This window comes from Phyllobates terribilis, unplaced genomic scaffold, assembly GCF_046119375.1.
Source record: "Phyllobates terribilis strain yellow unplaced genomic scaffold, ASM4611937v1 Scaffold_3__8_contigs__length_932513732, whole genome shotgun sequence".
Lineage (NCBI taxonomy): Eukaryota > Metazoa > Chordata > Amphibia > Anura > Dendrobatidae > Phyllobates > Phyllobates terribilis.
Genome location: NW_027362763.1, coordinates 223,540,315 through 223,612,403, shown reverse-complemented (window position 1 = coordinate 223,612,403; position 72,089 = coordinate 223,540,315). Strand labels below are relative to the sequence as shown.

The 72,089-nt window shown below is 45.4% G+C and overlaps 1 protein-coding gene across 1 annotated transcript; it reads left to right on the top strand.

Annotated features, from left to right (window-relative positions):
- Window positions 1-15,548: 15,548 nt before the first annotated feature.
- LOC141258046 (transmembrane 4 L6 family member 4-like) lies at window positions 15,549-58,819 on the top strand. The gene is made up of 5 exons (XM_073673046.1): window positions 15,549-16,022; window positions 38,304-38,393; window positions 44,733-44,869; window positions 56,858-57,047; window positions 58,542-58,819. Exons 1-5 carry the CDS (start codon window positions 15,849-15,851, stop codon window positions 58,557-58,559), a joined length of 609 nt encoding a protein of 202 aa, XP_073529147.1. The 5' UTR covers window positions 15,549-15,848; the 3' UTR covers window positions 58,560-58,819.
- The last annotated feature ends 13,270 nt before the right edge of the window (window positions 58,820-72,089 follow it).

The window sequence follows — 72,089 nt, the reverse complement described above, 5'->3', positions numbered from 1 at the left end:
ATGATCTTTTGGAGACCACTGGTGAGACAGAAACCTCTCGGTACAAGTGCCTCATAGATGTACCCGAGGATTTGAGAGAAGAATGCACCAGTGAGTCCGTGCATGAAGAGTTTAAGAAGGCCGTGGGAGCCTGTAAGGTGTACTCGACCTCAGAAGCTAAACAGCTGGTGGTCCTGTCCACGACCGAAGTCACAGTGAAGAGGGTGGCGATCCTAAGTGACATGCACTGGCGATGTATTCGCATGAAGCGGTTTCTCCGGTTGAAGACGGAACAAGCCGTTAGACAACTGGAGCTTATGAGAAAAGCTCACAGTCTGCGGGAAGAGATCATCCGGGTGCCTCAGGCTCTGGTAAGAAAGCTTATTGGGAGAAATGGCCGAGCCATGCAGATGATGGTAAAGAACTCTGGTGTGATGAAAGTAAGCAGTCCACGTGATCGTCAGGACTGGATACCAGATGAAGACGGCATGGTGTCATTCTCCGCTGTAGGAACGGAAGAAAGTCTTGCATATATACACATGCTGATGGAGTACCGAGTGACCTACCTGCGAGAGGTAGAACAGTTGAATCTCGCCAGACTGCAAATGGAAAGGCAGCATCGCCTGAGCAGCAGAAGGTGGCAGCTGTCTAGAAATTGTGAGACCAGACAGAGAAAGGGCCCCCTAAATAACAGAACAGCTACAGCTGAAGTTAGGGACCTTTCAAGATGTCCTGAGAGTAGTGGGTGTGGGTTTAGAGGTAGTGAGACCTCCGGTAACTCAGGTTTGAGAGACCCATACAAATGACCCAATAGAGTACGGGACAGTACAGAGTCTAACCGGACCTTAGATACCAGGGCGTGTGAGTCATCCTGTTGTTTTGACTGCTGGGAGTGGGGGAGGTCTGACAAGGTTACGACTGACCGCTGGGAGCGGGGGAGGTCTGACAAGGTTACGACCCGGAAAGGTGACTTGACGAAGTCAGTGACAATGACAGATGGTAGGTCCCTAAAGAATGGGTTAATGTCGGTGACTAATGTTCCAGGGGCTGAGCAGCGCAATTTTCAAGTACATGGCCTCTGTGTGAACTGTGGGTTATAAGGTGATTGTGTATATTATGTGTTCAACCCCACAAGTTTGAACAGAGGGGGGGATATGTAATGCAGCGGCTTGCGGCATTACGGTAATGGTCCAGTGTGTGTTTTAGCCGACCATGTACCTCCCCCAGGTGACTGGTCACATGACAGGCACATTGCACAGGTCCTGTGCACACAGTAGGTCTGATCACATGACTGTGACATCAGCACAGGTCCTGTGTGCATTGGAAGATATATAAACCCTGGTAGTCTTGAGACAGGGTGTGTAAGGCGTGAGGCCTGTTCCCGTGTGGGACACCATTAGCCTGGAGAGGCTTAGTGAGGCCTAGAGAGGCCTGGTGAAGCCTGAAAGGCAGAGGCTGGATGTTGGCTGTGTAAACATACCAGTAGCCTTGGATGGTATGAGGGCTGGAGACCCCTATCTGGGAAGCCGTAAAGCCACAGCGGTGGCCGAACATACCTGAAGCAGCTAAAACCCGGCGAAGGTAAAAACACTGATTGATGTGGACATTTATGTTGTTGCCTAGCTGAGGGCTGTATCTGGAGCCAAGTGGACGTATCTGTCGCTGGAGAGGCTCTTGGACATTATGTGTATGATATGTCGGCGAGCCACTGAGTTGGACTCGGTTATAGCAGTTATGATGTATAATAAACTGCTGGAGTGTGAAAACTGGAAAAACGTGGCTGGTGTGCTTTAATTGATCCGGTGCAGCGAGTATCCCCCAGTATGATGACTAGCGCTGCCTTACAACTCTGCACCCCATCTTGACTGAAAAAAACAGAAATGTAGAAATTTTTGCAAATTTATTAAAAAAGAAAAACTGAAATATCACATGGTCATAAGTATTCAGACCCTTTGCTCAGACACTCATATTTAAGTCACATGCTGTACATTTCCTTGTGATCCTCCTTGAGATGGTTCTACTCCTTCAGTGGAGTCCAGCTGTGTTTAATTAAACTGATAGGACTTGATTTGGAAAGGTAACAAAGAAAATGACGGCACTTCCACTACAAGAAATAGGTGTGAACAGGTGCTTACCAAGAGGAGCTACCTCCATATACAATAAACAAATAATGTAGCACACTGTAACATTGAGTATGTAAATATGAAATATGAATAGCACAACTGCTATAGAAAATAGAAATAAATGAGAAATGTTAGCGCATATAAATATGAAGTATGAAATATGAATAGCATTACTGCTGTAGAATATAGAAATAAATGAGAAATCTTAGTGCATAAATTGGCCAATTCATGTGTACCTGACAGCCGCGGTAAGGCGTTTCTCGATGTCAGGACCTAACAATGTGAATACCTCTCTAAGAGACGTCCGTCTGCTTGTGTGTGGGAAAGTCAGATCCTGATGCATTTGGAAAGGCACACACCTGTCTTTATAAGACCTCACAGCTCACAGTACATGTCAGACTAAATGAGAATCATGAGCTCAACGGAACTGCCCAATGAGCTCAGAGACATAATTGTGGCAAGGCACAGATCTGGCTAAGGTTACAATAGAATTTCTGCATTACTCAAGGCTCCTAAGAGCACAGTGGCCTCCATAATCTTTAAATAGAAGATGTTTGGGACCACCAGAAGTCTTCCTAGACCTGGCTGTCCAGCCAAACTGAGCAATTGTGGGAGAAGAGCCTTGGTGAGAGAGGTAAAGAAGAACCCCAAGATCACTGTTGCTGAGCTCCAGAGATGCAGTAGGGAGATGGGAGAAAGTTCCACAAAGTCAACTATCACTGCAGCCCTCCACCAGTCGGGCCTTTATGGCAGAGTGGTCCGACGGAAGCCTCTCCTCAGTACAAGACATATGAAAGCCTGCATAGAGTTTGCTCAAAAACACATGAAGGACTCTCAGACTATGAGAAATAAGATTTTCTGGTGTGATGAGACGAAGATGGAACTTTTTGGTGATAATTCTAAGCGGTATGTGTGGAGAAAACCAGGCGCTGCTCATCACCTGCCCAATACAATCCCAACAGTGAAACATGGTGGTGACAGCATTATGCTATGGGATGTTTTTCAGCTGCAGGGACAGGACGACTGGTTGCTATTGAAGGAAACATGAATGCGGCCAAGTACAGAGATATGCTGGATGAAAACCTATTCCAGAGTGCTCTGGACCTCAGACTTGACTGAAGGTTCACCTTCCAACAAGACAATAACCCTAAGCACACAGCTGAAATAACAAAGGAGTGGCTTCAGAACAATTCTGTGACCATTCTTGACTGGCTCAGCCAGAGTCCTGACCTAAACCCAATTAAGCATCTCAGGAGAGACCTGAAAATGGTTGTCCACCAAAGTTCACCATCCAACCTGACGGAACTGAAGAGGATCTGCAAGGAAGAATGGCAGAGGATCCCCAAATCCAGGTGTGAAAAACTTGTTGCATCATTACCAAGAAGACTCATGGCTGTACTAGCTCAAAAGGGTGCTTCCAATCAATACTGAGCAAAGGGTGTGAATACTTATGACCATGTGATATTTCAGTTTTTCTTTCTTAATAAATTTGCAAAAATTTCTACATTTCTTTTTTTTTCAGTCAAGATGGGGTGCAGAGTGTACGTTAATGAGAAAAAAATGAACTTTTTAGAAGTTACCAAATGGCTGCAATGAAACAAAGAGTGAAAAATTTAAAGGGGTCTGAATACTTTCCGTACCCACTATACTTGTCTATTGTATCTCCACCAGTCCATAGAGAATAAATGGAGCTTTGGTGCACATGATCGACCACCATTCCATTCAGACAGGGCTCTGCAGAGCATGTTAAGGATTCGTGGATGCCCCAGTGCTTAGACCTCCACTGATCAGCAAGCTTTCACCATTCCCAGGGACCTTTTAAAATGATCTTGACAGCAGATTCATGCTGATCGAACGACAAGCAACATGAATTAAACACTGGCTGCATTGTGTTTTACTATGAAATGCTGCAGCAGCCAGGGACCATGAATCTCGGGTGACTAGTCCAAGGGTCAGGTCTCCAGCTTCTCCATGCCCCACTCTCATAGATTGAAATGTCTCTCGCTATACACTAGGGGCGTTAAACCTTTTGTTGGTTTAAGGTCCACATTGTCATACTGAACCAATCCAGGGGCCGCACTAAAAATCAAAGGGAGTGTTACCTTGTGTGACATTTGGCATATCAATAGTACTTGTATATCCCATTAATTCTACTTACAGGACTTTTACCTCCACCAATCAGCACTCTATGGCTGTGTGCTTACGATGAGTTTTTGGTGAGCTTTTGATGCTACATATTTTCCCTGCATCAAAACAAGGCATCTTAGGGTATGTGCACACATTGAGTATTTGGATATGGAAATTTCGGCACTATTTCTGCATCTCTTGGAAGGGAAAATGCAATGGACAATGCATGTGTTTTGCATGCATTTTTCACTTACGTTTTTTACCTGCATTTTTGTTCAGCAATGCTGGCTATTTGTAGCTTATAAAGCTAGTTGAAAAAAAAGAAAGAAAGATTATATAAAAATATATATCTATAGATGATAGATATTCTGCAGATATATAATTTCACAACCCTATGACACATTAATGCCTTGTGTGAAGAGCTTATTGTACAGCTATTAATCTAATAAATAAATGAAAAAACCAACGTAGGCCCCCCATTTTTTTATAATTAGCAAAGGTAAAGCAGACAGCTCTCAGCCGCCCCAGAAGTGGAGCATCACATTAGATGCACCTATTCTGGCGCTTCACCTTCGCTCTTCCCGATTCTCTGGTGCGTTGGGGTAATGGGGTTTGGGGTTGAAGTCAGCTGCAAATTGTCCAAAAACACAGCAAAAGTAAAGGATCAAGCATGCTGCTCGGGAACCCATTAGTATCCACAACTTCTCCCTTTCCATAATGCAAAACATTTATTAGCTAAGTCTATGTAAAAGTGTAAGCAGGTTACTTGGATGCAACAGCACAGACAATGAGGAGAAAGTGGTACTTAACCAACACTATTTATTTGACTAGCACAAAAAGGAAAATCTATTTATAAGTATATACAGTACAGACCAAAAGTTTGGACACACCTTCTCATTTAAAGATTTTTCTGTATTTTCATGACTATGAAAATTGTATATTCACACTGAAGGCATCAAAGCTATGAATTAACACATGTGGAATTATATACTTAACAAAAAAGTGTGAAACAACTGAAAATATGTCTTATATTCTAGGTTCTTCAAAGTAGCCACCTTTTGCTTTGATGACTGTTTTGTACACTCTTGGCATTCTTTTGATGAGCTTCAAGAGGTAGTCACCGGAAATGGTCTTCCAACAATCTTGAAGGAGTTCCCAGAGATGCTTAGCACTTGTTGGCCCTTTTGCCTTCACTCTGCGGTCCAGCTCACCCCAAACCATCTCGATATGGTTCAGGTCTGGTGACTGTGGAGGCCAGCTCATCTGGCGTAGCACCCCATCACTCTCCTTCTTGGTCAAATAGCCCTTACACAGCCTGGAGGTGTGTTTGAGGTCATTGTCCTGTTGAAAAATAAATGATGGTTCAACTAAACGCAAACCGGATGGAATAGCATGCCGCTGCAAGATGCTGTGGTAGCCATGCTGGTTCAGTATGCCTTCAATTTTGAATAAATCCCCAGAGTCACCAGCAAAGCACCCCCACACCATCACACCTCCTCCTCCATGCTTCATGGTGGGAACCAGGCATGTAGAGTCCATCCATTCACCTTTTCTGCGTCTCACAAAGACACGGTGGTTGGAACCAAAGATCTCAAATTTGGACTCATCAGACCAAAGCACAGATTTCCACTGGTCTAATGTCCATTCCTTGTGTTCTTTAGCCCAAACAAGTCTCTTCTGCTTGTTGCCTGTCCTTAGCAGTGGTTTCCTAGCAGCTATTTTACCATGAAGACTCCTCTTAACAGTTGTTGTAGAGATGTGTCTGCTGCTAGAACTCTGTGTGGCATTGACCCGGTCTCAAATCTGAGCTGCAGTTAACCTGCGATTTCTGAGGCTGGTGACTCGGATAAACTTATCCTCAGAAGCAGAGGTGACTCTTGGTCTTCCTTTCCTGGGGCGGTCCTCATGTGAGCCAGTTTCTTTGTAGCGCTTGATGGTTTTTGCAACTGCACTTGGGGACACTTTCAAAGTTTCCCAATTTTTCTGACTGACTGACCTTCATTTCTTAAAGTAATGATGGCCACTCGTTTTTCTTTACTTAGCTGCTTTTTACTTGCCATAATACAAATTCTAACAGTCTATTCAGTAGGACTATTAGCTGTGTATCCACCAGACTTCTGCACAACACAACTGATGGTCCCAACCCCATTTATAAGGCAAGAAATCCCACTTATTAAACCTGACAGGGCACACCTGTGAAGTGAAAATCATTTCCGGTGACTACCTCTTGAAGCTCATCAAGAGAATGCCAAGAGTGTGCAAAGCAGTCATCAAAGCAAAAGGTGGCTACTTTGAAGAACCTAGAATATAAGACATATTTTCAGTTGTTTCACACTTTTTTGTTAAGTATATAATTCCACATGTGTTAATTCATAGTTTTGATGCCTTCAGTGTGAATGTACAATTTTCATAGTCATGAAAATACAGAAAAATCTTTAAATGAGAAGGTGTGTCCAAACTTTTGGTCTGTACTGTATATGAATACAAGTAATCACCATATTGCCGATAACAGTAACAGTATGTTATGACACAGCAAAACGACTGAATACAATATCTATCAACATAGTCAACATAGTTTTAAGGTTGAAGGAAGACTAAGTCCATCTAGTTCAATCCATAGCCTAACATGTTGATCCAGAGGAAGGCAAAAAAAAAACATGTGGCAAACACTAAGCTCCACATTGGGTAAAAAAATTCCGTCCCGACTCCATACAACAATCAGACTAGTTCCCTGGATCAACGCCCTATCAAGGAATCTAGTATATATAACCTGTAATATTCATGCCCTTCTTAAATTTTAATAGTGAATCACTCATTACAACATCATGAGGCAGAGAGTTCCATAGTCTCACTGCTCTTACAGTAAAGAATCCCCGTCTGTGATTATGATTAAACCTTCTTTCCTCCAGACATAGAAGATGCCACCTTGTCCCCGTCTCAGGCCTCAGAGTAAAAAGATCAGTAGAAAGGTCTTTGTACTGTCCCCTCATATACTTGTACATAGTAATAAGATCACCCCTAAGCCTTCGTTTTTCCACAGTAAATAACCCCAAGTGTAATAACCTACATACAATACAATATCTATGCAACGTTCTATTACATACACTGTTCTTAATACCTAGCAGTTAAACGACTGTTAATGCCTTTATGTCTCAACTTCACGGGCGTCACTCTCAGAACTAGGCCCGTCTCTGTCATAGTCTCTATAAACACCTCTGATCGTTACACTGGTATTTCCTGGTAGGCCGCAAGTCCTAGATATATGTGTATACAGGGTGTTTGTTGCTCTGGCCGTCTCCGTTCACTGAAGCACGGCCCCAGCCCATACCCTGTACCGTATGTCTATGCTGGAAGTAATCGTCAACAGGAATGGTCCTCTGCTACAGATGGATTATCTCCTGAACCTGGTTCAGATATGGTCACGGTCTTCTACTGGCGCTGCTTACAGATTTTCTACTGGCGTGGGGTATGAATCTTCTACTGGTACTGCTTATGCATGTTCTACAAGTGCTGCTTACGGATCTTCTACTGCTATGGGATACAAATCTTCCTCACAGTTCAGGCCTTCTCCAGCATCTGATCACTCTCGGACTAGAAGATCTGTAAGCAGTGCTGGTAGAAGATTCGTACCCTGCGCTTGTAGAAGATCCATAAGCAGCTCCAGTAGAAGAACGTGACCAGATCTGAACCAGGCTCAGTAGACGATCCAGCTGTAGCAGAGGACTATTCCTGTTGACCATTACTTCCAGCGCAGATGTACGGTACAGGGTATGGGCTGGGGCCGGTCTTCAGAGAATGGAAATGGCCATTGCGACGAACACGCTGTATACTCAGTGACTCTCATATCTAAGACTTGCAGCCTAGCAAAAAATACCGGTGACCCTCGCTAGGGCCAGTGTAACGATCAGAGGTGTTTATAGAGACCACGACGGGGACGGGTCTAATACTGAGAGTGACCCCGTGAAGTTGAGACATAAAAGCATTAACAGTCATTTAACTGCTAGATAACAAGAACTATGTATGTAATAGAACATTGCATAGATATTATATTTAGTTGTATAGCTGTGTCATAATATACTGTATTAACCCTGTTACTGTAACCGGCAATATAGTGCTTACTTGTGTATATATACAGTACAGACCAAAAATTTGGACACACTTTCTCATTTAAAGATTTTTCTGTATTTTCATGACTATGAAAATTGTACATTCACACTGAAAGCATCAAAACTATGAAAAAACACATGTGGAATTATATAGTTAACAAAAAAGTGTGAAACAACTGAAAATATGTCTTATATTCTAGGTTCTTCAAAGTAGCCACCTTTTGCTTTGATGACTGCTTTGCACACTCTTGGCATTCTCTTGATGAGTTTCAAGAGGTAGTCACTGGAAATGGTCTTCCAACAATCTTGAAGGAGTTCCCAGAGATGCTTAGCACTTGTTGGCCCTTTTGCCTTCACTCTGCGGTCCAGCTCACCCCAAACCATCTCGATTGGGTTCCGGTCTGGTGACTGTGGAGGCCAGGTCATCTGGCGTAGCACCCCATCACTCTCCTTCTTGGTCAAATAGCCCTTACACAGCCTGGAGGTGTCTTTGGGGTCATTGTCCTGTTGAAAAATAAATGATGGTCCAACTAAATGCAAACCGGATGGAATAGCATGCTGCTGCAAGATGCTGTGGTAGCCATGCTGGTTCAGTATGCCTTCAATTTTGAATAAATCCCCAACAGTGTCACCAGCAAAGCACCCCCACACCATCACACCTCCTCCTCCATGCTTCACGGTGGGAACCAGGCATGTAGAGTCCACCCGTTCACCTTTTCTGCGTCGCACAAAGACATGGTGGTTGGAACCAAAGATCTCAAATTTGGACTCATCAGACCAAAGCACAGATTTCCACTGGTCTAATGTCCATTCCTTGTGTTCTTTAGCCCAAACAAGTCTCTTCTGCTTGTTGCCTGTCCTTAACAGTGGTTTCCTAGCAGTTATTTTACCATGAAGGCCTGCTGCACAAAGTCTACTCTTAACAGTTGTTGAAGAGATGTGTCTGCTGTTAGAACTCTGTGTGGCATTGACCTGGTCTCTAATCTGAGCTGCTGTTAACCTGTGATTTCTGAGGCTGGTGACTCGGATAAACTTATCCTCAGAAGCAGAGGTGACTCTTGGTCTTCCTTTCCTGGGGCGGTCCTCATGTGAGCCAGTTTCTTTGTAGAGCTTGATGGTTTTTGCAACTGCACTTGGGGACACTTTCAAAGTTTGCCCAATTTTTCACACTGACTGACCTTCATTTCTTAAAGTAATGATGGCCACTCGTTTTTCTTTACTTAGCTGCTTTTTTCTTGCCATAATACAAATTCTAACAGTCTATTCAGTAGGACTATCAGCTGTGTATCCAACAGACTTCTGCACAGCACAACTGATGGTCCCAACCCCATTTATAAGGCAAGAAATCCCACTTATTAAACCTGACAGGGCACACCTGTGAAGTGAAAACCATTTCCGGTGACTATCTCTTGAAGCTCATCAAGAGAATGCCAAGAGTGTGCAAAACAGTCATCAAAGCAAAAGGTGGCTACTTTGAAGAACCTAGAATATAAGACATATTTTCAGTTGTTTCACACTTTTTTGTTAACTATATAACTCCACATGTGTTAATTCATAGCTCTGCTGACTTTGGACGGAGAGGCCCGACAGACGGTTATGCTCAGATCAAGATTTTAGAGGATATGTATGGCGATACGACTGATCTAGGTAATTTGCGTATTTGCCTCTTCTGTTGGGTTCAGAGAGAGTGAGAGACGGTTACCCAATAAGTGAATGCTCTGCAGGAAGTTATGGCTCACATTGCTAAGAAAATTGATGGTGGATTTAGCAGACTAGGCCACCTGGATGAAGTATTGAGAGATCAACCCATCGCTGGCCTGAGAGACACTTACGTAAGATAGGCTCTGATAGAATGCCTGGGCTATAACCACAATATGACCTTCCTGGAGGTTGGAGCAGAGTCCGAGAACAAGAGGCCTCGACTGTAGAGGGCAGGCTCCAAGTAGCCCACCGGGAAATCGGTGAATCCTCTAATGGGCCCTTCCCCCACCAGCTCAAGCATTGGGATGCACTGATCAGGGCACTGTCTCCTTCCCCTGTAGTGATAGCGCTAGTAAATGAAATCGGACTGACACCTCTGTTGGAGAGAAATACTGACACCTCCGCAGACATGGATAGGATCTGAATCCTCTGCAGATGGTTACTGACATGGAGTCTAAGACAGGGCTGATTCAGAGACTGTTAGGACAGTCTGGATACACGGAATACGCGGATAGGCACACGTTCAGACACATGGGTCTCGGATCTGATTCAGGGACTGGCTGCACACATACCGGGGGAAAAGGTTCAGGCACTGGCCACACTATAACCAGGGACTTCGCGTTCAGGACTGGCCGCACCAGGACCAGGGACTTCGGGTTCAGAACTGGCCGTACAAGGACCAGGGACTACAGCTTCAGAACTGACCGCACAAGGACCAGGGACTACGGGTTCAGGATTCTGGCCACATTAGGACCAGGGAACCTCACAACTCATTACTAGACTACCACACTACCTAATGATTCTTGGTTGCTTGGCACCTCCCTATTGGGGAGGATGCCTCTTAAACAAGATGCCTCCCAGCTATTGGCTGGAAGCCATCTTGCAGGTGTACTCTTATACTAAATGTCTCCCAAACATTAGCTGGGGGCATTTAACTATTTACGTGCTGCCCCTTTAAGAGCAGGGAAGCACGAGCGCACTAGGCGCACCGCAGGGAACTGCGGCGCACACAACACCAGGAGACACCGAGGACCATGCCGCACAGCTGGGGCAGTGAGTACGCCGGCGTCCCTGCATAGAGGGGGAAGCGGAACCATGTAGGGGCACCTGCAATAGCGTTACAGTACCCCCTCTTATGCCCCCTCTTCTTCAAGGCCACGAGGCCTCTCTGCAGAGAAGTTGGAGGCCAACACCCCTTCACGGACTCCCACGACTTCTTTTGTACACTAGAAAAAAAGTGACATCACAATCTTCCTGACTAGCATGCTTCTCTCCATTATGCTATCCTCAGCATAGGACGAAGCGGGTTTAGTACTAGGAACTTGGCATTGGTGAGGCTCTTTCCATTTGTTGAGATAAGCTGCCACCCTGGAGGATTCAAATACATAGTTACATAGTTACATAGTTAGTAAAGCCAAATAAAGACTTGCGTCCATCAAGTTCGACCTGTAAGTTCTGTAATTGCTAAAGTTGATCCAGAGGAGGGCAAAAACCCCAAATGATTTGGCCAATCTTCGCCTGAGGAAAAATTCCCTCCCGACTCTGAAACCAGCAGTCAGAATAAATCCCTGTATCAACTTACTATTTTATTCTATTTTTAAGTATATGCTGAAATCTGCCTAGTATCTAGAAAAGCATCCAGTCCCCGCTTGAACTGGTTTAGTGAATCCGACATTACCGTCTCCTCACTCAGTGAATTCCATATTCTCACTGCTCTTACCCTTCCTATGCTAGTGCTGGAACCTTTTCTCTTCCAGTCTTAGTGAATGCCCTCTTGTTACCGTAATATCCCTCCTTTTGAACAAATCCCGGGCAAGGTCTCTATACTGTCCCCTAACATATTTGTACACATTTATTATGTCCCCCATCAACCTTCTCTTTTCCAGGCTGAATAGTCCTAGTTTTGCCAACCTCTCTGGGTATTGCAGTCCCTCCATTCCCCTTATTAATTTTGTTGCCCTCCTTTGTACCTTTTCAAGCTCGTTTATATCCTTTCTATATATTGGGGCCCATAACTGAGCACAGTATTCCAAGTGTGGTCTGACCAGTGCTTTGTACAGTGGAAGAACAATGTTCTCATCCTTTGCAGCTATACCTCTTCTGATACATCCCATTACCCTGTTTGCCCTTACAGATGCGGCCTGACTTTGGGCACTCCAATTTAGTTTGCTATCAATCAAGATGCCCAAGTCCTTCTCCATCTCTGAATTCCCCAATGATTTCCCATTCAGTGAGTACTGGTGACTTCCATTTTTCCTTCCCATATGTATGACCTTACATTTCTCCTCATTAAACCTCATTTGCCATTTAATGCTCCACCTACCCAGTTTATCCAAATCCCTCTGTAGGTCTGCACTGTCCTCTTTTGTATTAATTGTTTTACATAACTTTGTGTCATCTGCAAATATTGATATTTTACTATTTAACCCGTTGACTATGTCATTAATAAAGATATTAAATAACATTGGGCCTAGTACAGACCCCTGTGGTACCCCACTAGTGACGCTTACCCAATCTGAGTATATTCCATTTATAACCACCCTCTGCCTTCTATCCTTTAGCCAGTTAGCTACCCACTTGCAGACATTTTCCCCCAGCCCCATCATTCTCATTTTGTATACCAACCTATTATGTGGCACGCTATCGAACGCTTTTGAGAAGTCGAGATACACGACATTCACTGGTTCCCCCTGATCTAATCAAGAGCTAACCTCCTCGTAGAAGTCAATCAGGTTAGTTTGGCAGGAGCGATTCCTCATGAATCCATGTTGGTTCGGGGTTAATAGATTATTAGCATCAAGATGCTCCATAATTGCCTCATTAATAAAGCCTTCAAAAATTTTGCCCACAACGGACGTCAGACTCACCGGCCGATAGTTTCCGGCGTCACTTTTCGCTCCCTTTTTGAATATTGGCACTACATTCGCCTGTCACCAATCAAGTGGTACAGACCCAGTCTCAACAGAGTCCTTAAATATAAGATATAACGGTCTGTCTATCACATTACTTAGTTCCCTTAGTACCCGTGGGTGTATGCCATCAGGTCCTGGTGATTTGTTTATTTTAATGTTACTGAGGCGTTTCTGTACCCCAGCTTGGGTTAGATTTGTCATACTTAGTGGAGGATTAATCTTGTCACTTCTCATTTCTCCTGTTAGTTCTTTTTCCTTTGTGAAAGTTGACGAAAAAAATGTATTTAATAGATTAGCTTTATCCTCATCTTTCTCTATGATTTTGCCTTCATCACTTTTTATCGGTCCAATATTATCCGATTTAATCCTTTTACTATTTATATACGTAAAGAACAGTTTGGGATTTGATCTACTTTCCCTAGCAATACGTCTCTCTGTTTCCTCCTTTGCTATTTTTATTTGTTTTTTGCAGGTTCTCGTTTTTTCCTTGTAACACATTAGTGCCTCCTTACTGTTTTCCTGTTTTAATCTCTTGAATGCCTCTTTTTTGCTATTTAACGCCCCTTTTACGTTCTTATTGAACCATATTGGTTTCCTCTTATTTCTGGCCCTTTTATTCCCATACGGTATATATCTCTCGCACTGAGTATTCAGAATTATTTTGAAGGTTTCCCATTTGCTATTCGTATTTCCTTGATTAAGAACTTTGTCCCAGTCTATAAGTTGAAGGCTTTCTTTCAGCTGATCAAACTTCGCCCTCCTAAAGTTTAATGTTTTAGTTGTTCCCTTATTGATAACCCTACTGAAGGGCATTTTGAAATTGATAATATTATGATCGCTATTACCTAGGTGCCCCCCTATCTGTACCTCAGTTATTCTATCAGGCCTATTAGTCAATATTAAGTCCAACACGGCCTTCCCTCTCGTTGGTTCCTGCACTAGTTGGGAGAGATAATTATCCTTGATATTTGTCAAGAACCTTTTTCCTTTCTGCGATCTACAGGTTTCTATTTCCCAGTCAATATCCGGGTAGTTGAAGTCCCCCATTACAATCACTTCATTATGTTTTGCTACTTTGTCTATTTGTCCTAATAGCAGTTTCTCATTCTCCTCTGTTATATTGGGTGGCTTATAGCAGACCCCCAGTAATATTTTATTATTATTTTTTGCCCCCTCTATCTCTACCCACATGGACTCGACCCCCTCTTCTCCCTCTCCTATATCTTCCCAACTACCAACTGGAGTTCCTCAGCCTGTTTGGTGGATTGCAGAGACTTGGAAGTTGCCACCCACCGCCTTGACATTCTCTTCACCAACCACCTAGAAACTGAAGATACCTTTCTGGGTCCATCATCAGCCTGGTCTCCAAGACAATATGTCCTCAAGGCGGGAAAGTTCCTGCGAGCAGATCATTGGAACAATCATCAGGACTGTGTGGGGACATCGCCTCCGCTTCACTTCCTTTGGAGACCCAAGCACACAGAGAGTTGGCGACCAGCAGACCTGGTGGAGAAGATGGCGACACTGATGACTGACCGGACGTATTGGGACCAGACACCTCTTTTGACTCAACTGTCCCCAACGAAGCACCACATGGGGTCTACAGATTAGAACGGACACTTGAGTTCTCAGCTCTGGACGACCTATGGGAAAATCAGACAGCACATGGAGGGCGATCTTCTCCATATACAATGCTCCTATCTGGAGCTCTAGTTGCTTGGAAATGACTTGACTGTCCTTTGGTAGGGCTTGTCCTTCACCTGACAACACCCTCACTGGATTCTGAAGTTGTTGGACGGGAATCTGACACCGACTCTTCACGACTTGCAGCACGAACTTTCCCACCGAACCAAAGTCTCCACTTGCCACGGATGCAGTCACAGTCATATGACATATGGATAGTCATATGATAGTCATATGCCACTGATACACACTTGATGCGCCGCCAGGAGCTGCGATGCGCACAACACCAAGACACAGGGAGCATGCTGGAGACCATGCTGCTCAGTCAGGGTGGTAAGTATGCTGGTGTCCCTGCATGGAGGGGTAGAGGAACCATGCAGGGGTGCCGACAATAACGTTACAGGAATCATACTGGTGAAAGGCTTGTTTCTTAAGCATTCCTCACATGTATTAAAGCTGTCAAACAGTCGCAAATCATGCAATCGGGAGTGATTCAAACATATCACAGAGTACACTGAAGATACTCGGTACTCACCCGAGCATACTCGCCGAAAGGGTTAACCGAACATACTCGCTCATCACTATTCATAACCCATTAGCACGTATCAAAGAATATAATATGAATGGCACATATTCTCAGGTATCGTTTATATCTGGACATAAAACCGTCACAAATCGAGATCAGTGTTTTACAAATGGAAACTCGTAAGTGAGACATGCTTGTCATGTCCATGTTGAATATTTTATTTCATTGATATTCAAGATAACAAAAACTATCAATATCCAACAATCCAAAAAACAGAATCAACACTACTGTTATTTGACTTTCATCAGAGAGTGAGAGGATAACCCCTTACAATGTCCAACCAATAGTTAATCATTAGAAGAGGTAAAAGTAAGAGAAGGTTATGTATGTTGAAATTTTGGGCTGAAACATGGGAGGTATTTTAATATCTGTATCAGTGCGAGAAAGACAGATCAATGAAAGTATCCTGTTCTTCCAAGTAGAATATTAACAGAGCATATAAGTCGTCAAGGCAAAATTTAAGGCTGTCACATGTGTAATGTATTTAACAGAATTCCGTTGACTGTGGTCATACAAATGACTAGGTCACTGTGAGATCTGTTCGAGGGGAGCATCAGACCAGCCAGGATTATTCTAATACTTCTATCACAAGACACTCCAGTAACGAACAGAACATTTCTACATTGCCAGCATGTGTTCTGGGGGCTGTGCAAAGTGCCTGGGCATTGCTCTGATTCCATTAGCTATCCTGTGTATTCTTGCAAACATCCTGCTTTTTTTTCCTGGAGGGAAGGTTGCAGAGAGCAATGGGCACATCTCAGATGAAGTCTGGTATTTTGGTGGAATATTGGGATCTGGGGTTCTGGTGAGTAATAACTCTTTTGATATTTAGAAATAACTCCCATATTCATTTGTCGATGCCACCTTAAAGGAATTGTCTATGATACCTTAAAGATATTATCATCACCTATTCACTGGTCGGCTGAATCGGTGGGGTCCGACTGCTGGGAACTCAACCGATCGGCTGAACAAGGCACTATTTTTCCCTTTCGAATGGAGCAGCAATGTGCATGCTCGACAGCTGCTCCAATCATTCTCTAGGAGACTACTAAGTGCTGCACTTTCCTTTTTCTAGCAATGCCATAGAAAATGGATAGAGTAACAGTTTAGCATGTGCACTAAGGCTCCATTCTAATGCGACATCCCAAATCTAGGAATTCTTTTAAATTGTTTTAAGTAAAGCAGTTTCACACTTAAATATGTAAATATATGCACTTTTATCTCTGATTAGAAGGTTGGTGATTGTTTTTTTATTATATATATATTATAATATCTGATCCTATGTTACTAGGGATCCTTTAGGAATAGAATGTGCAATATGAAGCTATTAGTTTTTACCTTCAATCTAGGTTCACACCGAGTTTTTGAGGAGTATTTTGAAGCAGATCCTTTCCAAAATCCACATTAAAAAGCTTAAAATGCTCTTTGAGTGCTCTCCCTTTTCATTTAATTGAAAAATTCACGTTCCTGCTCATATGAGTTTCTTAAAACCTTGCCATGGTAAAAAGCAGTGATACATCACTCCCTCGTGGAATCTGCTCCAGAGTTGACATGGTCAATTCAAAAGACATCAAAAAACTGTGTAGAATAAAAATGCTTCAAAACCTCCTAAAACTTCTCAAAAAAATTCTTCAGGAATAGAAAAATTCGTCCAAAAAAGCAGCATTCCCTGAATTGGATTACTCTTGAAAAATGTCACCTCCAAAAATAGATGACTATATCCTTATAGACTAGGCCAAGGCTTGTGTTTTATCTCTATTTAAAGAGATAAGTGAAAGTTCCCCATACACTTTTGTCCAAACTTGCCAATTCCTACCGGAGCTGCAAACGTGGCTGGGCCTACACCTAACATAAATACTGTCAGTTGGTATATCCGCTTACATAATATTGGGAATAGGGAGTTTTTATCCTGGATGTGGCCTTTTATCCCATTTACAAAATGGAGTGTAAGGTCAGATTCCTGACTGCTGCATCATTCGTTCTGTATGAGGCTGCTGAAAAAATGCGAGTGCAGCGCTCAGCAACCTGATTGGGAATGAATGGAGCAGCAGTTGCACATGTGCACCACCGTTACATTCTTACAGGGATAAAAGTTCCCCATTCTACTGATCAGTGCAGGTCCCTGCCGTCAGACCCCTTCCTATCAGCTTGGGGATAGGTGATAACTTGTTTTCACAGGACAACCTCAAAGAATTAACAAGACTACCTCCACCCAGGAACCTCTTTTTCTATGCCATGATAGGTCATCATAGAGGTGATCCCTACTTAGGAGGATTCACCTTTGATTGAGAAAAATGTAATTTATTTGCCATACCCTTCCAGATGCAGGGGAAATCAGAAGCGACATAGAGGTTCCTGATTGGTCATTATAGCCAGGGGTGGAGAAGTTGTGATTGGTTGATTACTTTTGGATTGGATGGGTTTCTACATAGCAATTACTTCATTCCAAATAGGAATATATTGTTGCAGTAACAGCCTCTTTAATGATCATATTAGTCTACTGGATCAGATCTTTGACCTACAGTAACATGATCACAGGGGAAACCTCTGCCGAGCTGCCCCATAGACATCAGCCACAGAGTCCAACCATCATATTGGCTAAGGACACCATTAGCTAAAATTAAATAAGCACGTTTTGTAAGCAAACCCATATTTCATCACAAAGGCCATCCAAGATAAGCATCCAAATTTCTGTACCGTCAGCGAAAATATTCAGGTCATTCCACTCAGTAGTAATGACCTCTTCTGTACATACCGGAGGTTATTGACCTTGCCTATATGTTGAGAAGACACAGGTAAAAAAACTGGAGTAGGGAAAAGTTATCAATGTTTTTAGGCAGGATCATGCATCATGATGCAGAATAGATTGTGTTAAGAAGTAGATATCTAGAAATACTGTATATAGTTATCAAATAGCAGAAGCAAAATGACACTATAGGAATACAATATCTCATGTGATAATTTGCCTCTTTTAGTCTTTTTTAATCCAATATTTTTATTAAGATAATTCAAGAGGAAATACTGTACATGAAATGGGTGAATACTGGGGGACATGAAAGAAAAATCTAAGAAAAACTCTCTGGTGTTCTTTGGTATTCAAAGCATAAAAAAGGCAACACATTTTATATAGGGCTCAAATTGCAGAGGAACAGTAAAATATGAAGTGAAGTAGTATAGTGATTATGTTTAACCCCTTCATGACTGGGCTACTTTTCGTTTTTTTCTTCTTTTTCCAAGAGCTTTATTTTTTTGTCGACATAGCCATATGTTTTTTTTGCACCCTGATCTAATGTTTTTATTGATACCATTTTGGGGTGGGTACGATGTTTTGATTGCCTCTTATTGCATTTTATCACAGTGTTGAGGCAGCTGAAAAACCCTAATTGTGGCGTCTCAATTCTTTGTCTCATTAATAGTTAAATCATTTTAAATTTTGTTGGATTGGACTTTTATAGACGAAACAATACCACAAATGTGTATTATTTTTTAATTTCTTTATTTTTAATGGGGAAGAAAGGGCTGATTTGAACTTTCATATTTTTTTATTAATTTATATTTTTAAAAACTTTTTTTACTTGTCATTTTATCTGTTAGTCCCCTAGAAGGACTTGAACCTACGATCATCTTATTGCTTGCACTATATACAGTAGTACCACAGTATTGCTGTTTATAGTAACAATCACTGTTTCCTATGAACACCAGCCAGAAGCTGGAATTCAAGGAGAGCTATTATGACAGGCACAGGGATCTTCAGCAGACCCCAACCATCATGGCAACTCCTCGGTGCCCCGTGGAACCGATCAGCGCGTGGAGTGATGCGTCACCCCGTGCCAGTGCGCAGTATTTAATAAGTTAAGAGCCGTGGGTGGAGCGGAGCTCCATGTGCGACTGTTAAAGGCAGATGATGGATGAATATCACAGCCATCATCTGCCAGGGAAGATGCGGGCTCAGGAACTCAGTGAGCCATCATATGACGTATATGTATGTCATATGTCGGTAAGGGGTTAATATTTAGACAAATAAGTGTGTAATAACCCTGCATAATTTGATAAACCTATAAGAAAAAAAATCCTTGTCTCTTAAATAGAGCATTGCTTTTTTTTTTACCTATTGAAAACACACCCTTTCGCCTTACCCTCATAGAAAATCTATTATTTAAAAAAAAAATAATCGTGGTAGATTTATGCAGCTAAATGTGCTAGAAGTCTGGCTCAATTTGCATCCAAACTTCTTGTACATGATTTATTCAAAGTTTTTGACACTTTTTCTGTATTCTTTGACAATGGGCGTGGATTGTAGGTACAAATAAACTAGGGATAGAGAATGTACAAAGGGTCGTGTATTTTGACCATATCATCATTTTTATGCAGATTTTCCAAGTCCAAGTTGAATAAATTTGAATGGTTATTGGATGAAGCCGATCAGGTGATGTGTGTTTGTGTAATGAGGGACGTTGTGGTCTAAGGATATCATCACCCTTTATAAAGGTGTGCAGAATTATTAGGCTTGTTTTCCTCAGTCGAAATGTGATGGACCTGTGTCTTTATCAACCTATGTAACTACAGTATGTAAAGTCAAATATAATGTTTGCTCACTACTAGGTGTTATTTATCAAACTGAATGGTTTTGAAAAATTGCAAAAAATGTAGTATTAAACAATCTAATAAATGTACTGAATTAATATTGCACATACCTACAGAATAAGTTTGTGAAACAGTTGTTGCCCCTAAGTCTGTGTGCCCAGGATGAGTTTTTGGTGAGTTTTTGACACTAATTTTGCTGCATCAAAATTGCAGTGTTTTAAAGTTTCAGCAAAGTGGATGGGATTAATAGATATATTATGTCCTCTGTGCTTCTTTTTAACTCGCCTGCGGTGCGTGTTTAAAATCCACAACATGACAATTTCTCTTGTGGGTACGCTGAGTTTTATGTGGAGATTTTCCCCATAGACTTGCATTAGATGCGGAAAATTTGCAAGTCAAAAACACACTTATGTTTTTAGTGCATTTGTGGCACCAGAGGGGGTCTGGTTGCCACAGTGGTAGAAATACCATGTCTAAGAGCGAGCATGAGTTTTCCTGGTCAGGAGCACTGTTGCATGCAACGCCTCCTGCCCCAGTCCAGGGAGGGGAGGAACTTGCCCTTTATAAACTGGATCTGGGGCGGGGTTAGAGCAGTCGGGTCGAGTCGAGTCGAGTCTAGTCAGAGCAAGGAGCTCTTGAGGCTACACAGGAGCAGAGAGCCAGGGATTGGAGCTGATAGAGCTCATCCTGGCAGAAGACGCAGAGAACCGGACACCGGAGTCTGAGGCTGTGAGGATATCCACATCCAGCAGCAGAAACCACCTGGCAGGGGATTTCAGGTCCTCTGGCCATAGAAAGCCCGGAGGCTCAGTCACACGCAAGGGACCGGCACCGCCATCGAGGAGCGGAAGGTACCAAAGGCCCCAAGTCACCAGCCATAAGGGTGAGCACCACACGGTACACTCAGGGACGTGGGCTACTACACGACTACAGCAAGGTAGCCAGGAAGAGTGCAGTCAGATGGGAAGGCTTACACCTCCACCTGGCCAGGGGGACTCTTGTTCGCTCACAGACTGACCAGGCCTCTAATGTTAGCCAGTACTCCCGGCAGGGCCTTCTTCATTACCAGCAGTAAAGACCCTGAACTGCACTGCACGGACTCTGAGTCATTTCTGCTGCGCCCATGCACCACAACCCTCACCATCTACACACGCTGCCCTGAGGCTATACTCCTCCCGTGGGGAGTTATACTACCCTCTGCTGCGCACCCAACATCAGCCTCAGCGGTCTGCCCCGCAGCGGCAGTTCTCAGTGACCGCAATCCATGGGTGGCGTAGTCGGACACTTAAACATTAAAAATGAAATAAACAGATCCGCCACTGGTTTGACCACCCTGAGCCACGGGGCCGGGTCTCCGCCACAGAGACTACAACCCCCAGCATTACACAGAGACCCGGCTCTGGGTATTCCCGCCACACACGGCCCAGGGGGCGCGTCAACTTTGGCGTAGTCTGAAGAAAGACTGTGATACTTACTGTGGTGAAGTTTCCTGCCATCCGCAGCCGTTTTCCTGCCATCCGCAGCCATTTTCTCGCCATTGGGTGCCATTTTTGGGACGCCGCGCGGGAAGAAGAGGGGCGTGGACGCCAAAAGCGCGCGAGAGCTGAAGCCCCGCCTTACGTACTGACGCTGCGCAAGGTCCTGGAAGGAGCCCAGTGGACGCCGACGTCACCAGCGCGCGACGCAAGGTCCTCGACCCCGACGAACGCCTGCGAAGCCGTGGCCTACGGAGAAGAAGCAACGGAAGGTAGGCCACGGTTAACTAGGGGGGAGGAAGACACCAGGAATGGAGGGAGCTCCCACCGCCAGCGCAGCTGCTGCCGCAGTGATGCCGTTCACGATGCCGTATATCCCCGGAGCGGCATGGTTACCCCAGTACTCAGGGGAGTCGCATACCCTGAGCGACTTTAAAGAAAGACTGAATAGCCTATTTAAAGTATACCCCCTGTCCGAGGAACAAAAAGTGAGCATCCTGATAGGCCAGTTAATCGGAGCAGCCCAAAGAGAAGTGAAGTCCTGGTCAGCCAGGGAAAAGGGGACTGTAAAGGAAGTACTGGCCCATCTAAAGGACACTTTTGATACCCGCACCTCAGCAGAGATCAAGCTAAAATTTTATGGGTGCAAACAGCGGGCACAAGACAGTATACGGGACTATGCTTTGAATTTGCAGGAGCCATTAAGCAGGCAGACCCTGACAGCGTGCGGAATGAGGATAAGCTGTTGACTGAACAGTTCATTGAGGGTCTACAGTCCAGCGCCCACCGAACCCAGTTGCGTGTAATGGCCTTGCAGAACCCTGATTTTGACTTTGCGCAGTTTAAAGACAGAGCCATCCGGGTGCTCCGAGAACCGGCACCAGGTGGGGCTGTAACCCACAGGCGCCCTGCTATCACCTATCACCAGGAGCTGATGCACAGGCTTTGGACAAAGCCCCGGCTGCAGACCTGCACCATCAGGTCCAAGAGCTGACCAAAAGCGTTGCCGCGCTAACCAGAGCTGTGCAGTTTTTACAGGTGTCCCCTCCAGGAAAGATCCAGCTGGCTTCCAGTCTGGAGGACGTCCCTTGGCGCCGACAGAGGAGGATCCCATCGTCCAGAGGAAGGCCCAGTGACCGCTACGACCAGGATGGACAACCCATCTGCCGCCGCTGCAACCAACCAGGACATATGGCAAGGTACTGTCATTTAAACGGGCCCAACCTGGGGCAGAGGGCCGATGCCCAGGCATAAGACCATCAGGCCCATCGAGCTGGCATGATAAGTACGTAGGGGGATGACTGGTCTTGCCTGTGGTGCTGGATGGCATTCCTATGAGTGCACTACTGGACACCGGGTCACAGGTAACCACCATCCCCTATGTGCTTTTTAAGCGGTACTGGAATGACTCAGATATTACCCGCTACCCAGATAACGATTTGAGCATCATTGCCAGCAATGGTCAGCCCATGCCGCAGGTGGGATTCAAGGAGGTGACCATAAAAATTGGTAAAGTTGAACTGCTAGCGCAAGGACTGATTATTGTGGACATTGACCGTCGTGAAAGCCACCCTAAGATAACCTTGGGTACTAATGTTATTGAAAATTGTCTTGCAGAGATAATTGTCATATTACAGCAGGTTGCGATGAACGCCAGCTCCAGCCAGCAGCGTGTCCTACAAAAAGAGATCAGACCCTGATGAAAAGGCAACAGGTAGAACTGTCTAGTGGTGAGATTGGTAGTGTTAGGATGAGTGACCCGTTCCCTATCGCCATGCCCCCAAAAAGTGAGATGATGATCTGGTGCCGGACTGCAATCGGGTTAAGAGGAAGGGACTACCAAGCCATGGTAGAACCCATCTACTCAGACAGTAGGCCCACCATTTTGACAGCGCGGGGGGTGGTCGATGTACGCCATGGGAGGGTACCTGTCCGCATCCTAAACATTGGGGAAAGAGAAGTATACTTGCCACGGTATGCCACTCTAGCCAAATTGTTCACTGTTAACCAAAACTCTGTAAAGGCCGTGGAACCCTTGCCTCCATCTCAACCAGAGGAGGGTAACGGCTCCAAGAAACAAATGGAGGACTGGTGTCAGAAGCTTCATGTGTGCACCGACTCCACTCCCTCACACCAAAAACAGGGAGTCTACCGGGTGGTTCAGGAGTACGAAAGAGTCTTTAGCAAACACCCGCTAGACTTTGGGCAAGTAAAGGGGGTAGAACACCACATCCACCCATAAAGGAAAGATACCGATCTGTACCCCCTGCACACTATCAGAATGCCAAGGGAATGTTGCGAGAAATGAAGGAGGCTGGGGTAATCAGGGACAGCTGTAGCCCCTGGGCAGCTCCTCTAGTTCTTGTGAAAAAGAAAGATGGCACCATGAGAATGTGTGTAGATTACAGAAAGGTCAACCGTATCACACACAAAGATGCGTACCCGTTACCTAGGATAGAGGAATCTTTAGCTGCATTAAAGTCTGCTAACTTCTTCTCCACTTTGGATCTTACTAGCGGGTACTGGCAGGTTCCTGTAGCAGAGGCAGACAAGGAAAAGACCACGTTCACCACCCTGATGGGTCTCAGCGAATTCAACTCTGCAACGCACCAGGAACCTTCCAGCGGTTGATGGAGTGCTGTCTGGGGCACAGGAATTTCGAGACGGTCCTGCTATACGTGGACGATGTCATCGTGTATTCCAAAACATATGAGGACCATCTGAAACACCTGGCAGAGGTGTTTGATGCCCTGGCAGGCTACGGCCTAAAGGTGAAACCCTCCAAGTGTCATCTACTGAAACCAAAGGTACAGTACCTGGGACACGTGGTGAGTGCTGACGGAGTAGCTCCAGACCCTGATAAGATAACAGTGTCACGGGTGTGTCGCCACGAAGATCGTCGCGATTACACAGCCTGACTTCTCGCAGCTGAGTTTTTGGTGCTTGGTGTTTTTCGGCAGGGAGGGAGTTAATTCTCTCTCTCTCTGTGCTAGACGAAGCCCAGCCTCGTCCAGCTGCAGTTAATTCTGCAGTATTAGGACTCCTTCAAATACCTGCCGTTCTGATAGGGTAGTTGTCGGTGAAAGCTTTTCATGCAGACTATCAGAGTGATACGTGGTATTGTGGAGTTAGGAGCGAAGTGTACTCGGTGTGGTTTTTTCCCTTCCTCGCTTTATTCTTTATCCCCTTACCCGTTGGTGTTCCCTCCGTTGTAGTGGTGTAAGTTTTTGTATGCAAGGTGGTTTTGGGTTTGCCCCTTGTACTGTCTCGTTCGTCTTGTACTGTGTTTGGCATATGCGGTCCTGTCCCCAATTGTTGTGATCGGGGTCCTTCTCAGGACTAGATTACTGAGGTTCAGGGATTCTCAGGAGGTAGGTTTACGCTGGCGGCCTGGACCTCTGTACCATCAACAGTACCTCCAGGTAGAGGGATTAGGCAGGGCCTCAGTGTAGGGTCAGCATAGGCCCCTGACCTCCTGAACGCCGAGACAGCGTGACATTTTCACCGACCCACTAAAAGATTCTCTCCAGCCACCATGGATCCAGTAGCCAATATAGCTCGGCAGTTGCAGAGTTTGTCCTTGGAGCTGGCGGACGTTAAGTCCAAGGTTTTGTATCCCCTGGAGCAAGCCGGATCAGAACCCAAAGTAGCTCTCCCTGACAGGTTCACGGGGGGGCGGGACAAGTTTTTTGTTTTCCGGGAGGCATGTAAGTTGTACTTTCGGCTGCGGCCTCGGTCATCGGGGAGTGAAGAACAAAGGGTGGGAATAGTCATCTCGCTCCTTCAAGGGGACCCCCAATCTTGGGCGTTCTCTCTTCCCCCGGGCTCTCCGGCTCTCCGGACAGTGGATGGGTTTTTCTCTGCTCTGGGTCTTGTATATGATGACCCGGATCGGATCTCCCTTGCTGAATCAAAGTTACGTAGGATCCAGCAGGGAGATCGTCCAGCGGAGGAATTCTGTTCAGAGTTCCGTAGGTGGGCCACGGACACCCAGTGAAATGACCCGGCTCTTCGGAGCCAGTTTTGTCAAGGTTTATCTGACAAATTAAAGGATATGTTGGCACAGTATGACTCTCCCGCGTCGCTGGAAGCCGCTATGGCCCTTGCTATTCGCATTGACAGACGGCTTTGGGAGAGGTGCGGGATAACTCCACCCCCTGTGATGACTCCACCTTCTACAAGGGTCCCTTATATGGAGGTTCCCCTGGTCAGTCCAGAGGAGCCTATGCAGTTAGGAGGGACATCCTTTCGGGGGAGGGGACCGGCGGTGCGCCACAAGACAGGAAGGTGTTTCTTCTGCGGGAGAAAGGGACATTTTATTGGGGGGTGTCCTTCCCGTCCTTCGCAGAGAAAAGAGTCGTCGGAAAACTATTGATCCCAGGTTGTGTGATGGACGGCAATCTGGGAGTAGGTATTTCGTCCCTAGGTTCGTCTCAGTTTCTTGTACCGGCGGAGGTGGTGGTGGGTACGAGAACTGAGAGGTTATCTGTTCTTCTGGATAGTGGGGCCGGGGCTAATCTGGTGGACGCTCGGTTTGCTCGGGTTCAAGGTATGCGATTGAGTGTGTTGGCTAAACCCATCCCCATATTCTCGATCGACGCCAGGCCTCTCGGTCAGGGAAGTTTTTCGCAAGCGGTGCATAACAAATCTTCAGGTGGGGGCGATACATAAAGAACTGTTGTCTTGTTACGTGTTGGTGGGTCTTCCCACTCCTATTGTGCTGGGCCTTCCTTGCTTAACTAAGCATAACCCGGTTATTAATTGGCAATCTAGAGAGATAAGCCAATGGAGTGAATTCTGTAAAAAAAACTGCATGAATACGGTCATCGGTACGGTCGCTCCTAGGGTCTTACCCCCATTTATGGCTGACTTTGAGGATGTGTTCTCGGAAAGAGGGTGTCAGGAACTACCTCCTCATCGCGTGTATGACTGTTCGGTAAAACTGCTTCCTGGGGTCAAGTTACCTAAATCTAGGTTGTATAATTTGTCTGGTCCGGAGAGGCAGGCCATGAAGGATTATATTTCAGAGAGTCTGGCTAAGGGGCATATTAGACCTTCATCTTCCCCGGTGGCCGCGGGGTTCTTCTTTGTGAAGAAGAAAGATGGTGGCCTACGCCCTTGCCTGGATTTCCGTGAACTTAATCGGATTACGGTCCGAGATCCGTATCCGCTCCCACTTATCCCCGATCTCTTCAATCAGATCGTGGGCGCCAAATGGTTCTCTAAGTTGGATCTCAGGGGGGCGTACAATCTGATTAGGATGAAGGAGGGGGATGAGTGGAAGACGGCTTTTAACACTCCGGAGGGACATTATGAGAACCTTGTCATGCCATTTGGTCTGACTAATGCCCCGGCGGTGTTCCAGCACTTTGTTAATGACATTTTTCGCTGCCTGATGGGTCAGTTTGTTGTTATTTATCTGGATGACATCTTAATTTACTCGCCTGATCTTGTGTCTCATCAGGAGCATGTTAGGCAGGTGTTACAGATCTTGCGGGATAATAAACTGTACGCCAAGTGGGAAAAGTGTGTGTTCGCCGTTCAGGAACTCCAGTTTCTAGGCTTCCTGGTGTCAGCGTCTGGTTTTCGTATGGACCCTGGGAAAGTGCGGGCAATTCTTGAGTGGGATCTGCCAGAGAATCTTAAGGCACTACAACGTTTTCTGGGGTTTGCTAATTATTACCGGAAATTAATTCGTAATTTCTCGTCCATGGTTAAACCTCTCACAGACATGACAAAAAAAGGGACGGATTTTTCTAGGTGGTCTGACAAGGCTTGTCAAGCTTTCTCCTCCTTGAAAAAATGTTTTGCCTCGGCACCCATACTCATTCAACCTGATGCGTCACAGCCATTCATTGTAGAGGTAGAGAGGTTCGTCTCCTGGTAAATGGCGTCCGTGAGCTTTTTTCTCTAAAAAATTGTCGTCCGCTGAGAGGAATTACGATGTCGGCAATAGGGAACTCTTGGCCATTAAGTTAGCTTTTGAGGAGTGGCGCCATTTTTTGGAGGGGGCTATCCATCCGGTCACCGTCATCACCGATCACAAGAACCTGCTATATCTGGAGTCCGCAAAACGTCTGAATCCCAGACAAGCTAGGTGGTCATTGTTTTTTACCAGGTTTAATTTTGTCGTCACATATCGTCCTGGATCAAAAAATGTAAAGGCGGATGCCTTATCTCGTAGCTTCCCTGGGGCCGGGAATACGGATGACCCAGTTCCTATCCTTCAGGAGGGGGTGGTGGTGTCGGCAGTATTCTCTGAGCTTGAGGAGGAAGTATTGGAGGCTCAGGGGGACGCCCCTGTTGGACCTCCTGGGAGACTGTTTGTTCCAGATCAGTTGCGACAAAAGGTGATCGAGGCACACCATAACTCAGCTTTGGCAGGACACCCAGGGAGTAAAGCAACTGTGGATCTCCTTTTGCGTCGGTTTTGGTGGCCTAATTTACATAGGGAGGTGGGAACTTTTGTTGCGTCCTGTGGGGTTTGTGCGCGCTCTAAGACCCCACGTACCTGTCCGTCTGGGGCTCTCTTACCTTTGAAGATCCCGGAGCGTCCTTGGACTCATCTGTCTATGGACTTTATTACGGATCTCCCGCCATCTTCGGGTAAAACGGTCATACTCGTTGTAGTGGACAGGTTCAGCAAGATGGCACATTTTATTGCTCTTCCTGCTCTTCCTAATGCTAAAACTCTTGCGCAGGTGTTCATTGGGGAGATTGTAAGGCTTCACGGTGTACCCTCTGATGTGGTGTCTGATCGGGAGTCTCAGTTTGTGTCCAAATTCTGGAGGGCATTTTGTACACGGCGGGGGATGCATTTATCGTTTTCTTCGGCTTTTCATCCTCAGACCAATGGTCAGACGGAACGTCTGAACCAGAGTTTGGAGACATATCTCCGGTGTTTTGTGTCAGAGCACCAGGAGGACTGGGCTTCTTTCTTACCTCTGGCGGAGTTTGCTCTTAATAATAGGCGGAGTGAGTCCACTGGTAAATCCCCGTTTTTTGGGGCATATGGTTTTCACCTCCAGTTTTGTACTTTCAGTAGGGGGGGCTCTTCGGGGGTTCCTGAGGAGGAACAATTTTCGTCATCACTCGCTTCGATATGGAAAGGGTTGCTGTATAATCTAAGTTCTATGGGGAACCGATACAAACGTATGGCTGATGGGAAGAGAGTGTCTGTTCCGGACCTAAGTGTGAACGATCGGGTATGGTTGTCTACCAAGAATATAAAACTTAAGGTTCCCTCCTGGAAACTGGGTCCCAGGTTCATCGGGCCGTATAGGATCTGCACTATAATTAATCCGGTGGCATTTCGTCTTGACCTCCCCTCTACTTTTAAAATTCACAACGTGTTCCACAGATCTTTGCTTAAAAGGTATGTGGCGCCGGTGATACCGTCACCTTTACCTCCTCCTCCTGTGGTGGTCAATGGTAACTTGGAGTTTCAGGTATCGAAGGTCATCTATTCACGTTTTAATCGCCGGTCCCTTCAGTACCTGGTTCATTGGAAGGGGTATGGTCCTGAGGAGAGGATGTGGGTTCCTGCATCGGATATTAACACAGACCGATTAATTGGGGCCTTCCACACGACTCACCCGGATAAACCTGGCCCTGAGGGTCCGCAGGCCCCTCGTAGGAGGGGGGGGGTACTGTCACGGGTGTGTCGCCACGAAGATCGTCGCGATTACACAGCCTGACTTCTCGCAGCTGAGTTTTTGGTGCTTGGTGTTTTTCGGCAGGGAGGGAGTTAATTCTCTCTCTCTGTGCTAGACGAGGCCCAGCCTCGCCCAGCTGCAGTTAATTCTGCAGTATTAGGACTCCTTCAAATACCTGCCGTTCTGATAGGGTAGTTGTCGGTGAAAGCTTTTCATGCAGACTATCAGAGTGATACGTGGTATTGTGGAGTTAGGAGCGAAGTGTACTCGGTGTGGTTTTTTCCCTTCCTCGCTTTATTCTTTATCCCCTTACCCGTTGGTGTTCCCTCCGTTGTAGTGGTGTAAGTTTTTGCATGCAAGGTGGTTTTGGGTTTGCCCCTTGTACTGTCTCGTTCGTCTTGTACTGTGTTTGGCATATACGGTCCTGTCCCCAATTGTTGTGATCGGGGTCCTTCTCAGGACTAGATTACTGAGGTTCAGGGATTCTCAGGAGGTAGGTTTACGCTGGCGGCCTGGACCTCTGTACCATCAACAGTACCTCCAGGTAGAGGGATTAGGCAGGGCCTCAGTGTAGGGTCAGCATAGGCCCTGACCTCCTGAACGCCGAGACAGCGTGACACACAGTGATTAAGGACTGGCCAAGACCCTCCAGCATAAAGGAAGTGCGGCAGTTCCTCGGATTGGTAGGCTACTACCGAAGATTCATCCCCGGGTTCACCAAAATGGCAGCCCCTATGCAAGACTTCCTGTTAGGTCAGTCAAAGACCAAGAATCAGAAGCCGCCCTTCAGGTGGGACAAGCTGGAAGAGGAGTCTTTCCACCAGCTGAAGATGGCCCTCACGGGGGATGAGATCCTGGCTTACCCTGATTACGGCCAGCCTTTGATCCTCCACACGGACGCCAGTAACGTGGGGCTGGGAGCCGTACTATCCCAGATCCAGCAGGGCAGAGAGCGGGTAATTGCTTACGCCAGCCGAAAACTACGGCCCACAGAGAGAAACCCTGAGAATTATAGCTCCTTCAAGCTAGAGTTCCTGGCAGTGGTGTGGGCAGTGACGGAACGTTTCAAACATTACCTTGCCTCTGCCAAATTCACTGTGTACACGGACAACAACCCGTTGACACACCTGGACACTGCAAGACTTGGTGCCCTGGAGCAAAGATGGATGGCCCAGCTGTCCAACTATGAGTTTACCATCAAATACCGGGCGGGACACACAAATGCCAACGCAGATGCCCTGTCCAGGATGCCAAACTTGCCGGACGGAGGGGAAGATCCAGAAGAACTGGAAGAGATTGAACTCCCTGCGTTCCACCGTCATGGGATTACCCAGTGTTCCCAGTGTTCCCACTGTGTAAGGGACAAGCACTCTGCCACGTTCAATCCCTTACCCCACTACAGCTGGGCGGAGACTCAAGACAGTGACCCAGCAGTCCGCCTGGTAAAAGAGATGCTGACACAGGCTGATGGCCGCCTTGACCCAGACGCTCCGGAAGAGACCAAACAGCTGTGGAAGGAGAAGAGTAAACTGTTTCTCTACAAGGGGAAGCTGTGCCGGAGAATTGTCAACTCCCTGACATATGAGCTGACCTGGCAGGTAGTGGTCCTGAGACGAGACGCGGCTATGGTCCTGGAGGCATACCATGACGGAGCAGGGCACTTTGGATGGAAGAAGTTGGAGTTCCTGTTGCGTGAACGGTTCTTCTGGGTAGGCATGAGAGGGGCCATTGAGAGATGGTGCGGAGACTGCGGCCCGTGCAACCTGAGAAGAAAGGACCGTGCCAGCCAGAAGACTCAACCTGCAGCCCATCATCACCAAGCAGCCACTAGAACTGGTAGCCCTGGACCATGTGAAGCTGTAGGTCCGGGTACGTCTATGCCCTCACCATCGTAGACCACTACTCCCGGTTCCTGGTGGTGGTCCCTGTCAAAGACTTAACGGCTCAGACGGCAGCTAGAGCCTTCCAGCAGCACTTCTGCCGTCCACACGGGTATCCGGAGCAAGTGTTGACTGACCAAGGTCCAGCCTTCGAAGCGGAGGTCTTCCAGGAGTTCTGCAACCTGTATGGCTGCAAGAAGATAAGGACAACGCCCTATCACCCTCAACCAATGGATTGTGCGAGAAGATGAACCAGGTGGTGATAGACTTGCTGAAAACATTGCCCCTGGAAGAAAGCAGTCTGTGGCCTGAAAAACTGCCTGATCTGATGGACTTGTATAACCACATCCCAGTAAATTCCACCAACTGCACCCCGGCTTACCTAATGAGAGCAAGACCTGGTAAGCTGCCTATTGACCTGGATATGGGAGTCCTGACACCCGAGGACACCTCGCCAGAGGCAGACTGGGATACAGAACGGCAGCAGCAGTACCGGAAAGTGCAGGAGAGTGTTGAGAGAAGTCTGTCTCAAGCAAGAGAAAGGCAAGAGAGGACTTACAACCAGCATGCTCCCGCTGTTCCCCTGGCTCCCGGAGAGCAGGTCTTGAAGAGGAAGAGGCGGCTCCATAAGTTGGATGACCAGTGGGAGAAAGACCCGTACACAGTACTGCCCTCAAGCCGTGAAAATCCGAAAGTATGCAATATCAGTAAAGATGGAGGAGAGACCACAGCCACTGTCTCCAGAGACCACCTGAAGAAGTGTCCCGAGCAGCTGTAAAGCACTGATGAAGACCAAGATAGCCCTCCACCCGCAGAGGAAAGGGAAGAAATGGTCAGTACAGGACTCTGAGAATTTCCCCAGTCCTGGACACAAATTAACAATGCTATTGTGGTACCCGTCCTTACCTTTCTCCAGCCAGCCCCTCAAGGGCCTACAGAAGAGCAAGTAGTGTTGGAAGAGCAACTGGCCCCGGAGGCAGAAGATTCCATACCAGCAGCCCAGGAGAATCAACCCTCTGCTAGTAGTGAGCCTGCCGTGCCCGTGGTAAGCCAAAGAGTACGCCAAAAGCAGCCCAACCTACCCGTAACATCTCCAAACACCTGTAGTGCAGACATTAGCGAGCCCACTACACAAGGGGGGGAAACAGGGGACCCAGAAAGAACACCACCAGATAGTGTGTTACGTAGGTCCACCAGGAGCACTAGAGGTCAGATGCCCGCTCGCTGGAGAATCTAAAAAAAAAAAAAAGATATATACCTGTATATTGCAAATGTTGAAATGTTTTATGTTTGTTGCATGAATAATAATTATGTTTCTCAAGTTACCCGACAGGGTTTATGGACTGACAGGTTATGGACAATGAATAACTGGAACTGTACCTTGTAAATAGTTGCACCTGTTAAGTGCCCCTTTTGTACGGACCACAGAATAAAAACCCGTTGAGGTGGCTGAAGACGTGGTCCAACGCCGCATCATCGATGCCCTGTAGCCACCCCAGGGCCTACGTGGAGGGACTGGGACGGGTCCCTCAAAATACATCTTGGGTGACATGGACACCTGGTTACGGAAGCGCCGTGACCTATAAAGACTGAACTCCTTGTACATATGTTGATGTGTTATTGCTTATACCCTGTTATGTATGTTTTCATAAAATGTGTTTAGTCCCGGAGTACTAAAATTTACCAGGGGGGAATGTGGCACCCCAGGGGGTCTGGTTGCCACAGTGGTAGAAATACCATGTCTGAGAGCGAGCATGGGTTTTCCTGGTCAGGAGCACTGTTGCATGCAACGCCTCCTGCCCCAGTCCAGGGAGGGGAGGAACCTGCCCTATATAAACTGGATCTGGGGCGGGGTTAGAGCAGTCGGGTCGAGTCGAGTCGAGTCTAGTCAGAGCAAGGAGCTCTGGAGGCAATACAGGAGCAGAGAGCCAGGGATTGGAGCTGATAGAGCTCATCCTGGCAGAAGACACAGAGAACCGGACACCGGAGTCCGAGGCTGTGAGGATATCCACATCCAGCAGCAGAAACCACCTGGCAGGGGATTTCAGGTCCTCTGGCCATAGAAAGCCTGGAGGCTCAGTCACACGCAAGGGACCGGCACCGCCATCGAGGAGCGGAAGGTACCGAAGGCCCCAAGTCACCAGCCATATGGGTGAGCACCACACGGTACACTCAGGGACGTGGGCTACTACACGACTACAGCAAGGTAGCCAGGAAGAGTACAGTCAGATGGGAAGGCCTACACCTCCACCTGGCCAGAGGGACTCTTGTTCGCTCACAGACTGACCAGGCCTCTAATGTTAGCCAGTACTCCCGGCAGGGCCTTCTTCATTACCAGCAGTAAAGACCCTGAACTGCACTGCACGGACTCTGAGTCATTTCTGCTGCGCCCATGCACCACAACCCTCACAATCTACACACTCTGCCCTGAGGCTATACTCCTCCCGTGGGGAGTTATACTACCCTCTGCTGCGCACCCAACATCAGCCTCAGCGGTCTGCCCCGCACCGGCGGTTCTCAGTGACCACAATCCACGGGTGGCATAGTCGGACATTTAAACATTAAAAACCAAATAAACAGATCCGCCACTGGTTTGACCACCCTGAGCCACGGGACCGGGTCGCCGCCACGGAGACTACAACCCCCAGCATTACACAGAGACCTGGCTCCAGGTATTCTCCCACACACGGCCCAGGGGGCGCATCACATTTCCAGGGTGAAATGCATCAAAAACGCATGTAATCTGCACATCACCGGATGGTTATGGCCCTGCTATCAGTATTTGGTCAGTATTTTTTCTCAGCAGTGGAAGCCAAAACCAGGTGAGGAACAATCAGAGAAAAGGTATAATAGAAACAAGTCACCAATTCTGTATTTATCACCCACTCCTGGTTTTGGCTCCCACTCCTGAGAAAAAATACTGACCAAATACTGATAGTGGGGCCGTGGCCTATCAATGAAGTTTTGTCAAAGACAAATAACAAGAAATTTCAAACACAAATCAGCTTTATTTAAAACATCACAAAAACAAGAGACAAAAAACCCAACATCAAAAACGTGATAAAAATTTGAAAAAGCTGACTGAAAAACGAAAAAAAACATATGTAACCCTATTTAAATTAATAGCATAGCCTCAAAGCCTAGTTTTAGGAACATAGCCTAAAACGACTTAATTTTGAGCAGTAGTTGCAGACAGTTGCTTTCTATATTTTGATATTGTTTTTCATGCCTGTTAACATGTCTTCACCACACTGTGTGCACAATTATTAAGCAATTTATATTTTTTATGATTCATTGTATTATTGAACAACTACCCTGTCATTGGTCAATCCAAAAGTTTAATAAACCTGAAACCTGGATATTAAGAAAAAAGTAAAAGTTACCGTGTTTTTCAGACTATAAGATGCACCGGACCATAAGACGCACCCCAAATTTTAGGGTGGAAAATAGGAAAAAAATTTTTTTTTTTTAGAAGATGGGGGTCTGTCTTATAGTCTGAATAGGTATCTTACCTGGGGGGGCGGTGGAGCTGGGGTCACAGGAGGCAGGGTCCTTCAGGAAGCCGGCAGAAGTGGAGGCATGCTGGTACCTGGTGGCTGGGGGCCTGGCGCTGGGGGCCTGGTGCCCTGATACCTGGGGTGCTGGGGGCCTGGGGTGCTGGGGGACTGGGGTGCTGGTGCGGGGGCCTGGGGTGCTGGTTCTGGGGGCCTGGGGTGCGGGTGCCTGGTCTGGGGTGCTGGTGCCTGGCCTGGGGTGCTGGTGTCGGAACAAGAGGTGAGGCGAGCTGGTATCTGGCTGGGGGCCGGGCATTGCCGGGTACCAGGCCCGGTGTATTGCTGTGAGCGGAGTTTGCAGAGCAGAGTGAGCGGCCATGTTCCCTAAGTTGTGCTCTACAGGAAAATGGCTGCCGACTCGGCAGAGCGCATGCTCCGGCTCTGGCAGCCATTTTCCTGTAGAGCACAGCTTCAGACCACCGGAAGCCGCTCACTCTGCTCTGCAAACTCCGCTCACAGCAATACACCAGCCTCGGTACCCGGCCAGGACCGGCCCCCAGCTAGATACCGGCCCTCCTCACCTCTTCTTCCGCCGCCGCCCTGCGATCCCGCTCCATCACCACCGGTAAGTTGCGTTCGGACCATAAGACGCACCCCTCATTTTCCTTCCAAATTTGGGGGAAAAAAGTGCGTCTTATGGTCCGAAAAATACAGTAGTTTTCATCTTTCTTAGGAGAATATCTATATATGCAGAATTATTGGGCAACACAATGAAAAACGTAAATTTTACAATCCCAGTTGTTTATTTTCATCCGTTAAAGTGAGAATAATAATCAGGCAACTCAAAATGTATAAAAATACATTTCTGATATTTAAAAAAACAAAAACAAATATGTGACCAATATAACCGTCCAACTTTTTGGGTAGCACCAGCCACAGCCTCCCAGACGCTGTTTAGAGATGTGACTGTTTTCTTTCACCGTAAATCTCCCATTTAAAATGGGTCCTCAAGTTCTCAATAGGGTTAAGGTCAGGTGAAGAGGCCAGGTCAGTATTCTTTCATCTTTATGGCCTTTTCTGGCAGCTGAGCAGTGGAGACTTTGATGCATGTGATGGAGCATTAATCTGCAGATACAGAGTTAATCTGCAGGTTAATAGCATTCTAAAGTTGCCTGGCTACCGCACTGAAAGCCTGGCTACTGGAAGGAAATGAATTGTATTACTCCCAGCAGCCTCCGGTTTTCGGCCAGTGCGGCTTCAGTCACAGCTCGATATACAGTGAGCAGTGGCTGTAACCACGACCCATCACTGACTGACAGTCGGCTCTGCAGTGATTAAGTGCTGAGCCGGCTGTCAGTCAGTGTCAGTGTGCACTTCCAGCCACCTCTCACTATGTATGGAGTGGTGACTAAAGCGGTGTCTGCAGGTTAATAGTGTTTTTTTAGACATGTCAGGTTCCTATTTAATCTGTGTCTCTTTTTCTCAACGTGTTTTTTGCGACCCTGCTGACTATTTGCAACAAAACCTTTGGTGGTTCTGTGATCATACCCCAATATCTGAGCAATTCTAAGAGTGTTGCTTCTCTCTGTAAGTCAGTTATATCTATTTTTTGGCCCATTTTGCCCGAGGAAAACAAGCTGCCCAATTCTGCACATCTTTATAAAAGGTGTCGTATCCTTAGGTCTCACCCTCCATCGTTACACAAACACACACCACCTGATTGGCTTCATCCAATAACCATTCAACTTTATACAGGTTAGAGTTGGAAAATCTGCATAAACATGATGATATGGTCAAAATACTCACTTACCTAATAATTGTGCAAATTATATATATATTTGTAGAACTTTATATAAAAAGTATTCTGGACATTTCTAAAATTTGTAGACTCCACTGAACCATTGTGAATTATCTAATTTCCCAAAATATTTCACAAGGCAGCAACAGTTTGTGCAGAGGTTGCAAAACATCCCAATGGAACATCAAAATAACTATGAGATTTTTCTAGCGTTACCTAAGTATTTTTTCTACATAGTATGAATGTGTACAAAAAATCTGAACGAGAGGAGTAATATAAGGCTTAGCTCAAAAGTGGGTAGCAGCACGGTGGCTCAGTAATTAACACTGTTGCTGTGCTTTTCTGGGTTCAACATTTGCAAGGAGTTTGTATGTTCTCCCCATTTCTGCAAGGGTTTTCTCCGCCACTCCAAAGTCATACTGATAGGGAATTTTGATTGTGAGCCCCAATGGGGACAGTGATGTCAATGTATGTAAAGTGCTGCAGAATATGATGGCACTACATAAGCAAAGCATAATAATAATAAAAAATACTTGCCAAAATATCACATCCGTCATTTTAGTTATAAGAGGCTAACTGAAAACAGTAGAATATTAATATTAGTAAATGATTTAAACTTTCAACATTTCTTTTTTGTTAGATGAGATCCCGCTAAGTTGATTAGAAGGTATCGCACTGCTGAGACACTAGCAGTAAAGTGTATTATGTAGGAGAGTTCCTCTGCAGCAGTACCACAAGGGAAATAAGACGTTATACTGTTGGTATTGGAATCAGTTGGCTGATTTTATGACAAATTCTTATGCAAAACCATCTAGAGTAAGAGATGCTCTAAAGAACTCCTCTTAATTTTCAAAATTCTCTAGCAGGGTATCAGACTTGGTTTTCTAATCCAGACCACCCATTTAGCAATAAAGAAGATGCTTCGAATATAATTTCGAGTAAAGTAAAGGCTGGAACGACAGTGAACACAATAGGGTCTTATCCGGTTTAAAAAGAATAAGTAATAACAGGATGTGCTCACCTCGTGGGGTTGTGACAGTCACAACTCCTGTGTTAGCTTGATGAAATAGGCGGCTGCAGATCCACCAGAAGTGGTAAAATGCAAACTTGGAGGGAAAGTGTATGTGTGAAAGTTTGGATGTAGTTTTTATTTGTCAACGTGTTTCCAAGTATTCATACTTCTTCATCAGTGGTTTGTCCGTATGAAGAAGTATGAATACTTTGAAAACGCGTTGACAAATAAAAACCACATCCAAACATTCTTGATCTCCTTTTGCATATTGGATTTGCCACCTCAAATTTACATACACTTTCCCTCCAAGTTTGCATCTTAGAATATAATTTAGCATGTCAGGCAAACTTTGAAATCATTAGTTGAAACGACTCTTCACCCCCTCATAGTAAATGTGACCATGCATTTCTAATGTATAGATCATTATACCTTTTGGCCTCTGCTCTGCTGCCTCCTCTTCCATCTGAGGTCAGTGCCACATTCTCTGTTAATTCTGGACCATTCCTCCCCTACCTTTCTCTGTTCCGGAATGGTTCACAGCAGTGTCATCAGAAAATGTCCATTCCACAAGAATGGAAAGATAGGTCATTTTGGACATGAAGAGAACAGGCCACCAATCTCAGAATTGGAGGGAGCAGTATCAGAGCAGAGATCATTAGGCATAATAACTACATTAGACATATATGTCAAAACGTAGGATAAAAAACAAAATAAGAAAATACGCTGCAATAAATAAATAGCAATAGTGTATGAAAAAAATCTAGGATTGATAGTTAACATAATTTTGATAAGAAAGCGTAAAAGCCATCCCACCACGTCAAGGTGACCCTACTCGTGAAAATATGTGGCCACATTTACTATGGGGGTGAAGGTCACTGTAAAAGCAATTACACTCTTAGATATTGAAATTTAAGAAAGTCTTGAAGGATTGTTGGTCTTGACCCTGAGGTGTTACCCCATGCATTCATATTACAATCTGCATCCTATCTTCATTCCTAGTTCTCCCCTGACAATACTTTCCATAATAAAATAAAAGGCCTCAATGTTTAATGTTGCTTCCATATAGCATATTCTGAAAATATTTCTTAAAGTGAATTTTTTTTGAACTTTTAGCAAAGTATTTGTTTTGTCACAATTTGCACATTAATTCAGTATTACTATACTAAATATCAAATTATTTATTTTTAGATGGTGTTCCCAGCTCTTGTATTTCTCGGATTAAAGAACAATGACTGTTGTGGATGTTGTGGAAATGAAAAATGTGGAAAGAGATTTGCTGTAAGAATAAATTTCTTCTTTAAATGTCATCTAGGAATTAATGGAAATCTTACAATCCAACTTGATGATTTTTATCAAAATGTGTTGTGTGTAAATATACACTTTCTTGCTCCATGACTTACCATTACATCATGCAGCAGGTGTGGGAGTATGGAGAAGGATCAGGAGTTGAGCCCACTCTCCCCAGGACAGGTGCTACTTGTATTATACAGCCGACACCAGCCTCCAAACGTAGTGATTGGCGCTAGCTCGGATTGCTGCTGTTAAACCACTTAAATGATGCTGTAAATCTCTGATCATGATCCTGGTGCGGTGTCCTGCTAGAGGTGGCTGCCACCATCTTGTTCCTCTGAAACACAACTACAGGCTCGGATTCATAATAAGAAACTGTAATTTTTACTATGTACCTGAATACTCAAGTGTTACAGTGTATAATTCAAGGGAGACATGAAATAAAACAAGTCTTTAAAGGGAATCTGTACCAGGTTTTTGTTACCCCATCTGAAAGCAGCATAATGTAGGGGCAGAAACCCTGATTCCAGTGATGTGTCACTTACTCGGCTGTATATATATTTTTTTTTTATAAAATCACTGTTTTATCTGAATGCTGAGCTCTGTATAACCTCGCCCACACCACTGATTGGCAGCTTTCTACCCAGTGTACACAAAAAGCTGCCAATCAGTGCTGGGGGCAGAATTATACAGAGCTCATGATTATGCCTGACTACTTGGCATTAGACCTCTAATGATGATCTCCTGGAGACAGATTCCCTTTAAGAATATTATAAAACAATCCAAAAAGTTGGAATTACCTTCTTTTTCTCTATCCAAATGTAAAGAAGCTACATCTGTAGAAGAGCAATCTCTCAATATATGAATTTATTTAACCAAAGAGGTAAACTCTGAAAAAAAAATTCAAAATGTCAAAATTGCCATTTTTTAGTCTCAGAAACCCCCAAAAATAAAAACAGGGGATACAAAAGTTCTATGCACCCCAAAACTGTTGCAATAGAATTACATTATATGTCAAATTAATGGGGGTAATTTAAAACTACAACTTGTCCCACAAGCCCTCATACAGCTATGTTAACGGAACAATAAAAGAGTTAAAGATCTTGGAACAATGGGGGGAAAAAAAGCCCTGAAATGAAAATTGGCTATGTTCTTCTGGACTTATCTTCCATTGAATGTTGGACTCTTTTCTAGTGTAGATCATTAGACTTAGCTTACTATTATGCATATGACGCGCCCCCTGGGCCATGTTGTTAGGGATACCCGGAGCCGGATCAGATGGGGGTTGTAGTCTTCGAGTGGCTGTGACCCGGTCCGTGCCCAGGGTGTCAAACTCAGTGTGTGGCAGTCCTACAGATGTTATTAGAGTTCTTTGTGTCGACTACGCCACCCGTTGATTCGCGGTCAAAAGGCCGCCGCTGCAGCAGGGTCCGCTGAGGCTGGTGGTGTGTGTGCAGCTGCGGTAGTATAACCCCCAACGGGAGGGGTATAGCCTCAGGGGGTCAGCCGTGGAGGATGGTGGTTGTGAAGGTGCAGCAAGGAGACTCCGAGGCATAAAATGCAGTTCCAGGGTTTTACTTACTGGTGTTGCTCGGGTCACTGTGTACAGCAGTGACCACCCAAGCCGTGCTGCGTCCACCAGGTCCTGGACTCGGTCAACTCCCAGGCAACTCCGGAGTGTGGTCCTGAGCTCCCTTTCTGACTTGTCCTCCTCTCCGGCCTTCCCCACCAGGGATCCACCTAAGTCTGGCTCCCTCGGGCCTCTTGTTGGTCAAGCCTCCTCTGGGCTCCCTGACCCTATTCTTGGTCTGCCTTCCGGGTGGATTTAGTGGGTGATCGTGGCAGATCCTGCCCACGACCTCCGGTTCCTGGCTAAGGTGTGCTGTAGCCTCTGCCAGCTTGGGATCCGGTACCCTGTTGCCGACCCTTCACCCTATTAGCTCTCTTATGGGCTCTTGGGGTCCCCTCTGCGCCTCTGGGTCTCTCTTCCTTCTCCTCTGCTCTGCTTCTCAGGCTCTCAGACAGACTGTCTGACTGACTGACTGTGGCTGACTGACTGACGTCTCACAGACTGACCCTGATCTAAGATGGTGCCCACCTTATATACTCCCTCTATGTGTGAGCTCAGGTGACCAGCACCCAATGAGCTCCTAGCTTTACCCAGGCTGCTCCCCCTATCTGCCCCTACACTACTGGGATGTTCCACCCCCCTCCCACTCCAGCCAGGAACAGACACTGTCGTACCTGCACATTTCTCTAGTGGGAGTACCATCGGTCTGTTCCCCGGAAATGGGATGTGTGTAGTGCATGCAGCTAACTGAGCTCAGTTCCACACTCCACCCTTACCCGGGAGTGGAATATCACACCTCTGGCTGAGGTGCAATACCCCTGTAGCAGCCGAATCCTCAGGGTGCTACATTCCCCCCTGGTAAATCACAGCACGTCCTCGGGCTGTAAGATATAAACATCCAAAACATACAAAATTTTTTTTTTTCATAAACATATAAAACATATAAAACATCATATACATCATCAGCAGCAATAAACTCTTCATATAAAAACTTTTCATAAATAACATTCTTGTTTCTGGTTCCTCCGGTCACGGTGCAACTTGTGACCGGGTAAAGTGCTACAGTCTCTTGAAGAAAACAGTTTCCTATAAAACCGGTAGGGGGCGCTTTAGGAAGCGCAACTATATACAAGGGGATATGGCCGCTCTCAGTCCTCGGCCAGGTATTAGGAACTAGGGACACACGGGCATCAGTTCAATTGGCTGGTCCCAACGGGGACTATATTTTAACTAGAACAGTTCTTATACCCTGACGGGTAACTATGTACAGTCTCTCTCTACCGTACTTCAACGACGGCGTCCTCCTGCTCCTTCTTTAGATTCTTCAGACCCGTCCGGGTCCTCTTGCTCCTCCTCACACCGCAGCTCCTCCTCCGTCAGGCGATGCACATGGAGGGCGTAGGGTCCTTTGGCACACTTGTGCCGGGTGAAGGTGACCTCGTCCCCTACATACAGGTCACGACCTCTGTGTCCCTCCGGCAGATGGCTTTCTACGTCTCTGCGGGTTACAAAGACGTCGCCGGGGGTATGATGGTCTCTTATGAAGCCCCACCCATGCTGCAGGTTGAATTTAATCACAGTCCCGGTGGAAGGGGGACCATGAGCTGCACGGGGATTCCTCCTGGTCCGGCTCTTCTGCTCCGCGCTCCTTATCTGCGCTTGCTGTTCCCGGACCCGCCTCTCTCTCCGCTCCCTCTCGAAGACCTCGAGCTGCTGCCGGCAGCACTCTGCACGCTCCGCTGCGGCCGCCCGAGTCTCCTGAGTGAACCCCATGAGGTCTTCTCCGGTGGGGTCCCACTCAAACTGTGCCTCCTCCAGCGGGGGCGAGGTCCTGCTTGCGGGCTTCGGAACCGGAATCAGGGGTTCGTCTAGGGGTCTCTCTTTCCGGAGTCGGGGATGGTGAAACTCCGGTGGCCATATAAAGGGCTGCCCATCCGGGCACGTATGCTGGGCAAATAGATTTTCACCCAGGTGCGGCACTCTAGATGTTGAGGGCGCGTTGATGGTAGCGGCGCCCGGGTCGACCAGGCCTTGCGACCAGGCTTGGGGCACCCTAAAGGCAAAGGGCACCGTAAGAACGGCGGCGCCCTGGGTTACTTGGCCCTGCGACCAGGCCGGTGGCTCCGCGGAGGTAGGGGGCGCTGTTGGTATTGCGGCGCCCGGGTGTACTAGGCCTTGCGACCAGGCCGGTGGTATTTCCTGCTTGGCCACGCTCGAGGTCGAGGCGTGTGACGTCACAGGGGTCGCGGCCGCGGCTTCTGCTTGAGGCCTAGTCTGGCACGGTGACGATGCAGCGACGGGCACGGCAGGGGGAATTTCGGGCTCTGCGACGGGGAGCTGGGGCAGGCACACGGTTTCCCGGCTCGGGGTAGAGACGTCCCCTTTACCTGCCTCCGTCCATTCAGCTCCCTTCTCGGCGCCGTCTCCTGCCTTCATTCCTCCTGCGACATCCTCAGAGGCGGTCTGTCTCCTCGTCTCAGGTGGCGTGCTCCGCTGTCGGGTTTCGGTCTGCTGGGCCATCTCTCGGCTCCACTCCGCCAACGTCTCCCGCTGCACCCGGGCCATCCTCCGTGCGAGGCCCTCCAGCGCGGTCTGTGCACACTCCCGGTCTCGGGGGAGCTGTGCTAGGATCTCCAGCAGGCCTTCTGGAGTGGAGACCTGCAACAGGCTCCTGACCACTGGGTCGGTGCTGCCTGACTCTCCCTCCATCTCCGGGTAGGCTCTCTCTGGACTCTCTTCCAGACGTCTTGTCTCCGGGTGCGCTCTCTCCAGACTGCTCCAGGCGACACCCATCTTTGTTCTCTTGTTCTGTCTCCGCCCACATCGAGGGTGGTCCCGGGGCAACTTTGTGATTGTCAGTTCCAGGGGCAGTTCTCTCACGCTGATGGACACTTCCAGCATCACAGTCTCTGTTGGTGGGCGCGGTTTCCGCTTTTGGCGCCATTCTTCGACCTGGCCCACGATGGGAGGTGGCCTCTTGCCACCCTCTGGCACGCCCATAATGGCGTCCGCTCTTCCAAGGCGGGAAATCTTTGGAAATGGCGGGAATCGTCTCCCAGTGGCGGGAAACTCCATGGATGGCGGGAAAAAGCTGCAAATGGCGGACAACCGGCGGGAAACGACCTGTGATGGGGTCCGTTGGCGGGGACCCTCCGGAACCGGCAGGAGACTTCTTTTTGAGGTAACGGTGTACTTTTCTTCAGGCACGCAGTACCCGGTTGTTGCGGGCACGTTATCCTGCCGACTACGCCAAAGTTGACGCGCCCCCTGGGCCATGTTGTTAGGGATACCCGGAGCCGGATCAGATGGGGGTTGTAGTCTCCGAGTGGCTGTGACCCGGTCCGTGCCCAGGGTGTCAAACTCAGTGTGTGGCAGTCCTACAGATGTTATTAGAGTTCTTTGTGTCGACTACGCCACCCGTTGATTCGCGGTCAAAAGGCCACCGCTGCAGCAGGGTCCGCTGAGGCTGGTGGTGTGTGTGCAGCTGCGGTAGTATAACCCCCAATGGGAGGGGTATAGCCTCAGGGGGTCAGCCATGGAGGATGGTGGTTGTGAAGGTGCAGCAAGGAGACTCAGAGGCATAAAATGCAGTTCCAGGGTTTTACTTACTGGTGTTGCTCGGGTCACTGTGTACAGCAGTGACCACCCAAGCCGTGCTGCGTCCACCCGGTCCTGGACTCGGTCAACTCCCAGGCAACTCCGGAGTGTGGTCCTGAGCTCCCTTTCTGACTTGTCCTCCTCTCCGGCCTTCCCCACCAGGGATCCACCTAAGTCCGGCTCCCTCGGGCCTCTTGTTGGTCAAGCCTCCTCTGGGCTCCCTGACCCTATTCTTGGTCTGCCTTCCGGGTGGATTTAGTGGGTGATCGTGGCAGATCCTGCCCACGACCTCCGGTTCCTGGCTAAGGTGTGCTGTAGCCTCTGCCAGCTTGGGATCCGGTACCCTGTTGCCGACCCTTCACCCTATTAGCTCTCTTATGGGCTCTTGGGGTCCCCTCTGCGCCTCTGGGTCTCTCTTCCTTCTCCTCTGCTCTGCTTCTCAGGCTCTCAGACAGACTGTCTGACTGACTGACTGTGGCTGACTGACTGACGTCTCACAGACTGACCCTGATCTAAGATGGTGCCCACCTTATATACTCCCTCTATGTGTGAGCTCAGGTGACCAGCACCCAATGAGCTCCTAGCTTTACCCAGGCTGCTCCCCCTATCTGCCCCTACACTACTGGGATGTTCCACCCCCCTCCCACTCCAGCCAGGAACAGACACTGTCGTACCTGCACATTTCTCTAGTGGGAGTACCATCGGTCTGTTCCCCGGAAATGGGATGTGTGTAGTGCATGCAGCTAACTGAGCTCAGTTCCACACTCCACCCTTACCCGGGAGTGGAATATCACACCTCTGGCTGAGGTGCAATACCCCTGTAGCAGCCGAATCCTCAGGGTGCTACACATACTATGGAGATCTACGATTATCAGCTATGGGAGAAAAAAACAGAATTACAAAGAATCACCCTTCTAAAAGACAATCCTATAAACATTATCATCATGTGTGAAACCTCCTTGAGATACCCAACTATTGTTGTGAAATAGGGTTGCTCTTCTAAAAGAGGATAAATATGAAGAAGATATGAAAGATGAAAAAAGTTTCACATGTATAAATAATCCTTGTATGCATAGTAATAAAAAAATTCTGTTTCCAGAGCTCAGTGTAATACGGATCTGATACTCACTTTGTTGTCTCCCTATTTATTGCTTTTGAAGATGTTGTCCTCCATACTGTTTGCAGCCATTGGATTTGTTGGCGCTGGTTACAGCTTTATCATCTCTATAGTCGGAATACATAATGGTCCAAAGTGTGATGTAGGCTCTGGAAACTGGACATATCCTTTTGAAGGGGGGTAAGTACATAGAGGGAAGCAGTAGATCCTAAATACATTATATACATCCTAAAGGGGCAGATTATAGAGATCAGCTCTACATAAACGCTAAAGGTAATTAACAAACTAAACATACACCGGCAACATGTCAGCGATAATCTCATCTATTTACATCCATTACATACAGTGTTCCACAAAGAACCCATGTTATCCATTATGGTTAGAGCAATGTATGGCAGGAAGTGAGCCTGGAGAAGTCAAAGGGAAGAGTCCCTCTAACCCTGTGTAGCTAGTTGTAAAGTGCGTGAGAGTGGTAGTCATGACCGAGCTGCTGTCAGGTTACGCTCTGGCACTTTACAGACAAATGTTGTCCCAGTCCCAGTGAACTGTCGTGTGTGGGGTGTGCCTCCGCTGCCTGCAGGCTTTCGTCCTCGGGAGCCGCCGCACATAATTCTGGGGGCATCAAGTTCTTTACAGCAGGAAAACCTTTACTGGTCAGTTCAAGTTCATCAGGTGGTGACATGTGGGATAGGGCACAGCAATTCATGTTTCCTTCCTACTTAGCACAACACCTGGTCAGCCCTGTAACTCGTTCATTCTGGACTACCCTCATGCCCGCTGACTCCATCAGCCTCAGTGATTTCCTGTCCTCTTCAGCAGTGCACCCGGGACGAGTCACCTGCTACCCATGTAAATACACATCCACCAACCTCAAGATGTCAGATGACCAGGCTCGTTCCTTGGTACCTGGCCTGAGCCCTAGGCTCCAGACATCACAAGAATGTCCATAAGGGATATCGGTACCTTGAACGATTGGCCCATGCTGGCCCTATTTGCCCACAACTCCTGACCTTGACCTTGACACTGCACTTCATTCTCTCCTAACTCTCACACTATCAGGAAGTGCCCCCCTTTTATCAACACTAGTTCCCACCCGCTGGGCAAGTTCTACCATTAATTATTTAGTATCCTATATACTAAACCTATTGTCCTTATTCTATGCCCTATACTGTTGCTAAACAACTTATTATATAAACAATACTCATCTTATCACTAATCTAATCCTACGCTCATCCTGTACTATGCCCTACTCACATTATACGTTAACACGTTACATTCTTATATACTGTACATTACCATCACACATCATATGAGACGCACATCACTATTACATCTAAAACCACATGAGACTGTACACACAGCGCGATTGTTGTCTTCAGGGGCAGGGACGGGGTAAGACAGTCCACATCTCTACATAAAGAGCAGGATAATTATTGACCTGATCACTCTCCTCCAAGTCAGAAAATACAGAACCACTTATTTATTTATTTTTCTCACTTATATACCACCATTAAGTTTTCACAGTGCTTTATAGACATCACTTAAAATAAATATTTAAGTATATAAAGTATTTAGGCAAATAGTGTTAAACAGCATGCAGGACTACCACAGTGAACAATATTGTCTACATACCTGGTGATTTAAGTCAGTAAAATAATTAATGCCTGCACCTCTGGTGATTTAGAACAGTGAAAAAGTTAAGGTCAGGATAGCTGCTCGTTTATGGTTTTGAAGGATTTAACGTAAGGACCTTCAATGGTCTAAGGCAGGTAATGGGTTAACGTCAGCATACCTGGTGGGCTAGTATAACAAGGGGTTTAATACAAAAATTCCTGGGAATCTAGGGTAGTAAACGGTTAATTTAAAGGGGATATCCATGACTTTAAAAAAAGGCATGTAGTTACTAACAGAGGCAACTATCTGCCTGTTGTACCTGGCGCCGGTCATTGATCGCACTGATTGACAGTCGGCTTCCCCCAATTAGACAGCAGACAGCCAGCTGTCAATCAGCGTGACACGAGTAGTCCAGCCCCTGTCAACAGGAAGAGAAACTGCTGCTCTGGTTACAGGGAACAGCTAAATCTCCGGCAGGAGCGGTCATTGACCGGCACTGGGTACCACAGGCAGGTACATGCCTCTGTTAGTAACTACATGCCCTTATTTTCTTAAAGTCCAGGATATCACCTTTAAGGATTCCTGGTGGTTGACGGCATTGTTAGGGCTCGCTCTCACTTGCGATTAAATCGGACGAATGCAATCCAATAAAAAATCGGATTGTATTCATACCAATGTAATCCTATGATGGTGTTATCAGTGGCGGTTTTTTTTTCCGATCGGATTGCGTTCGGGCTGGAAAAAATCGCAGCATGCTGCATTCAGATCGCACGCACCCATATAAGCCTATGGGTGTGTGTGAAACATCGCACTGCACTCGGATATCACCCGAGTGCAGTGTGATTCCCGCCGATGCCAGCAACAGAGGAGATGGAGAAAATGATTTCTCTGTTCCCTCCACAGCTGTGTTGCCATCCTCTCTGTGCGAGAGGATCGGAGCACGGAGCACTGACATTCGGCTCCCGCTGGCAGCAGGGCAGGAACCGAGTGTCATTAGCATATCGCATCTGATGCCATACGCTAGTGGGACCCCGGCCTAAGGGATAACAAAAAGATAGATGATTAATGTATGATTTCTTGGGGTCTAGCCATTATGGCCCCCCTGATTGCAAGAATAAGGCTTCCAAAGTCTCGTGTGTGAATGGAAGGATAGTGCGCAGGACCGCTCCTCTATTTACTATTTATAGAGGCAGTGGCACTTATGTACTCCATCACTAAAAAGACCCATAGTAAGGAATAGAGTAGTGGTTCCTCATGTACCAATCACTCCATTCACACAGGGAACTATATAGTACCTCAGTCCCTGGCATTGACCAGGGTCAAAAAGGCTGTTTTACACCCCAAGCGAATAAAATATGGTGTACAGCACTCAGGTTAATGGTGCTTGAGTAAGGCTATGTGCCCACGATGCAGATTTGAAGCAGAAATTTCCTGAGCATTCCTGCATCTCCTTGGCAGAAAAAACGTATGCGGATTTTACATGCGTTTTTTTCAGCGTTTTTACATGCGTTTTTTTCAAGCGATTTTGAGCATCACTTGGAAAAGGGCTTGACAAGTTGGTCACACAATATAAATCCCTGAAACTGGCATTGATTTTTATTGTGTGACCAACTTATGAGGAAATTTCTGCTTTAAATGCTGCATCTAAAGTAAAAAAAAAGAATTAAAAAGTAAAAAGAAATAAAAAACCTTATATTCACCTCTCCGGCAGCCCTCGGTCTCCTCCCGGCCGTGTCCTCTTTCCTCAGCGTCCCGTGGTGTAATGGTAGAACCTGCGGTGAAGTCATTTAGTCAACTGATGGTCACGCGACCATCACCTGACCGCTGACGTCAGTGGTCGCGTGACCATCAGCTGACTAAATGACATCACCGCAGGTCCTGCCAGTACACCACGGGAGGCCGAGGAGAGAAGATGTGGCCGGGAGGAGACGGGGGCCGCCGGAGGAGGTGACTATGAATAATTTTTTAAATTTTTTACTTTATTCTCTTTTTACTTGCGGGTACCATGGTACCCGGGTTGGAGGAGAGTCTCTTCTTCTCCAGACCCGGGTACCATCCGCGTAGTGAACCACATAACATCCGCATGCATAAATGTATATGTGCAGATATTATGCGGTTCAATGCATGTCAATGGGCGCGATTTCGAGGCGAAATCGCGCCCAAATTGGTAGTGCTGTGAATTTTTCCACAATGATAATCCGCAGCGAAAATTTACGCATCATGTGCACAGCACATGCAGATTATCATTGGGGAACATCCCAGACCACTTAGCAACCGATTTTAATGCATTTCTCTAGCTGAAATGCCGCCGCGGAAACGCATTAAATCCGCATAGTGGGCACTCAGCCAAAGGGTTCCAACCCATTATTACTATATTCCAAATACTCAGCACTTTTTTTTATACCCAAAGTGATTATATATTTACCTGTTTATGGGATAACACCTTTATTTTAAGATCCTTGTTGAGAGGTAGTGAAAGGGTAAATGTTTCATATTGGGTTCAGTTGGTTACTTGCCTCTCTAAACTGCAGCATTGTCCTGGCTGTAACAGGAGGCTGAACGTTGATCGTTCTGGTTCTTGGTGGATGAAGAGAATTGCACAACTGTATGATTGGATAGAACGATTCCCCTCAATGATCTGTCTGATCTTTAAGGGGAGAGCTGAGGTGCTCTGCATGGGAACACACTTTTCCAGAGCAGAGACGTCTTTAGTGCTGTGCGGCTGCATAGATTAAAGAGAAAAGTGTCAGTAACCATAAGCATAGCTCAATCTGCAAGGAAATAGCTTCATCTGCAATGAAATCAGTTGCCGCAGCCATGGGCATACCCAGGATCAAAACTAGGGGAGGGCAAGCCATGGTCGTTCAGGTTGTAAAATTTTAAAACGAAAAAGGTGCAACGCTGGAAACAGATAAGACACCGGAGGGTGAGTATAAGATGGAGCAGGAGAATTAAATTTAGAGCACCAATCCAGGTAATCACATATAGAGGCTTCCCCGTAGTGTAATTACATATAGCCTAGAATAATGACGCTGACACTCGGGGTACAGGATAATGACACCGACACTGGGGGTACAGGACGACACCGACACTGGGGGTACAGGATAATGACAACAACACTCGGGGTACGGATTAATGGCGCTGACACTCGGGGTATGGATTAATTGCGCTGACACTCGGGGTACAGGATAATGGCGCTGACACTCGGGGTATGGATTAATGGCGCTGACACTCGGGGTACAGGATAATGACACCGACACTGGGGGTACAGGATGACACCGACACTGGGGGTACAGCATAATGGTGCCGTCACTGGGGGTACAGGATAAAGACGCCGACACTCGGGGTGCAGGATAATGGCGCCGACACTGGGGGTACAGGATAATGGCGCTGACACTCGGGGTGCGGGATAATGACGCTGACACTCGGGGTGCGGGATAATGGCGCTGACACTCGGGGTACGGGATTTTATTTATATTTTATTTATTTAGATTGCGGCGTGCTGTGTCACTCAGCGTGCATTAAAGGTAATCCCGGCCGGACCCCATGCAGTGACACTGCGCAGTTCCAGCCGCCGGGTGCAGAGCAGAGCAGTCACCTGTGGCCGGCCGGGGTGGATTAAGAGTAGCAAGGGCCCCGGGCAGTTTAGAAGGCGCGCCCCCCCCCCCACACACACACACACCTGATGTATCACATGTCACATGATCCCCTGTGATAGATCATGTGATAGTTCACGTGAAATTAATTTGGCACAATATTAATTATAATAATTTTTTTTAGGCTGTGTGTCCACTATGCGTTTTTTAAGCGTTTCCGCAGTGGCAATTCCGCTGCAGAAACGCTTAAAAAATGCTTGGTAGAAGGTCTGCCATGTTCCTCAATGATAATCCACTGCGGAAATTTACGCTGCAGATTATAATTGCGGAAAAATCCGCAGCATTACCAATTATTTTGCGGAAGCACAGCGTTTTCACCGCCACTGACTTGCATTGGAACGCATGGAATCTGCATCACTGCATCTGTACATGCGGATTCCATGCGTTTCAATGTGCGGATGGTACCCGGGTCTAGAGGAGAGGAATCTCTCCTCCGTACCCGGGTACCATAGAACCTGTAAAAAAAGAATAAAATAAAAAATAAATATTATACTTGCCTTCTGATGACCCCCGGTGTCTTTATCCGATGCGTCCTGGCTTGCCGGCAGCTCGCGATGGTCTGAAAAGGACCTGCCGTGACGTCATTTAGTCATGTGACGGGTCACGCGACCTCTGACGTCGGCAGGCCATCAGAAGGTAAGTATATATTTTTGATTTTTTACCATTCTTTTACGGTCACACTATATACAGTGCTGGCCAAAAGTATTGGCACCCCTGCAATTCTGTCAGATAATACTCAGTGTCTTCCTGAAAATTATTGCAATCACAAATTCTTTGGTATTATTCTCTTCATTTAATTTGTCTTCAATAAAAAAAACAGAAAAAGAATTGTCCTAAAGCCAAATTGGATATAATTCCACACCAAACCTAAAAAAGGGGGTGGACAAAAGTATTGGCACCATTTGAAAAATCATGTGATGCTTCTCTAATTCGTGTAATTAACAGCACCTGTAACTTACCTGTGACACCTAACAGGTGTTGGCAATAACTAAATTACACTTGCAGCCAGTTAACATGGATTAAAGTTGACTCAACCTCTGTCCTGTGTCCTTGTGTGTACCACATTGAGCATGGGGAAAAGAAAAGACCAAAGAACTGTCTGAGGACTTGAGAAACCAAATTGTGAGGAAGCATGAGCAATCTCAAGGCTACAAGTCCATCTCCAAAGACCTGAATGTTCCTGTGTCTTCCGTGCGCAGTGTCATCAAGAAGTTTAAAGCCCATGGCACTGTGGCTAACCTCCCTAGATGTGGACGGAAAAGAAAAATTGATGACAGATTTCAACGCAAGATTGTGCGGATGGTGGAAAAAGAACCTCGACTAACATCCAAACAAGTTCAAGCTGCCCTGCAGTCCGAGGGTACAACAGTGTCCACCCGTACTATCTGTCGACGTCTGAATGAAAGGGACTGTATGGTAGGATACCCAGGAAGACCCCACTTCTTACCCCGAGACATAAAAAAGCCAGGCTGGAGTTTGCCAAAACTTACCTGAGAAAGCCTAAAACGTTTTGGAAGAATGTTCTCTGGTCAGATGAGACAAAAGCAGAGCTCTTTGGCAAAAAGCATCAACATAGAGTGTACAGGAAAAAAAAGAGGCATTCAAAGAAAAGTACATGGTCCCTACAGTCAAACATGGCGGAGGTTCCCTGATGTTTTGGGGTTGCTTTGCTACCTCTGGCACTGGACTTCTTGACCGTGTGCATGGCATTATGAAGTCTGAAGACTACCAACAAATTTTGCAGCATAATGTAGGGCCCAGTGTGAGAAAGCTGGGTCTCCCTCAGAGGTCATGGGTCTTCCAGCAGGACAATGACCCAAAACACACTTCCAAAAGCACTATAAAATGGTTTGAGAGAAAGCACTGGAGACTTCTAAGGTGGCCAGCAATGAGTCCAGACCTGAATCCCATAGAACACCTGTGGAGAGATCTCAAAATGGCAGTTTGGAGAAGGCACCCTTCAAATATTAGGGACCTGGAGCAGTTCGCCAAAGAAGAATGGTCTACAATTCCAACAGAGCATTGTAAGAAACTCATTGATGGTTACCGAAAGCGGTTATTCGTAGTTATTTTGGCTAAAGGTTGTGTACCAAGTATTAGGCTGAGGGTGCCAATACTTTTGTCCGGCCCTTTTTTGGAGTTTTGTGTGAAATGATCAATGATTTGATTTTTGCTTCATTCTCTTTTGTGTTTTTTCCTTGCAAGCAAATTAAATGAAGGTAATAATACCAAAGAATTTGTGAGTGCAATCATTTTCAGAAAGAAACTGAGTATTATCTGACAGAATTGCAGGGGTGCCAATACTTTTGGCCAGCACTGTAAATCCATGCTGGTTGCATGGATTTATATAGTGTGACCAAGTTGTCAAGCACTTTCCAAGTGATGCTAAAATCTCTTGGAAAGCGCTTGTCAACCCGCATGCTGAAATGCATGTGAAGAACACTTCACTTCCGCTTGTGCCTGGCAGGAAAAACGCATGTACAATCCGCATGTACAATCCGAAAAAATCCGAAGCATTTCTGCATCGTGGACACATAGCCTTACATTAATTGTATGACTCAATATTGAGCACACATAGCCATCTATACACAGCAGGAGGCCACACATAGCCATCTATACACAGCAGGAGGCCACACATAGCCATCTATACACAGCGGGAGGCCACACGGTGCCATCAATACACAGCAGGAGGCCACACATAGCCATCTATACACAGCAGGAGGCCGCACGTAGCCATCTATACACAGCGGGGGGCCGTACGTAGCCATCTATACACAGCAGGAGGCTGCACGTAGCCATCTATACACAGCAGGAGGCCGCACGTAGCCATCTATACACAGCGGGAGGCCGCACGTAGCCGTCTATACACAGCGGGAGGCCGCACGTAGCCATCTATACACAGCGGGAGGCCGCACGTAGCCATCTATACACAGTGGGAGGCCGCATGACGCCCCCCCAGAGACAGCGGGAGGCCGCACGCAGTCACGCACACACAAACATATACAGACATATACATACTCGCATAAACACATTTGAAACACAAAAATACATATATATCACACAATGATATCTGCCTGCACACACACACACACACACACTCACTCAATCACACACACAATCAGACACACACACTCATACACACACTCTCACACACTCACACACACTCACCATCCCCCAGCTCCAGTCCTCCTGCTCCTCTCCGATGCAGCAGTGCAGGCCGGGCGCGCACTGCGTGACATCACAGCTAGGAGACACGACCACGCACAGGGCCGTGTCTCCTAGCTGTGATGTGGCCGGGCCAGCACAGGGAAGTTAACAGCTGTAGTGCTGGCCCGGCCGAAGAAGAAGTAGCGGCCGTGCGCCGTTGCTGGGGGAGCGGTCCGGGGGCCCCCCCGCCACTGTCTGCCGGTATGTGCTGCGGCGCCGCACATATAATGAGGGAAATCTGGCCATAGACACCCCGGAGCCCCGGGCGGTAACCCAGATTGCCCTCACTATAATCCGCCTATGGCGGCGTGCGTCCCTGCTTCTAGGGGGGGGGCAGCTGCCCCCCCCCTGCCCCACGGTGGGTACGCCCATGGCCGCAGCCCTTCAACTATTGAACAGCTGTCATAGATACAGTCATGACTAAAGTGTTGGCACCATTGAAATTGTTACAGAAAATGAAGTATTTCTCCCAGAAAATTATTGCAGTTACACATGTTTTGTTATACACCTGTATATTTCATTTGTGTGTATTGGAACAACACAAAAAAAAACAGAAAAAAGGCAAATTGGACATAATTTCACACAAAATTCCAAAAACGGAACGGACAAAATTGCTGGCACCCTCAACTATATATTTGGTTGCACACCCTTTGGAATAAATAACTGCAATCAATCTCTTCTTATAACCAACACCTTTCAATTTGTACAATAAGGCTATGAGCACACGTAGCGATTTTGATGCATTTTTGCGGTGGTTTTTCCGCTGCGAAAACGCCTGTTAATAGGTCTGCCTTCTATAGCAATGGTAATCATGATGTGATGTGCACATTATGCGGAAATTTCCGCTCAGGATTACCATTGCGGAAAAAATGCAGCATGACCATTGTGCCGCAAATTCGCACCCATTGACTTGAATTGAACCGCAGCAAAACCGTAGGTATAACATTTATACCTACGGATTTGTTATGTTTCAATTAAAGCCAATAACCGCAAATTCGCGGCAGAAATGCAGTGCGGGTGGCACTCGGGTCGGGAGAGAAGGACTAATACTCCTCTCATCCAACCGCCGTTCCTGCTGAAAACAGCGAGAGCGGTGCGGCTGGAGGGAGCAGTAGTCTTCCCAGCCAAGCCAGCGTGCCCACGCTAAAATAAGCTAAAAAATAAAGTAAAGAAAACCTTATACTCATCTGTCTGGCGGACACCGGTATCCTCCTGGTTCCTGGCGATGCTCTCCTCATGGCGGTACACTGCGGGGAGCGCGCTCGCTCCTAGCAGTGTACTGTGCTTCTAGGACCTGTGGGCACGTGAGCAATCACCGGATCGCTCACGTGACCTCACCATGGGAACATTCTCAAGAATATTCCCATGGTGGTAGGTCACCGAGGCTGATCAGCTGATCTTCAGCTGATGAACCCCAGTGACTTCCTGCAGCATGTGTACTGATAGGAGTGATTTTACACTCCTGTCAGTATACAGTGCTGTCTTCTACAAGTGACCCGGATCGCCGAGGGACAATCGTTGGCATAATCGTGGACTGTGTGGTTGACGGTGGACAGGTGAGTAATATGGTTGTTTGTTTTTTTACTTTTTTTTCAGAAGATTGAGGGATTTGGGACAAGGTGTACAATATATATATATTTTTTAAAACCGTGTGTTTTTTATTTCATTAAAATACTTTATTCTGGCCGTGTATTTATTGAAAATGTGGCGATAATTTTACTATGCGGTTAGTAATGGGGGCGTCTGATAGATGCCCTCCATTATTAACCTGGGCTTCATGTCCGCCACCAATACAAGGCTGACGTGAACGCCAACCCCATTACCCCACTCGCTACCGCTACAGGGCAGTGGGAAGAGCGGAGGCTAAGCGCTAGATTTGGCCCATGTTATGGATGCGACATTTCTGGGACTGCTGAGGGGTGATATTAATAGCTGCGGAGGGGGCTAGTATTCATGGCCCCTTATCTGCCAATTAATATCAGCCCGCAGCTGTCTGTTTATTCTTTTCTGGTTAGATTTTATAGGGGGACCCAATGTCAATTTTTTTGGGGGGTCCCACTATAATCTAGCCAATAAAGGCTAAACAAACAGCTGCGAGCTGATATTAATAGTCAGGGAACATTGTTGGCTAATGGCCCCTTCCCCGGCTACTAATATCAGCCCCCAGCGGTGGGCTTTCCCTCTGCTGGTTATGAGAATGACGCGGGAGCCCACGCCATTTTTTTTTAATTTTAGGCTCTGTGCCCACGATCCGGACGTACCAGCGCTTTGGACGCATATTTTTTACTGCATCCAAAAGATTGCATTCTATTGAATGCAGGTAAATTCACATGTGTTCACTGAACCAATGCATATTTACCGCATTCAATACATTCTAGTGGTTAAATTTCTGTTGTGGAGACTAGCGACTCTGCAAGAGAATTTGACATGCTGCGGTCCTGAAAGACGCACCGCATGTCAGTGTCCATGGGTGATTCACAGCCTCTGATGCACACATAGTGGACATGGAATTTCTAGAGATCCCATCCACTATGCTGTAACATCTGGACGCTGCGGGTTTGACAATGTATATACACGCAGCATCAAACCTGCAGCGTCTCCTGATCGTGGCCACGTATCCAAACTCACCCGCAGCATGTAAATTTCTGTAGTGGAGACACCAGTCTCCACTGCAGATTTTGACTGATTGAAGTGTCATTATATGCGGTGGATTCACATGTACCGACAACAAAAGTGTGGAATTAGAACACAGCGTTTTGGACGCAGCAAAAATACGCTGATTCCAAAGCGCTGCTGAGTGCTGATCAGTGGACGTAGGGGCTAAGAAAGCAGCTGTGAGCTGTTAATAATGGCTAGGGACCTTGTTTTCCTAGGCTAAAAATAGCAGCTCACAGCTGACGCATAAATTACATGGATGGAAATGCTAATGAGATTGGGCGAATGGGATCAGCTGACAACTAGCTCTTTTGTTTGGTGATGACAAGGTGTCAATCAGACCCTTTCATGACCAAACCTAATTAAAGTCAAGAGATAAATAAACACACAGAAACAGATCAAACACTTTGTTTTAAATACAACAGACACATTGTTTAATCATTTAAATTAACCAATATACTCACCCCAGTTCTGATGGTAATCCAATGGTTTAAGCAATGTCTCACCCAATAACTTTATTTAGCACCAAAAAGCATTCATTAATGTACAAAAACACTTAAAAATGCATCAAAACCGCTCGGTTTTTCTGCAGCATTTTTCCTGCCAAGGAGATGCAGAAACACTCAGGAAATTTCTGCTTCAAATCCTGGGACCATCATCGATCCTGATAATGGGGCTCTGCAGAGTCCTGACATCACTGACCAGGAGGTGCGAATGCTCAACCTCTGCTCCATTTATCCTTTATGAGAGAGCGCATAATGTTCTCATTTTTTTCCAGCAGTCCCAGAAAGAGTGAATAGAGCAGAGATTGAAAATGTTCACCTCTGCTCCATTCAAGACAGAGCTCAACACTCTCTGAATCCAGAGACCCGTTTTTTGGGATCACTTGAAACCCCAGTGTTCAAAACCCCATCGCTCATTAAGTTATCCCCTATCCTATGGCATCAACCTATTAATCTTAAAAAATGAATGAAGTATTGAGGTAACGAGAACTCACTTTGCTACTTACATGTTGTATGTTAATATTGTTTTCCAGAAACTACCTAGGACACACCAGTATCTGGAGCACATGTGAAGCCCCTAAGGACATAGTCCCATGGAACCTGACGCTGTTCAGCTTGCTTCTGATAATGAGTGCAGTCCAGGCTGTTCTTTGTGCCATACAAGCCATCAATGGTCTAATTGGGACATTATGTGGAGACTGCAAGCGTTCTTCATGCTGTGGGGTAAGTTGAGGTTACAAAATCACTTCTATGCAATACGGACGCTATAATGGATTTCATTTATAGAAAACAATAATACATAGTGACTTCAAAGGTAGAAGGTTTCTTTGCAGCTTATGTTAAAGGAAAGGTGTCACCTTGAAAAACAGTTTACCTAAAGCTGTAGGGTTAATCTGCAGGTAAATTGTGTTACTATGTTGCCCGGCCTTCTTACTGAAAGTGGGCAGTCTGGAGAAAATAGAAAATAAACTTCTTTCCTTCCCAGAGCGCCTGCTTTCAGTCAGGGGTGTGTGCAGGGAACGGTAACAGTCACCACTCACAGCGCCGCGCACTGTACTGTGAGAAGCAGCTATGAGCTCGCCCTAGAACTCTGATTGACAGCCTATCAGTGCAATTTGTCCCACAATGCGTGTAATGGAACAAATAAATATCTTTCAAGAAGAATGAAGAAATGTGCAAAAATACACAAAAAGGCGCTTGAATTGCATGGAAGTAATCTAGAATTGGTATCCTCCATACCTTGCTGGTGCTATGGATGTGACTGAGCTGCAGTACCAGGCAAGACACAGCTACAATAAAATGTATGGCCATGTTCTTGGTCAGCAATAAAAAGGACGAAGCTCTCACAAAAAGCGTAAAGTGCTTCATCCAGTTCATTGCCTGGCCTCCACCAATCATAAAGCCAATATAGGGCCGCATTCACATGTTCAGTATTTCGTCAGTATTTTACATCAGTATTTATAAGCCAAAACCAGGAGTGGGTGATAAATACAGAAGTGGTGACGTGTTTCTATCATACTTTTCCTCTGATTGTTCCACTCCTGGTTTTGGCTTACAAATACTGATGTAAAATACTGACCACATACTGATAGTGTGAACATGGCATAAGAAAGTACAATTTGGCAGCAAGGCTTTACAGATCCATTTTATTTCACATATATTTGTTTTCAACTTGTACAAGGAAATGTGATCTTCTTAAAAAAACAATTGCACATAACATTTTCAACCCCTTCTCTTCTATGGTGAGTCGTTGTTCAGTATATGGTATCATCCATGATCCAGATTAATTGCAGGCACTGGATAGGCTATTATCACACATCTGTAAAATACGAAGTGTTGGGATCAGAACACCCGGCCTGACCACAATGTCTCCTGACCAGAGATTACTGTCTCATCTATAAGGCAGTCAGCTCAGATCAGGAGATCCTGGAGTCAGGATGGATATTCTGGTCTGAGCAGAGCCCGTGTTTCATGGATGTGTAAAACCGGCCAAAATCCTTATTATTTTCTTCTGGAACAGTTGCTGTACTCAGTAAATCAGAATCCAGGTTACATGGCACCAAACTGGTAAACTGAACAGTCCAAGTAACCAGAACTTCCAAGTTTCATGATATCAGTAGTATAAATAAATATTCCTGGCAAAGCTTCTCCAAACATGGCCAATGTGTACACCACACTGTCTTACTGATATATCTTATTTTCTATTATAATATTCAGGGAGAAGGAACGGTCTAAATCCCCGAATACCTGTACGAACCATACAATCATACAGCCATACAACCTCTAATACAAGGCTATCAAAGGATGAAGAGCATGTCACCGCTCTGACTGAATGTCTCCTGTACTTACCCATCAGACAGTAGAACACCTCCATCTTTACTCCTCCTGTAAGCGTACAATGTATTCCAGTCACTAAGGCCGACAGTAGCTGGTAGAAGGGCAGACCGCCATCTTCTTTTGTATTTATTTGAATAAAAAGTAAGACTTTGACTAGACGTATCTTGTATTTGTATCACTGTCCTTGTAAAGTGTACCTTTAATCTAATAATAATAAAGGCAAGCTTTTTCTTATATGAAGGAACATTCCCTGCGAATTGGCGAGGACCCAGTGCCAGTACTGTGCAAGATGTGAGGGTTGTATAACTGTGGCAAAGAAGTGATCACTACGACTTATAAGCAGTTAGTTATTATGGCTATGATTCAGTTCGGCTAAATTTCTATGACCTGCATTAGTTACCTGTGTGGCTTCTGTCTAAGAGGTCTACGGTCCAATGGTCATTGCCATGTTTTGAGGCTGCACTATTTGTACATCCTGATATCTCAGTAAGATAAGATAGTTGTAGTTGTATGAAAAATTACAGATAAGGCTCTGTTCAAACTATGTTTGTGGTGGACCGGAAAGTAGAACCCCGAAAAATTCTCAGACGTATAATATAATGTGCCTAAAGATATTAATAGCCAAGTATATGACGAAAGGGTGTTCTCTTGGCAGACTTTGTTATTCTGAAGCCACATCTCTATTGAGAGCACGGTTGTCAGTAATTTGCAATACCACTCTATAGAAAAACAAGTCCATTTTTTTTAATTACTTGTGAAATGCACAATGTCTTAAAATGTCAAATCAGTCAGGATTAGTGATGTGTGAACGTGCTTGGATAAGGTGTTATCCGAGCACGCTCAAGTCCTAACTGAGTTTATTCAGGCTCAAAAAATATGTTTGCGTCACTGCAACCCTGCTTGTATTGTGGCTGTCTAACTGTCTGCGACGCAAACATATTTTCCGACATTCAAAAGATACTCGGTTAGGACTCGAGAGTGCTAGGATAACACCTTATCCGAGTATGTTTGCATATCACTAGTCAAGATATCATGCAGCAACAGGAGCAAGAACCTCCCTAGAGAGTGCAGAGATGGGTTATTACCATCTCTGCCTTCCTGATGAAAAGTGCTGTGTATGCAGTTTAAGAAGCAATAACAGCGCTTCCTCCTGTCCTAGTGATCGCCGAGTATCAGGATGAAGCAGGAGCTGTTAGGTCTCAGCCGACACAGATCAGCTCAACTGTGTGGGCAGAAAGATGAACTTGCCCATCTGATGACTCTCTTCTAGTCTTCTGACCATTGCAGGCAATCACAGGTTGCAGTGTCCCTGTGATTTCTGAAATGGAGCAGGCATTGCTTTTGGAGCCAATGCAGACCTTCAGAGCGGACTGTGCTAGATCCATAGACGAACTGTAAGGTAAGCATGCCACCATTTTATATTTTAAATGCATCAATGCTTTACATTTATTTTTTTTTCTATGAAACAACTCCTTTAATGGAAACACGGTGTTTGAAATAAATAATAAAGAAAATAAATTGCAAAGCTTCTCCTCTCCATTACGATGTTAATCACAGACAGCACATGGATTGTACACTGATGCCATCTATGTGCTGTCCGTGATTTTTGCTGACCCATAGAGTTGTATGAGTAATATTGAATCATGACTCTGATCAAAGACTGACATGTCGACATGATTTTTATTTTGCAGACACACGGTCTGCCAAAAAACATGGCCATGTGAACGCTCCATAAATTAAAGCATGCATGTTCTACCCATGTAAACCACAGATAGAACACGTACAGTACAGACCAAAAGTTTGGACACACCTTTTCATTTAAAGATTTTTCTGTATTTTCATGACTATGAAAATTCTACATTCACACTGAAGGCATCAAAACTATGAATTAACACATGTGGAATTATATACTTAACAAAAAAGTGTGAAACAACTGAAAATATGTCTTATATTCTAGGTTCTTCAAAGTAGCCACCTTTTGCTTTGATGACTGCTTTGCACACTCTTGGCATTCTCTTGATGAGCTTCAAGAGGTAGTCACCGGAAATGGTTTTCACTTCACAGGTGTGCCCTGTCAGGTTTAATAAGTGGGATTTCTTGCCTTATAAATTGGGTTGGGACCATCAGTTGTGTTGTGCAGAAGTCAGGTGGATACACAGCTGATAGTCCTACTGAATAGACTGTTAGAATTTGTATTATGGCAAGAAAAAAGCAGCTAAGTAAAGAAAAACGAGTGGCCATCATTACTTTAAGAAATGAAGATCAGTCAGTCCGAAAAATTGGGCAAACTTTGATAGTGTCCCCAAGTGCAGTTGCAAAAACCATCAAGCGCTACAAAGAAACTGACTCACATGAGGACCGCCCCAGGAAAGGAAGACCTAGAGTCACCTCTGCTTCTGAGGATAAGTTTATCCGAGTCACCAGCCTCAGAAATCACAGGTTAACAGCAGCTCAGATTAGAGACCAGGTCAATGCCACACAGAGTTCTAGCAGCAGACACATCTCTTCAACAACTGTTTAGAGGAGACGTTGTGCAGCAGGCCTTCATGGTAAAATAGCTGCTAGGAAACCACTGCTAAGGACAGGCAACAAGCAGAAGAGACTTGTTTGGGCTAAAGAACACAAGGAATGGACATTAGACCAGTGGAAATCTGTGCTTTGGTCTGATGAGTCCAAATTTGAGATCTTTGGTTCCAACCGCCGTGTCGTTGGGCGACGCAGAAAAGGTGAACGGATGGACTCTTCATGCCTGGTTCCCACCGTGAAGCATGGAGGAGGAGGTGTGATGGTGTGGGGGTGCTTTGCTGGTGACACTGTTGGGGATTTATTCAAAATTGAAGGCATATTGAACCAGCATGGGTACCACAGCATCTTCCAGCGGCATGCTACTCCATCCGGTTTGCGTTTAGTTGGACCATCATTTATTTTTCAACAGGACAATGACCCCAAACACAACTCCAGGCTGTGTAAGGGCTATTTGAGCAAGAAGGAGAGTGATGGGGTGCTACGCCAGATGACCTGGCCTCCACAGTCACCAGACCTGAACCCAATCGAGATGGTTTGGGGTGAGCTGGACCGTAGAGTGAAGCAAAAGGGCCAACAAGTGCTAAGCATCTTTGGGAACTACTTCAAGATTGTTGGAAGATCATTTCCGGTGACTACCTCTTGAAGCTCATCAAGAGAATGCCAAGAGTGTGCAAAGCAGTCATCAAAGCAAAAGGTGGCTACTTTGAAGAACCTAGAATATAAGACATATTTTCAGTTGTTTCACACTTTTTTGTTAAGTATATAATTCCACATGTGTTAATTCATAGTTTTGATGCCTTCAGTGTGAATGTAGAATTTTCATAGTCATGAAAATACAGAAAGATCTTTAAATGAGAAGGTGTGTCCAAACTTTTGGACTGTACTGTACGTGACAAACAAACGTCTAAAAGAGCCCTTAGGCGAAAAAGAGTATTTGGTGAGTTTTTGGTGTTTTAGATTTTCTGCACCAATTAGATAATTAGGTTACTTGTGTTTTGTTTTCATTGCGTTTTTAAGTGCGTTTTTCTAACATGAGCTTTTATTACATTTATGATGCTGCGGATTTTATATCTTTTTGGTTTGTCATATTTTACATTTAAGAGGTCGGCCCCTACTTTGTTATTGATGGCCTTTCTAAGTATAGATTATTGTGAAGACACGGAGTCTTCCGTAGGCATAATTCTACTCAGACAACACAGGGTGAGGGTAAAACAGAGTGGTGATACTTTATTGAACCACCAAACAGACAATAAACATATAGAACAGTCCCAGCAAATACACAAGATGATGCAAGTTACAGAGTCTCACCCTTCCGCTGGCCCACCGGGAATAGAGCAGTGAGGTATGTGGCCAGGTGACCTGATTGTCACAACCTGGATTTCTTCATAATGTCCCTGAGCGTTTAGTGATAGTCAATGGAGCAGATCTGTATTCCTCCTGATGGAGCCATGTGTCCTGGTTGCTGTCCTCAAGAGTCTCTCTTGGCTGTCTTTTTGTAAAGTCTCCTTGAAACCGAGGCATATGCCCCTTAAATATTTCACAATTGTCCTTTAAAGCACACACCCATATGTCAAAGATAAGGGATGATAATATTATTCCACAGGGCTCGAGTATCCACAGCTCATCCCCCAATGTTGACTAGCAAACATCCTACAATGGTATTTAACATATCTAGCAAACATCCATTGTTCAAAGACCCTGAGTCACTGTCTTTCAAAACTAACAGACAAAACATTGTAGAAGCTGATATAAGATGTAAATGCTAGCCATCCATCAGTTAGCAAAATATCAACTCAAGTGATCAACATTCAGGATTATTCAAACAATAGTCTTTGTTGATCAACCAAAGAACACAAATTCAAAAGTCAACATGAAGATAAAAGCATATTTCTCCTGGCTTACTGATTAACATGTCTGGATAATTAAGAAGAAATGCTGTGTTGTCACCGTTATCAATATTTGATTGGTGAGGATGTGAGATCTGGCACCCTCGCTGATCAGCTGCTACTGGAAAAGGCGACAGACGGAAATTCTCGGATGCTAAGGATAGACCATCAACAAAAAAGTATTGGCCAAACGCTTTAAGCTGCTTTGTTTTTGATACTTTCTGTTATTTGTTTTTGACAAAACTTTACTGATATAGTCATATGCGACTTATATGTGTTTTTAGTGCTTTTCCCCAGTGCAAATACACTAATAATGCGTATGTGTATTTTTATACGTGTGTTTTTTGCATCTGATGCAATCCTATAGGGGAAATCTGCACATAAAAATCAGCGTTCCTGCAAGAGATACTGACATGTTGCAGATTTCAAAAGCGCACCACAGGTCAGCTTACGCATTGTAAAAAAACCCCACAAATACGCAGCATAAAAACTTCACCTAAGACTTATTGTGGGAACTTCACCTTAGTGGCCCTTTAAGTCTTAAAATTGTGAAAAACAGACATTTATCCTGATGTTAACAAAAAATGATAAAAAGTTACATAGAAATTAGACTCACGTATCAAGAAAACAGGCAGAAATCATTTGAATACTCATATGAGGGAAAACATGCAGAGTTTTTGAAACTGCATGTAGAGAAAAAAGATATGTCTGGTCATAACCGGAGGGAAAATGACCCATTTTTGTAGAAAACAAAGGATTGGCACTGAACACTATTCACACTCAGACAATGTCCGTTGCTGAATCCATAAGCTTGATTAGCGGTATAATTTGCCGAGGTGGTGCTCCCCATAGAAAAAGTCCTCTTGAATATAGTTAAAAAAAAGGTAAATAGAGCACTTACAACTTTGCATAAGGCCTCATTCACATGTCCATTTTCATGTGTCCATTTTTACCATCAGTGTGTGGTCCGTGTGTCCGTTTTTACCATCATTGTGTCATCAGTGTATGATCCGTGTGTCCATTTTTACTATCAGTGTATGGTCCATGTGTCCATTTTTACCATCAGTGTATCATCAGTGTATGGTCCGTGTGTCCATTTTTACCATCAGTGTATGGTCCATGTGTCCATTGTTACCATCAGTGTATGGTCCGTGTATCAATTTTTACCATCAGTGTGTAGTCTGTGTGTCCATTTTTACCATCTGTGTGTCATCAGTGTATGGTTCATATGTCCATTTTTACCATCAGTGTATGGTCCATATGTCCATTTTTACCATCAGTGTATGGTCCGTGTGTCCATTTTTACCATCAGTGTGTAGTCCGTGTGTCCATTTTTACCATCAGTGTGTCATCAGTGTATGGTCCATGTGTCCATTTTTACTATCAGTGTGTGGTCCATGTGTCCATTTTTACCATCAGTGTATGGTCCGTGTGTCCATTTTTACCATCAGTGTGTGGCCCGTGTGTCCATTTTTACCATCAGTGTGTCATCAGTGTATGGTCCATGTGTCCATTTTTACTATCAGTGTATGGTCCATGTGTCAATGTTTACCATCAGTGTATGGTCCGTGTGTCCATTTTTACCATCAGTGTGTGGTCCGTGTGTCCATTTTTACCATCAGTGTGTCATCAGTGTATGGTCCATGTGTCCATTTTTACTATCAGTGTATGGTCCATGTGTCCATTTTTACCATCAGTGTATGGTCCGTGTGTCCATTTTTACCATCAGTGTATGGTCCGTGTGTCCATTTTTACCATCAGTGTATGGTCCGTGTGTCCATTTTTACCATCAGTGTATGGTCCATGTGTCCATTTTTACCATCAGTGTATGGTCTGTGTGTCCATTTCTACCATCAGTGTGTCATCAGTGTATGGTCCATGTGTCAATTTTTACCATCAGTGTGTGGTCCATGTGTCCATTTTTACCATTAGTGTATGGTCCGTGTGTCCATTTTTACGATCAATGTGTGGCCCGTGTGTCCATTTTTACCATCAGTGTGTCATCAGTGTATGGTCCATGTGTCCATTTTTACTATCAGTCTATGGCCCATGTGTCCATTTTTACCATCAGTGTATGGTCCGTGTGTCCATTTTTACCATCAGTGTGTGGTCCGTGTGTCCATTTTTACCATCAGTGTGACATTAGTGTATGGTCCATGTGTCCATTTTTACTATCAGTGTATGGTCCATGTGTCCATTTTTACCATCAGTGTATGGTCCGTGTGTCCATTTTTACCATCAGTGTATGGTCCGTTTGTCCATTTTTACCAACAGTGTATGGTCCATGTGTCCATTTTTACCATCAGTGTATGGTCCATGTGTCCATTTTTACCATCAGTGTATGGTCCGTGTGTCCATTTTTACCATCAGTGTGTCATCAGTGTATGGTCCATGTGTCCATTTTTACTATCAGTGTGTGGTTCATGTGTCCATTTTTACCATTAGTGTATGGTCCATGTGTCCATTTTTACCATCAATGTGTGGCCCGTGTGTCCATTTTTACCATCAGTGTGTCATCAGTGTATGGTCCATGTGTCCATTTTTACTATCAGTGTATGGTCCATGTGTCCATTTTTACCATCAGTGTATGGTCCGTGTGTCCATTTTTACCATCAGTGTGTGGTCCGTGTGTCCATTTTTACCATCAGTGTGTCATCAGTGTATGGTCCATGTGTCCATTTTTACTATCAGTGTGTGGTCCATGTGTCCATTTTTGCCATCAGTGTATGGTCCGTGTGTCCATTTTTACCATCAGTGTGTCATCAGTGTATCGTCCATGTGTCCATTTTTACTATCAGTGTGTGGTCCATGTGTCCATTTTTACCATCAGTGTATGGTCCGTGTGTCCATTTTTACCATCAGTGTATGGTCCGTGTGTCCATTTCTACCATCAGTGTGTCATCAGTGTATGGTCCATGTGTCCATTTTTACTATCAGTGTGTGGTCCATGTGTCCATTTTTACCATTAGTGTATGGTCCGTGTGTCCATTTTTACCATCAATGTGTGGCCCGTGTGTCCATTTTTACCATCAGTGTGTCATCAGTGTATGGTCCATGTGTCCATTTTTACTATCAGTGTATGGTCCATGTGTCCATTTTTACCATCAGTGTATGGTCTGTGTGTCCATTTTTACCATCAGTGTGTGGTCCGTGTGTCCATTTTTACCATCAGTGTGACATTAGTGTATGGTCCATGTGTCCATTTCTACTATTAGTGTATGGTCCATGTGTCCATTTTTACCATCAGTGTATGGTCCGTGTGTCCATTTTTACCATCAGTGTATGGTCCGTGTGTCCATTTTTACCAACAGTGTATGGTCCATGTGTCCATTTTTACCATCAGTGTATGGTCCATGTGTCCATTTTTACCATCAGTGTGTCATCAGTGTATGGTCCATGTGTCCATTTTTACTATCAGTGTGTGGTCCATGTGTCCAATTTTGCCATCAGTGTATGGTCCGTGTGTCCATTTTTACCATCAGTGTGTCATCAGTGTATGGTCCATGTGTCCATTTTTACTATCAGTGTGTGGTCCATGTGTCCATTTTTACCATGAGTGTATGGTCCGTGTGTCCATTTTTACCATCAGTGTGTTGTCCGTGTGTCCATTTTTACCATCAGTGTATGGTCCGTGTGTCCATTTTTACCATCAGTGTGTGGTCCGTGTGTCAATTTTTTCCATCAGTGTGACATTAGTGTATGGTCCATGTGTCCATTTTTACTATCAGTGTATGGTCCATGTGTCCATTTTTACCATCAGTGTATGGTCCGTGTGTCCATTTTTACTATCAGTGTATGGTCCATGTGTCCATTTTTACCATCAGTGTATGGTCCATGTGTCCATTTTTACTATCAGTGTATGGTCCGTGTGTCCATTTTTACCATCAGTGTGTGGTCCGTGTGTCCATTTTTACCATCAGTGTGACATTAGTGTATGGTCCATGTGTCCATTTTTACTATCAGTGTATGGTTCATGTGTCCATTTTTACCATCAGTGTATGGTCCATGTGTCCATTTTTACCATCAGTGTATGGTCCGTGTGTCCATTTTTACCATCAGTGTGTAGTCCGTGTGTTCATTTTTACAATCAGTGTATGGTCCATGTGTCCATTTTTACCATCAGTGTATGGTCCATGTGTCCATTTTTACCATCAGTGTATGGTCCGTGTGTCCATTTCTACCATCAGTGTGTCATCAGTGTATGGTCCATGTGTCCATTTTTACTATCAGTGTGTGGTCCATGTGTCCATTTTTACCATTAGTGTATGGTCCGTGTGTCCATTTTTACCATCAATGTGTGGCCCGTGTGTCCATTTTTACCATCAGTGTGTCATCAGTGTATGATCCATGTGTCCATTTTTACTATCAGTGTATGGTCCATGTGTCCATTTTTACCATCAGTGTATGGTCCGTGTGTCCATTTTTACCATCAGTGTGTGGTCCGTGTGTCCATTTTTACCATCAGTGTGACATTAGTGTATGGTCCATGTGTCCATTTTTACTATCAGTGTATGGTCCATGTGTCCATTTTTACCATCAGTGTATGGTCCGTGTGTCCATTTTTACCATCAGTGTGTGGTCCGTGTGTCCATTTTTACCATCAGTGTGACATTAGTGTATGGTCCATGTGTCCATTTTTACTATCAGTGTATGGTCCATGTGTCCATTTTTACCATCAGTGTATGGTCCGTGTGTCCATTTTTACCATCAGTGTATGGTCCATGTGTCCATTTTTACCATCAGTGTATGGTCCATGTGTCCGTTTTTACTATCAGTGTATGGTCCGTGTGTCCATTTTTACCATAAGTGTGTGGTCCGTGTGTCCATTTTTACCATCAGTGTGACATTAGTGTATGGTCCATGTGTCCATTTTTACTATCAGTGTATGGTCCATGTGTCCATTTTTACCATCAGTGTATGGTCCGTGTGTCCATTTTTACCATCAGTGTATGGTCCGTGTGTCCATTTTTACCATCAGTGTATGGTCCATGTGTCCATTTTTACCATCAGTGTATGGTCCATGTGTCCATTTTTACCATCAGTGTATGGTCCGTGTGTCCATTTCTACCATCAGTGTGTCATCAGTGTATGGTCCATGTGTCCATTTTTACTATCAGTGTGTGGTCCATGTGTCCATTCTTACCATTAGTGTATGGTCCGTGTGTCCATTTTTACCATCAATGTGTGGCCCGTGTGGCCATTTTTACCATCAGTGTGTCATCAGTGTATGGTCCATGTGTCCATTTTTACTATCAGTGTATGGTCCATGTGTCCATTTTTACCATCAGTGTATGGTCCGTGTGTCCATTTTTACCATCAGTGTTTGGTCCGTGTGTCCATTTTTACCATCAGTGTGTCATCAGTGTATGGTCCATGTGTCCATTTTTACTATCAGTGTGTGGTCCATGTGTCCATTTTTGCCATCAGTGTATGGTCCGTGTGTCCATTTTTACCATCAGTGTGTCATCAGTGTATGGTCCATGTGTCCATTTTTACTATCAGTGTGTGGTCCATGTGTCCATTTTTACCATCAGTGTATGGTCCGTGTGTCCATTTTTACCATCAGTATGTTGTCCGTGTGTCCATTTTTACCATCAGTGTATGGTCCGTGTGTCCATTTTTACCATCAGTGTATGGTCCGTGTGTCCATTTTTACCATCAGTGTGACATTAGTGTATGGTCCATGTGTCTATTTTTACTATCAGTGTATGGTCCATGTGTCCATTTTTACCATCAGTGTATGGTCCGTGTGTCCATTTTTACTATCAGTGTATGGTCCATGTGTCCATTTTTACCATCAGTGTATGGTCCATGTGTCCATTTTTACTATCAGTGTATGGTCCGTGTGTCCATTTTTACCATCAGTGTGTGGTCCGTGTGTCCATTTTTACCATCAGTGTGACATTAGTGTATGGTCCTTGTGTCCATTTTTACTATCAGTGTATGGTCCATGTGTCCATTTTTACCATCAGTGTGACATTAGTGTATGGTCCATGTGTCCATTTTTACCATTAGTGTATGGTCCGTGTGTCCATTTTTACCATCAGTGTATGGTCCATGTGTCCATTTTTATCATCAGTGTATGGTCCATGTGTCCATTTTTACCATCAGTGTATGGTCCGTGTGTCCATTTTTACCATCAGTGTGTAGTCCGTGTGTCCATTTTTACAATCAGTGTATGGTCCATGTGTCCATTTTTTCTATCAGTGTGTGGTCCATGTGTCCATTTTTACCATCAGTGTATGGTCCGTGTGTCCATTTTTACCATCAGTGTGTGGCCCGTGTGGCCATTTTTACCATCAGTGTGTCATCAGTGTATGGTCCATGTGTCCATTTTTACTATCAGTGTATGGTCCATGTGTCCATTTTTACCATCAGTGTATGGTCCGTGTGTCCATTTTTACCATCAGTGTGTGGTCCGTGTGTCCATTTTTACCATCAGTGTGTCATCAGTGTATGGTCTATGTGTCCATTTTTACTATCAGTGTGTGGTCCATGTGTCCATTTTTACCATCAGTGTATGGTCCGTATGTCCATTTTTACCATCAACGTGTTGTCCGTGTGTCCATTTTTACCATCAGTGTATGGTCCGTGTGTCCATTTTTACCATCAGTGTGTGGTCCGTGTGTCCATTTTTACCATCAGTGTGACATTAGTGTATGGTCCATGTGTCCATTTTTACTATCAGTGTATGGTCCATGTGTCCATTTTTACCATCAGTGTATGGTCCGTGTGTCCATTTTTACCATCGGTGTATGGTCCGTGTGTCCATTTTTACCATCAGTGTATGGTCCATGAGTCCATTTTTACCATCAGTGTATGGTCCATGTGTCCATTTTTACCATCAGTGTATGGTCCATGTGTCCATTTTTACCATCAGTGTGTCATCAGTGTATGGTCCATGTGTCCATTTTTACTATCAGTGTGTGGTCCATGTGTCCATTTTTACCATCAGTGTATGGTCCGTGTGTCCATTTTTACCATCAGTGTGTTGTCCGTGTGTCCATTTTTACCATCAGTGTATGGTCCGTGTGTCCATTTTTACCATCAGTGTGTGGTCCGTGTGTCCATTTTTACCATCAGTGTGACATTAGTGTATGGTCCATGTGTCTATTTTTACTATCAGTGTATGGTCCATGTGTCCATTTTTATCATCAGTGTATGGTCCGTGTGTCCATTTTTACTATCAGTGTATGGTCCATGTGTCCATTTTTACCATCAGTGTATGGTCCATGTGTCCATTTTTACTATCAGTGTATGGTCCGTGTGTTCATTTTTACCATCAGTGTGTGGTCCGTGTGTCCATTTTTACCATCAGTGTGACATTAGTGTATGGTCCTTGTGTCCATTTTTACTATCAGTGTATGGTCCATGTGTCCATTTTTATCATCAGTGTATGGTCCGTGTGTCCATTTTTACTATCAGTGTATGGTCCATGTGTCCATTTTTACCATCAGTGTATGGTCCATGTGTCCATTTTTACTATCAGTGTATGGTCCATGTGTCCATTTTTACCATCAGTGTATGGTCCATGTGTCCATTTTTACTATCAGTGTATGGTCCATGTGTCAATGTTTACCATCAGTGTATGGTCCGTGTGTCCATTTTTACCATCAGTGTGTGGTCCGTGTGTCCATTTTTACCATCAGTGTGTCATCAGTGTATGGTCCATGTGTCCATTTTTACTATCAGTGTATGGTCCATGTGTCCATTTTTACCATCAGTGTATGGTCCGTGTGTCCATTTTTACCATCAGTGTATGGTCCGTGTGTCCATTTTTACCATCAGTGTATGGTCCGTGTGTCCATTTTTACCATCAGTGTATGGTCCATGTGTCCATTTTTACCATCAGTGTATGGTCTGTGTGTCCATTTCTACCATCAGTGTGTCATCAGTGTATGGTCCATGTGTCAATTTTTACCATCAGTGTGTGGTCCATGTGTCCATTTTTACCATTAGTGTATGGTCCGTGTGTCCATTTTTACGATCAATGTGTGGCCCGTGTGTCCATTTTTACCATCAGTGTGTCATCAGTGTATGGTCCATGTGTCCATTTTTACTATCAGTCTATGGCCCATGTGTCCATTTTTACCATCAGTGTATGGTCCGTGTGTCCATTTTTACCATCAGTGTGTGGTCCGTGTGTCCATTTTTACCATCAGTGTGACATTAGTGTATGGTCCATGTGTCCATTTTTACTATCAGTGTATGGTCCATGTGTCCATTTTTACCATCAGTGTATGGTCCGTGTGTCCATTTTTACCATCAGTGTATGGTCCGTTTGTCCATTTTTACCAACAGTGTATGGTCCATGTGTCCATTTTTACCATCAGTGTATGGTCCATGTGTCCATTTTTACCATCAGTGTATGGTCCGTGTGTCCATTTTTACCATCAGTGTGTCATCAGTGTATGGTCCATGTGTCCATTTTTACTATCAGTGTGTGGTTCATGTGTCCATTTTTACCATTAGTGTATGGTCCATGTGTCCATTTTTACCATCAATGTGTGGCCCGTGTGTCCATTTTTACCATCAGTGTGTCATCAGTGTATGGTCCATGTGTCCATTTTTACTATCAGTGTATGGTCCATGTGTCCATTTTTACCATCAGTGTATGGTCCGTGTGTCCATTTTTACCATCAGTGTGTGGTCCGTGTGTCCATTTTTACCATCAGTGTGTCATCAGTGTATGGTCCATGTGTCCATTTTTACTATCAGTGTGTGGTCCATGTGTCCATTTTTGCCATCAGTGTATGGTCCGTGTGTCCATTTTTACCATCAGTGTGTCATCAGTGTATCGTCCATGTGTCCATTTTTACTATCAGTGTGTGGTCCATGTGTCCATTTTTACCATCAGTGTATGGTCCGTGTGTCCATTTTTACCATCAGTGTATGGTCCGTGTGTCCATTTCTACCATCAGTGTGTCATCAGTGTATGGTCCATGTGTCCATTTTTACTATCAGTGTGTGGTCCATGTGTCCATTTTTACCATTAGTGTATGGTCCGTGTGTCCAT

Bases quoted from the DNA above. Each gene is read 5' to 3' on its own strand.
- LOC141258046 (XM_073673046.1), top strand. From the start codon at position 15,849: ATGTGTTCTGGGGGCTGTGCAAAGTGCCTGGGCATTGCTCTGATTCCA. The intron at 16,023-38,303 runs GTGAGTAATAAC...ATTTATTTTTAG, and splicing joins TATTGGGATCTGGGGTTCTG to ATGGTGTTCCCAGCTCTTGT. The intron at 44,870-56,857 runs GTAAGTACATAG...ATTGTTTTCCAG, and splicing joins ACATATCCTTTTGAAGGGGG to AAACTACCTAGGACACACCA.